Here is a 72,089-nt window from a genome sequence, read left to right as displayed (position 1 = left end):
GGAATCAAATAATTATTGGACAAGTTTTATAAATAATGCCCTCAGATGATACTGGAAAAAAACATACCATGATTTTATTGGTTTATTTCCAATTTTTGAATAATTTTCTTAATAATGCCCTTTCACTCACAAATATACCCCAGTTTGGCGTGACATTTCCTGGCCACCAAACTTATCCATAATGGCATGGACGAGGTAGAGCTGTGGGAGTAGAGCTATCAGGATCCTCATTTGCTGATGAGGCACAATTCAAAATGAGAAGAAACAGCTGCAAACATCCATTAATAAGGGGAACTGGGATGCACTGTGTGAGTTTAGGAAAATTGGGAGTCATTAAAATGGGATGGAATGCATAAAGATGGATATTCTCGGCGTCTGTGAGCTGAAATTGGTCTGGTATTGCCCTGCAATCAGAAAGTGATCTCGTTCACTGTGGCAGGAATGACCCAATCAAGAGAAATGACTGCAGTCATCATCGAAAGGGCATTTTAAGATCTATCTTAAATTACAGTGCTATCTGTGATAGGATAATGTCTAGAAGTATGCACAAACATCCAATCAATACAAGTATTATTCAAATTTATCCACCAGTCTCTAAAGCTAGTGATGCAGAAATTGAAGAGTTTAACCAAAGTCTCCAGTCTGAAATTAATCAAACAGGCAATAAAGATGCATTCATAATTATTGGTGATTTGAATGCAAAATTGGAAACAAGAAGTAATAGTATTTGGAAAATATGATCTTGGTGATAGAAATTAAGCTGGAGATCGCATGGTAGAATTTTCCACAACCAATAACTTGTTCATCACAAATATCTTTTTTCAACAACAAATGCATGGACATTTCCAGATGGGAATCACAGAAATCAAATTAACTACATCTGTGGGAAGAGACAATAGTGTAGCTCAATATCATAAGCTAAAACCTGGCCGGGGGCTGTGGGACAAATCACCAAATGCTCATATGTAAGTAACAGTTGAAGACGAAGAAAATGAAGGCAAGACCACAAGAGCCAACATATGACCTTGAGTGTATCCAATCCAAATTTTGAGAACGTCTCAAAAGCAAATGTTATGCTTTGAACACTAATGACTTAAGACATGATGTGCTGTGGGACAACATCAAAAACATCCATGAAGAAAGCAAAAAGTCATTAAAAAGACATGAAAGAAAGAAAATATCAGAAAAGTGGATGTCAGAAGCGACTCCAAAACTTGCTCTTAATTGTAGAGTAGCTAAAGCAAATGGAAGAAAGGATGAAGTCTAAGAGCTGAACAGAACATGTCAAAGGGCAGCTCCAGAGACAAAGTCAAATACTGAAATCAAATATGCAGTGCCTGGAGCAGGAAACCCGAAAGGAGGAGCACACTCAGCAGACCTTAAACTGAAATGAACCAAGAAAAAGAATCAAGCCTCAAATTACAATATTGAAAGACTGAATGGGGAAATATTGAATGATACAGGAAGCATCCAAAAAAAGGTGGGTTAGGGAGATTACACAAAATTACTATACAAAGAAGAACTAGTCAACATTCCATTTCAGGGAAAAGTTCAAAGCTGCCCTGAAAGCATTAGTCAAATCACAAGGCTCCAGGAATGGATGGAATATCAATTGAAATGTTTCAACAAGCTGAGTAAATACTGGAAGCACTCACTCATCTATGCCAATAAATTTGGAAGACAACTACTTGGTCAGCTGCCTGGAAGAAAGCCATATTAGTGCCCATCCCAAAGAAAGGTGACCCAAAAGAATGCTCAAATTATAGAACAATATCACCTGCAGAGGACATGTGCTGAAAATCACCCTACAACAGTTGCAGCAGTACTAGACAAAGAATGCCACATCCAGAAGAATTCAGAGGGTGACAAGGGTTATCACTGCGGTTGTCAGATGGATTTTGTCTGAAAGTCAAGAATACCCGAACGATGTTTATTTGTATTTAATGGACTGTACCAAAGCATTCAACTGTAAATATCATCACAGATTCTAGGTAGCCTTGAGGAAAACCAAGATCACTACCTTGTGCTCTTGTGGGCGGGGCTTTTACATGGATCAAGAGGCCATTGTGAGAACAGAACAGGGGAATACTGCATGGTTTCGAATCTGGAAAAGAATCTTCTTCGGATACATCAGGATTGTATCCTCTCAAGTTACTTATTCAATTTGTGTGCTGAGCAAATAATCAGAGAGTCTGGCTTATATGAAGAAGAATGTGGCATCAGGATTGGAGGAAAGCTTACTAACAACCTGCGATATGCCGATAACACAACTCTGCTTGCAGCAAGTGAGGAGGACTTGAAGGACTTGCTGATGAAGATCAAGGATGGCAGCCTACAGTATGGATTAAAGCTCAAGGTACAGAAGACCAAAATCCTCATAACTGGATCAGTAGGCAAGATCATGATAGAGAAAAGATTGAAGTTTTTAAGGATTTCAAATTGCTTGGATCCAAGACTCATGGACAAGTAGTCGAGAGATCAAACAATACATTGCATTGGGTAAATCTGCTGCGCAAGACCTCTTTAGAGTATTGAAAAGCAAGGATGCTACTTTGAGGACTGAAGTGTCCCTGTCCCAAGTTATAGTATTTTCAGTCATCTCGTGTGCTTGTGAAAGTTGGACACTGAATAAAGAAGACAGAAGAAGAGTTGATGTATTTGAATGGTGGGGCTGGAGAAGAATACAGAAAGTACCATGGACTGCCAAAAGAACAAAGTACAGCCGGAATGCTCCATACAGGCAAGGATGGGGAGACTTTGCTTCACAAATTTTTGGCGTGGTATCACGAGATATCAGTCCCTGGAGAAGAAAATCAGGCTTAGTAAAGTGGAGGAGCAGCGACAAAGAGGAAGGCTCTCAAGGAGATGGATTGACACCGTGGCTCCAAGAATGATTGGAGCATAGGAACAATTGCGAGGACAGCACAGAACCCAGCAGTGATTTGTTCTGTTGTGCATCCTGTCACGTGAATCAGGACCAGCTTGAAGGCAGCAACAATAAATGGATAGCGCATCACTGATGAATCTTGACATGGTTTTACAACGTTCAACACTTGTGTTATCCAAAACCAAAAAAAATATTCTCCAGTTGTGCTTTGACCTTTGCATGTTACAGCAGAATTGTAGCTTTTCAACATCTTTAAGCTCTTTGACCCTACACATGAGATCAACAACGACCACATTAGTACCCATAGCATTGCTGTCTTATTCTAAAACTCAAAGCCCTCTTTATCTAGTCTGTTACTCTTGTAACTTTGATAGTCTTTACATAAAATTGCTCTCTTTGGTATTAACCTCCAGGGATGCAATCCTTTCTTCTACTATAGCTCAGTACTATAGGAATTCCTCAGACTTCTCACAAGTATTACTCATGCTTAACAAATATTGCTTAATTTTTTTAAAAAATCTAGTTACTGATACGATCCCTCTTGGACATGAAATATGACTTCAAAATTGGCAAACTATAGAACTGTAGCAACTGTCGCATACCAGCCACCTTCTACCCCAAGGCAAAATGCTCCGAAATTTGCATAGTAACAGAAGCTCAGCTCAGCATTCACCGTTCCGCTCTGAAGCAACCACCTACTCCTTCAAGCCAAGTCCCATTGTCCCACTTTGCCTCTGGCTGCTGCTCCCAGCATACTTCTGTACGTTTCTTTTAATGGACAGCCCATCTCCAAGGCTTGATTATTTACTCCCAGCTTCTGACCTTTGATTTAGTTTGATACACTAGAATAACACTCAGCCCCTCCAGCAGACTCCTAGGTAATCAGCTCTTCCAACATCAGAGCCCAGAATTCATCTTCAGTTGCACCCTTCCATGCCTGTGGACAAACTTGGACCTAACTGCTCCACTCATGATAACTCAAGAATATTTGTAACAAGAAGAAGATTGTCAGAAACTATGTCCTTTGAAATTAAAGTAATGAGAATTTCAACTCTCACTTTTTACTAATCTCCTTTGTGAGGGCTTCATCATTAGATGACTGACCAACTTTTCTACTCCCTCAATCTAATCTCAGGGAAATTTACTGTATCCTTTAGTGCATCCTCCAGCCAGGAGTCAGTGATCCATCGGCTGTAGGCTAAATCCTCTACCTGCCTGACTTATTCGAACCCAGTCACACTCAATCATTAATGTATTGTCCATACTGCCTTCAAGAAGAGATAAGTATTGCGACTGACCCTAAAACACTTACTATTTAATCCTTAGCAGAAAAAAATTTGCCAATCCTGCTATCTTAGGCTGGGTTTTCCTAAGACACAAAACCAGAAAACTCATATATGTACTATATAGAGATGGTTATATCAAAGAAATGGCTCACACAGTTGTAGAGGTAGGCACGGTTTAATTCATGTACCAGATATCTGCCTGGAGGCTCCTACTGACTTGTGTACTTGTGAGAGCTGATCAACCCCAAATTAGCAGGTGAGACAATGGGCTTTTGGGTGCAGAAGCTAATGAATAGAAGGTTAGCCATTAAGATGCCTACCTGCTGATGCCTCCTAGAATCAGCAGGCAATATGGCAAGCCACTGGCTCAAGTCCAGAGTCAGAAGTTGGTGAGCCAGGTGAAGGATCCAGATCTAGTGAAAAACAAGTAAGCTTTCCCACAGGATCTGTTTATACTGGAAGCAGGCTACACCTCAAAGAGATGTCATCATGATGGGAGATTACAAAGTTTTAACAGCTAAACCACTGAGAATTCTGCCCCAGCCACATTGACACAAAACTACCTCTTTCTATACCTTCAAAACCCTTCTTAATGGCCATTTCCTGGTATATTCCCTAGTGTACCAACCCCCTGATTGATAGAATCAGTGCCCTTGTCACCTACAGATACATAATCCCAAATCATAGTAATTCTGTATCAAGTTTCTGAGACTGTACATATTTTTACAGGAACAGACAGCCCTATCTTTCTCCTGAGAAGTGGCTGGTAGGCTTAACCACTTTGTGGTTAGCTGCGCAGGACCGAGCCCACGGCACCATTAGGTGTCCTTGTAGTCCTTTACAGATCCTCCATAATGGTGGTTAACAATCTCTATCATAATTACTGATGATAGGCCTCCCTCCTTCCCTGATGGGGAGCATTATTCTCAAACATAGGATCATGTCATCTGTAAATGCCAATAACCTACTACAGATCTGATCAGGAACCAGGAATAATAATGTATTATAATTTAAATACTAAATAATAATTTTTGAAGGAACTACAATGAGCATTTATATGTATTGTCTCATAAAACATTCACCATAGACTAAGCCATTAGCGATTACTTGATCAGCCAAGATTTTTTTGAATCCAGTGCCTGACTTCTGACCTCTAAGCAATATAATTTAAAAAAAAGAAAAATAGGGTTAATTCCATAACCAATCTTATAAGGTCAGATAAGAACTAAAGTTAATATATGTAAAATGCTTAGAATAGTTCCTGGAATATAATAGTGATCCGATAAATCCTAGTTCTCAGTAAGATTATTACTACTATTCTTGTTGGCCTTATTACTATTATTATTTTACCACAGTAAATTTGTAATAACTTATCGCACATACTTATTTCATTTGGATAGAATTACAAGCTTTTTGGAAGTTGAAAATCTTTGGGGATATTTTTTATGTGTTTTTTAAATCATTTTATTGGGGGCTCTTACAGTTCTTATCACAATCCATGCACACATCCATTGTGTCAAGCGCATTTGTACATATGTTGCCATCATCATTTTCAAAACATTTTTTTCTACTTGAACCCTTGATATCAGCTCTTCATTTCCCCCTTCCCCACCCTCTCTCCCTCATGAACTCTTGATCATTAAATTGAGATTCTGAGACAAGATTTCTAATCCCTGGTGAGAACAGCTGAATTGCAAATTAGGAGGAAAAAATCTGCACAGTGATGTTGTATCTGATATCTAATATCCAGTGTTGTCTCAAAGATCCGTTTAGAAAGTGGCGAGATCTCTGGACTCATTCTCTACAAAGTTCTCATAATTCTCTTATTTTGCTATTCTCCCCGCCCCCCAAGTCCAGACCATGTTACATGTTTAAACAAGACGTTGATCCAGGTGGGATGTCTCTAGGATAATGATATTAAAAATGAAAGATTATGGGAATATTTCATGACTCCTAACCATTCATATAGTTACTGGAGTCTAATTCAAATTCTTCCCTTTTATGGCTTTGTATGTGGAGTGGTGAAAAAGACAGGCATATGGACCTCGAGCCCAGTGTGGACACTGATCAAGCGCTGCATGCTATGGAAGCATGCGTGCAGAATAGCTGGTCTCATCTGGTAGATCAGAAAAAGCTTCCCAGAGGAAGTGAATTTTGAAGCTGAAAGTAAAGGTGTTTTATGATGGATAGAAGGGAATGCAACATGTTCCAAAGCATTTAACTGAAAACAGAACATCAACGTGTAAGTATCTGAAAATAAATATTATGTGATTGCAATATAAAAAGCAAAGGAATAAGTAACAGGAATGGCCTTAGAGGGAAGCAAGGGGCCGGGGATGCAGGAACTGTCGACCATGGCAAGGAACTTGGATTTTATCTGAAGTGAATGAGATTAGATCATATTTTCATTTTAAAGAGACTATTCTGACCACAGGGAGGAAAAGTGATTTTCATGCAGCACACTTGAATATAGGGAACTCCAGAGAAGTGGCGAATGTTATTGACAGGCTGGAATAGGGACACTGAGCAAGGATAAAAGTAAATGGACTCTTGGATTATGTGGAAAGTGTTATCAGTAGATCATAGAGATTCGAGATAGAAGTAAAGATGATTCTCTGCAAAGATGTTCTCTGGTATGGATTAGTCTGTTGGTGGTGAGAACACTGGAGGAAAAGCGGTCTTAAGCTGATGAGCATGAACTCATTCATTTGTGATATGAAATTCCTATAAACATAACAATGATTGTCAAGATGGCTATGCAGTGTTTTGTTCTGTGGTACACAAGGTCACTCTGACCAGAACCAATCCAATAGCGCCTAACAACAGTGCTCAATAAGTGAGGTAACCAAAGCTAAGCACTCCTGTCCCTCATCAATCTGAAGCCCCGATGGCACAATAATCACTAACCTCCTGCTGCTAACCAGAAGGTCAGGGATGGAAACCCACCAGCCATTTCTGGGCGGAAAGACTTGTCAATCTGTTGCTGTAAACAAACGGAAAGCCCTCTAGGGTTAGTGTGCTCTGTCAGATACAGTGCTGCGCCCCGTGAGAATCGACTCAGCCGCACCTAGCAGTAAAACAACGTGAGAACCGGAAATACATAACCAAAAATATAAGAGTTTGTAAACTTTTTGTTCGTTCGGGAATGAAAACCAAATAGTTACTCATTATTCAGATTTAATCTTATGCCGGTATAATTTGGTTTCAAGCACACCAATTAAAGAGCTGGTGCTTTTGAAAGTGGCTGCCAGCCAGTGAAAGCCCTTTCAAAGGAAAGGGCAACAGCCTCTCTGTGCTATGGCTCCTCCGACACCCACAAGTTGGCTTTAAATGAAATTATTGCTTCCTAAGGTTAATTGTGCATGTGTTTCTGTCTGCTTGTTTATCATTGTTTTATTAGACTTTTAAAGCTTTAATCCAGAGGTTCCTGTGAATTGCTTTCCTTTTTTATCGTTGTATTAGGGGCTCATACAACTCTTATCATAATCCATACATATATCAATTGTGTAAAGCACATCTGTACATTCATTGCCCTCATTCTCAAAACATTTGCTCTCCACTTAAACCCCTGGCATCAGCTTCTCATTTTTCCCCTCCATCTTCCCTGCCCTCTCCCTCACAAGCGCTTGATAATTTGTAAATTATTATTTTGTCATATCTTGCACTGTCTGATGTCTCCCTTCACCCACTTTTCTGTTGTCCAAACCTCAGGGAGGAGGTTATATGTAGATCCTTGTGATCGGTTCCCCCTTTCCACCCCACCCTCCCTCCACCTTCCCAGTATCACCACTCACACCACTGGTCCTGAAGGGATCATCCACCCTGGATTCCCTGTGTTTTCAGTTCCTAGCTGTACCAGTGTACGTCCTCTGGTCTAGCCAGATTTGTAAGGTAGAATTTGGATCATGATAGTGGGCAGGGAGGGGAACTAGAGGAAAGTTGTACATTTCATCATTGCTACATCGCACCCTGGCTGGCTTGTCTCCTCCCTAAGACCCTTCTGTAAGGGGATGTCCAGTGGCCGACAAATGGGCTTTGGGTCTCCAATCTGCACACCCCCCCCCCCCCGCATTCACTATGGTAAGATTTATTTTGTTCTGATGATGCCTGATACCTGATCCCTTCAACCCCTCATGATCGCACAAGCTGGTGTGCTTCTTCCATGTGGGCTTTGTTGCTTCTGAACTAAATGGCCACTTGTTTACCTTCAAGCCTTTAAGACCCCATGAGCTATATCTTTTGGTAGCCAGGCACCATCAGCTTTCTTTGCCACATTTGCTTCTGCACCCATTTGTCTTCAGCAATCGTATCAAGGAGATGAGCATGCAATGATATGATTTTTTGTTTTTTGATGCCTGATAACTGATCACTTCAGCACCTCGTGATCACACAGGCTGGTGTGCTTCTTCCATGTGGGCTTTGTTGCTTCTGAACTAGATGACCACTTGTTTACCTTCAAGCTTTTAAGACCCCAGGTGCTATATCTTTAGATAGCTGGGCACCATCAGCTTTTTTCACCACATTTGCTTATTTACATGTTTTGTCTTCAGTGATTGTGTCGGGAAGGTGAGCATCATAGAATGCCAATTTAATAGAAGAAAGTATTCTAGCATTGAGGGAGTACTTGAGTGGAGGCCCAATGTCCTGCTACCTTAATACTAAACCTATAACTATATACACATAGATCTATTTGCCCATCCTCATATATAAATATATTTACATATGTACATGCCTTTATTTAGACCTCTATAAATGCCCTTTGCCTCCTAGCTCTTTCCTCTATTTCCTTTGACTGTCCTCTTGTCCCACTATCATGCTCAGTCTTCATTTGGGTCTCAGTAATGCTTTATTTTCCTTTCAACCAGGAGCGTTTTTAAAGATAAAATGAAGATTTCTAAAACGAATTCATTTTTCATTGAGAGAAATAAAATCGTTAAATTTCTTTCATTAAAATGAATGAGATATTTTTCAGAGCATTTAAATTGCTCTACTTTGAAGCTGTTGTTTTTCACATTTTTAAGTCATTAGTTTGTGTTGACATTTCATGTTGCATCACCCCACTCAGTGTGGTGTTTTTGGATTTTTTTATCCATTTCTTGCCAAAGAAATAAAAATTGGAAAACATAAGAACACTTTTCATTTCAGTTTTAAAGTAATTTGGCAGTAAGTTCAAATAAATTCCAGCTTCTGGTCAAAGTAATGTGAAACCAAATTACAGTCTCTTCCAAGTACTTCCAGTGCCTATATATAGGCTGTATTAAGTTATAAAAATTGTTTAAATATATTCTATATAATACAAAATTTCATAACAGAAGCATCTACTAAGTACCTATAATTAATAAAAAAAAACAAAAACCAGTCAAACTCTATTTCTGCCCTTTACTCCCTGTCCTTATCTTCATACCCCCATGTTAAAAATAGTCATCTAACTGTGTACTGTTGAAACACTAAAAGTTTAAAGATAGCAATAAGAATTTTAGAATACGTTATTTATTCATGCCAGTGAGGCAAATGTGGTATCTTAATGACTACAGTTCACGCTCAGGTGGATAACAACGATATGACATTTCTCAATGCCGATCTTCCATCCATGTCTCTTTAACTCTCACCAAAAGTTGGGCTTAACTATGCAAACAGGTATATGTAACACTTAATAGAGGGAATTGATCAGTTTTAGTCCCACCTCTGCCTCATTGCAAAAGAGAGGTCAGTTGTTGTTGTTGTTGTTGTTAGATGCCATCATAGTGAGTCTACAGATAAAAGAATGAAACACCACTTGGTTCTCGGCGATTTTCACAATTGTTGTTATGTTTGAATTGTCTTGTCCAAGGCTTGCTTCTTCACACGGACCTTATACTTTACCAAGCACAATGTCCTCTTCCAGGGATTAGTCTCACCTGACAAGATATCCAAATACATGCGATAGATGAGTTCTTACTCCCCTTACCTCTAAGGAGGGTTCTCTTTATACTTCTTCCAAGACAGATTTGCTGTCCTTCTGGCAATCTGTGATACCTTCAACATTATTCCCAGCACCAATATTCAAGTGCATCAATTCTTCTTCAATCTTCCTTATTCAATATCTGACTTTCACATACATATGAGATGACTGAAAATATCATGGCTTGGGTTTGGCTTACCGTAGTCCTCATCATCTTTTTGAAACATTCCAAATGGTAGTCTATAAATTCCTGGAGCTTTGATTTTGGCAAATACCTTTAGTGGAGATTGGATTTCTTCCTTCAGTACTGTTGGTTCTTACTCATACAAGAGGGTACCCCCAAAAAACACAGAATTTTTTCAAACCTATTTATTTAAATTTTTTAACAAAACAACCTTATTACCTTCAAAGTACTCTCCATTACACTTAATACATTTGTCAAATCTGAGATTCCATTCTTGGAAACATTTGCAAACTCATCTGTTTGGATGGCTCACAGCACCTCCCTCATTTTTTTCTTCACCCTTCTTTTTTTTATCTTTTTATTAGAGTTCATACAACTTTTATCACAATCCATACATACATCAATTGTGCAAAGCACATCTGTACATTCATTGCCTTCATCATTCTCAAAACATCTGGTCTCCAGTAAACCACCCGGCATCAGGTCCTCATTTTTCCCCTCCTACCCTGCTCCCCCCTCCCTCATGAGCCCTTGATAATTTATAAATTGTTATTCTGTCATATCTTGCCCTGTCTGATGTCTCCCTTCACCTACTTTTCTGTTGTCCGTCTCCCAGGGAGGAGGTCACATGTAGATCCTTGTAATCAGTTCCCTCTTTCCAACCCACTCTCCCTCTACCCTCCCAGTATCACCACTCACACCTCTGGTCCTGAAAGTATCATCCACCCTGGATTACCTGTGTCTCCAGTTCTCATCTGTACCAGTGTACAACCTCTGGTCTAGCCAGACTCGAAAGGCAGAATTCGGATCATAATAGTGCGGGGGAGGAAAGTTGTATTTCTCATCGATGCTACATTGCACCTTCACTGGCTCGTCTCCTCCCCTAGACCCCTCTGCAAGGGGGTCTCCAGTGGCTGACAAATGGGCTTTGGGTCTCCACTCTGCACTCCCCCCCCTCATTCACTATGGTAACATTTTTTTTTGTTCTGATGATGCCTTATACCTGATCCCTTTGACACCTCATGATCGCATAGGCTGGTGTGCTTCTTCCATATGGGCTTTGTTGCTTCTGAACTAAATGGCTGCTTGTTTACCTTCAAGTCTTTAAGACCCCAGATGCTATACCCTTTGACAGCCGGGCACCATCAGCTTTTTTTGCCACATTTGCTTATGCACCCATTTGTGCTCAGCAATCGTATAATGAAGGTGTGCACCCAATGATATGATTCTTTGTTCTTTGATGCCTAATAACCGATTCCTTCAGCACCTTGTGGTCACACAGGCTGGTGGGCTTTGTTGCTTCTGAGCTAGATGGCCGCTTGTTTACCCTCAAGTTTTTACAACCCCAGACGCTATATCTTTTGATAGCTGGGCACCATCAGCTTTCTTCACCACATTTGCTTATTCGTCCACTTTGTCTTCAGCAGTTGTGTTGGGAAGTCTTCACCTCTTCTATGTCATCTAATCACTCTCCTTTCTTGTCCCTCTTCATTTGCAGAAACAAAAAGAAGGCGCATGGAAGGGAGATCAGTTGAGTAAGGTGTGTGGGGCAAGACAGGCATGCTGGTTTTTGCCTAAAGCTGGCGCAGAGATGGCTGCATGAGAAGTCCATTGTGGTGGCAAAACCAATCCCCCATCTTCCACAGATCAGGCCTTTTTTGTCACCCAGTTTTCAGAACCTCTAAATAGAAAAACTTGATTAACAGCTTGATCTGGGTGAACAAACTCTAAATGCAGTATGAGTCGACATTTTTTGTCCATTTGGGAGGTTGACTGACAACCAGAAAGGGGTTTGTCATCAATCGACATTTCACCTTTTTTGAAATAAGAAAACCACTCATACACTTGAGGTTTTCCCATAGTGCTGTCCTTTTAAGCTGTGTTCAACGTCACAAGAGTTCCTGCGGGATTTTTCTCAAGCAAGAAACAAAATTTCACAGTCACACACTGTTCTCTTAGATCAGACATGACAAAAGCGAGGTGCAAGTGAAAGCGCTTTTATGAAAGCATTCACTGTGACCAGAGAGAACCTTCCCAGGCAATGCCACTAGTGCACTAATGCAGAGCCAGTTGCTGGGTGATCGCTTAGCAGGAAAAATGCATACACAAAACCTTTGCTCTGCCCAGCGCAATTCCAGTTTGTGGTGGGGGAGAGGGGGGCACCATCTTGTATGTTACATTTTGATATGGTTGAATAACAACTAGTTCTCTTTGATATAGTGACTCTGTCTATTATTTCCATCTTCTTTTTTTAAAATCATTTTATTACAACTCATCACAATCCATACATAAATCAACTGTGTAAAGCACATTTATACATTCATTTCCCTCATCATTCTCAAAATATTTGCTCTCCACTTAAGCCGCTGGCATCAGGTCCTTATTTTCCTCCTCGCTCCCTGCTCCCCCTTCCCCCATGAACCCTTGATAATTTATAAATTATAATTTTATCATATCTCGCACTGTCCGATGCCTCCCTTCACCCACTTTTCTGTTGTCCGTCCCCAGGGAGGAGGCCACGTGTGGATTATTTCCATCTTCCTTTGATGCTTCCTGCATCAGTCAATATTTTACCCAGAGAATCTTCTAATACTGCAACCCAAGGGCTGACTTTTTTTGTTTTTATTGTTTCAGTTTAAGATATGTTGGGTGTTCTATTTTTTTGGTTTTCTAACTCTAGGTCTTTGCACCTTTCATTATAATATTTTATGTTGTCTTCTAAAGCTGCCTTTGAAATTTTCTGTTCAGCTCTTTGACTTCATTTTTTTCCATTTGCTTTTACTACTGCATGATCAAAATGAAGTTTCAGAGTCTCTTCTGACATCCACTTTGATCTTTCTTTCTTTCTTGTTTTTAATGGCCTTTTGCTTTCTTCACATATAATTTCCTTGATGTCCTCCCACAGCTCATCAGGCGTTCTGTCATTAGTGTTTAGTGTGTTCGATTTGTTAAATATAATCCACACGCCGTTTATTGCAGATACCTTCTGCCAGGAAGGGTGAGGAGTTGGTGCCTTTTTGTAGAAAGGTACCAACTTATCAAGAAAACTTGCTAAGCCAGAATGTAAGAGACTAATTAAGGGGATCTTATGTTCCACTTCTGCTTTGATATAGAAAGCTGAAAAATAAGTAGCTCCCATGTTAATAAAAGGATCCCTGGTAGGTTACCAGTTGGGCTAACAACTGCACAATGAACAGATCAAACCCACCAGTCCCCCAGTGGGTAAAAGAGGATGCTTTCAGCTCCCATAAAGATTGATGGTCTTGGAGCCCTCAGGGGGAGGTCTGCTTTGTTCTAGAGCAGTGGTTCTCAACCTTCCTCATGCCACCACCCTTTAGTACAGTGTCTCATGTTGTGGTGACCCCAACCATAAAGTTATTTTCTTTGCTACTTCATAACTGTACATTTGCTACTGTTATGAATTATCATGTAAATATCTGATATGCAAGATGTATTTTCATTGTTACAAATTGAACATAATTAAAGCCTAGTGATTCATCACAAAAACAGTTTATTTCTCATTACAAATAAATGAAATTTTGTCTCAAAGCATGGTGTAGCATGGGTAACATTCTTCATGCCGCGTACTCTTATGTGGGCCTATCTGCATGTTGGTGTACCCACCTGGAGACGGATAGAGGAGCGGTGTCTCAGTTCCTAAGACCATTGGAAATATGTGTTTTCCAATGGTCTTAGGCGACCCCTGTGAAAGTTTCATTCAACCCCCAAAGCGGTCATGACCCATAGATTGAGAACCACTGTTCTAGCGGGTCATAATGAATCAAAATTGGCTTGATGGTAATAAGTATATATGTATCTTAGCAGCAATTTTTTAAAAGCTGAAAAACCAACAAAATTATATTTTATCTTACTCCCATTAGAGAACTAAACATCCAGGCACAGAAGTGAACTAAATTATGGGGTAAAGGCCCCTCTTAGGAGAGACGAGGTGCATGAACACTTTCATCTTTTGACAAAGTATAATATGAAGGGATGACTACATTAGAAGCTGGAAAGAAGAAAACAGACAAAAAGTTGGTGAATTCCTAAACACCAGATTCAGCTACAGCAACTAGTAATCTCTGGTTGCTCCAGACACAAAGTCCACACTCCCTCAAAACCTCTTTGTCACCAGGCTCCATCAGCATTGACTGTGAATCCAATCAAAATGAAATCCTTGGCAATTTCTATCTGTTTGCCATTTATCATGATGTTGTCATTATTAGTAATCTGTACTTCTGAGGTATGTAAGACCTAACTAAGACTGAAGCGGAACAGGGAAGCTAAGGGTCACCACCTAGTTCCCACAGCTAGGCTCCAATAAATAGCCAAAAGCAGCAGTGTGTAGTGTAGGAAGGACACGAGTGAAGAGAGAGACCCCTTAGTGGCCCAAACACTGTTCAGGACCTTCTAAAAATGGAGAGTGATGAGCAATGAATGTACAAATGTGCTTTACATAATCGATGTATGTAGGATTGTGATAAGAGATGCATGAGCCCCTAATAAAATATTTTTTAATGGAGAATGAATTAGGAGCACTATGGGGGGAAATCGTGCAGCACACCAGGGTTCATACTAAAAACAAGGTATTCATTCCTGGAAGGATTTGAAGACATGGACATGAGTGGTAATGATAGCAGCAATGAAGTTCAATATCAATTTAAACAAAAACTAGAATGCCTAATCTCCTCACATGAAGGAACGGAGAAAAGAAGAGATATGTCCATATCTAAACAAATGATCTGTGTACCTTAGACAGTACTGTTCTTTTATAGCATTCAATAAATCATGGAACACACACGAACAACTACATAGCATACATGGTGCTGTTGGATGTAGTACTCGCTGTATATCAGAATCTTACTGATTCTCTGTCTCATACAGTACAAGTGATACCCTGCCATGACATATTTGAATTATGACAAACCACATTTATGATTGCCTCTTTTGTTTTCTTACACCTAATTAAAGAGAGATTGAAATAATGGGGTCAGACACATTTCATGGTAGCATCCTCACCTCTGCCCCACTTAGTGGTCCACATGGAGAGAGGGGGAGGGGAAGGAGGACAAGGGGAAAGGGAACAGGGGATCAAGGACGGGAGAGAGGAAGAGAAAGCTGACCATAGGCCAAAAGGTATCTTTATTGCTAACCAGGCCTATATATCTTTTGGGGGAGAGCAAGCCCACTAATTACAGGTAAAGATATAAATCACAGGAAGGGGTTGTACTATAAGTTACACACCAATGAGAGGGGGACAATCTAGGGGTATACACACAATAGGAAGAGGCGGGATTGGGAATATACATGTGACAAGAAGGGTGGGTCCTAGATTCAGTAGGGCAGCCTAACTTTGGATGTCACTGAGCAGGTTTGACCTGTTCTCTGGATCTCCATAGAAACCATTATCGCGGCCATCTAGCTCAGAAGCAAAAAAGCCCACATGGAAGAAGCACACCGGCCAGTGCGATCACGAGGTGCCAAGGTACCAGGTATAAGGCATAATGCAAAAAATAAAAAAAGATATAAGTGTGTGTATGTATGTGTATATGTATATATGTATATGTATATATATACCATATTAAATGAAGGGGGAAGTGCAGAGTGGAGACCCAAGGCCCAAGTGTCGGCCAATGGAGATCCCCTCATAGAGGGGTTTAGGAGAGGAGATGGGTTAATTAGGGTGCGAGGTAGTACCGATGAAGAACACAACTTTCCCCCAGATCCTGGATGCTTCCTCCCCCCAACTACCATGATCCGAATTCTACCTTGCAGGGCTGGATAGGACAGAGGCTGTACACTGGTACATATGAGGGCTGGAGATACAGGGAATCCAGGGTGGATGATACCTTCAGGACCAAGGGTGTGAGGGGCGATGCTGGGAGAGTGGAGGGTGAGTGGGTTGGAAAGATGGAAAGGGGGAACTGATTACAAGGAACCTCTTCCCTGGGAGAGGGACAGCAGAGAAGGGGGGAAGGGAGACTCCGGATAGGGCAAGATATGACAAAATAACGATGTATAAATTACCAAGGGCACATGAGGGAGGGGGGAAAGGAGAGGAAGGGGGAAAAAAAAAGAGGACCTGATGCAAGGGGCTTAAGTGGAGAGCAAATGCCTTGAGAATGATTGGGGCAGGGAATGTATGGATGTGCTTTATACAATTGATGTATGTATATGTATGGATTGTGATAAGAGTTGTATGAGTCCCTAATAAAATGTAAAAAAAGAAAAATAAATAAATAAAAATATCTGTTTAAAAATTTAAAAAAAAGAAACCATTATCAGTAGGGTATAAACCCCACCTACAGTGACCAGACTAATGGTCATAAGCCTTTAGAGAGAAGTAGCCCATTGGCCTTAACAGAAAAGAGTGGGCCCTACCTGTGGTGGGACCAGACAGTAGTCTGGCAGCTGACTGCCTTCAGTGAGGTAACAACAATCATTTACCATTAGCTGCAAGCAGTCCCAAGTCTAACATATATTTTGAGGAGAATCTTTCTGTTTCCCACACTTCCCCCTTTTGTTATATATATATAATTCAAAAGAGCCACATGGTTATTTTCTATACATTGAAAGCTGTCAAGGCAAAACCTCATGATCCAATTAATATAGCCAAAAATTCAGGCTTATGGAAAATATTTTGAAGTCAGGCACTGGAGATAAAGTCCCCCTCTGCCCATATGCTATTGGAGGAAAGTATGAGAGGGATTGTATGTCGCAGTAGGAAGAAAGAGAGCCAATAGGAGCGTCCACTTCTATGGTTAAAGCCGCTGGCCACACAGCAATCAGCTGTGTGCTAGTAAGAGACAACTTCAACTCAGCACCATCTACGAGGGTAAAGTGGGGAACAATATCATGAGAATGTGATTGGGACTTACTTACAATTCGCAAGGGTGAAGGCCCCTCTCCACCTCTAGAAACCTAGCCTTCCAGGCTTCTTTGTGAAAATAAAGGATTTGTCCTTAAACACTCTCTTCCCGTTCTCCGTTCACCACAGTGTTTGCTTTATGCATGAACTTCAAAAGTGCTATAGAGGCCGTATGATTCTCCTTCACACGCCTCAGCTTTCTATAGAAGCAACACATGACTTCAAGCATCAAAATTCTGATGGTAAGAAAAGCAGTCAGACTGGAGCTGAAGCTATAGGAAATGCTTTTCACCCAAGCAGGTGGGATCCAGCCTCTTTCTATGCCATCCACCATTTGTTTAATTACCTCAGCTAGTGGAATGCCTTAAATCCACCCTTGAATATATAGAAAATGTCCTTTTAGCTACATCACATCTAATGAAATGTTTCCCTTAACCCCTTGCAAATGTTTTCTTATCAAATCCCAATCATGCAATGTCTTGCTATATGGGTAAGGAGTTATACAAAAATCAGTTACATCCTAATTACATTATTGTATTAATTGACAAGTCCAAAATCTTGATCTTTCAGCAAAAGAACAGTCTGTAATAGTCCAGTCACCATTGTATAAAATGTTCAGTTATGATAGGGTCCCAGAGTGTCCCTTAGACAGCGTCAGCAATGGAAGAAATATCTCAGCAGTCAGCGATAGCCAGTCTTAGGAATCTGCAAGGTCTTCTTGACATTTTGGATAACTTCAGTAACAGGACAGGGTCAAGTCATGCATCAGCTTCCCTCCTTTCTTCTGGGCCTTGCTGGCTGAAGAGAAATCCACCCATCTCCTTTGCCTGTGGAAATATATAAGCAAACAGCCCCTCTCTTTGGGGTATCAGCAACCTGGGAAAATAATTATGATTAAGATTTTGTGATTCCTTTATGTTCTTCATCTTTCTCCAAACGTGGTTGCGTCCTTCTAAGGGGAGTCCATCAGCTTCATTCTGCAAAACCACAGGTGCATAACCCTTTCTCCAGGTGACAAATGGGCCTGCATCCCAAACGCGATTTCCATCTTCTTGAGACTCCCTAGGATCAGCTTTCTCTGTGGAAATGAAAATATGTTTATCTGCCCTAGTTTTGTTACAAGCTTTTAGTAAGGATAAAATTTTTTTGGTTAAAATGACCAAATGAAATTTGTCACAAATAAGATTCCTCTTCTCCCCCTTCTGTTTTAACAATGCAGATATTAAAGCACTGCTAGCAATCTTAGTTAGCTTGCTTGGTTTGGGACCATTGTAACTACTTAGAGTTCATTGTTATGTAAATATCGACTCCCAGCGCCCAGAGAATTGAGAGAGCTAACAAATTGTGAGAACTTCTTACCACACTCAGGAGGATTTGAAAGACAGAAAAAATTCTTAATAAATTTGTTCAGCTGTTCTTGAAGTAATTTACCAAACAGACATTTTTTCTCTAGGTCTACTAATAAGATCACAGTTAAGCCATATTGCTCTTTAGACTTCTCACACTGTAGGATTTTACAATCTTGTAATATTCTCATCTTGTTAACTTTTCTCATTCATTACAAGCTTTTCCAGAGTTTAAAGACCTTTTTCCTTTAATTTCTAATTCCATGTGGGGGCGCTGTTGTTTCCCCACAACCTCATTCCAAACAGCCCCTTGATAAATAGGGTGGTCAGACTTCTCAAGCACTCTTTCCTGATAGGTATAAATTTTTACTCTAGAAATGCAGGGAAGCAAAAATTGGCTTAAGCGATCTTCCTTTCTAAACCATGTTGTATCAGATTTTATCATGGCCTTAATTTCTTCACCATCCTGATTCATAATTTCAGCATTTGTATTTCTGTTGTTCATCACCTGGGCGGGGGTGGTGTGGGGGCTGTTATATTTTGATCATTGAGATCAGTTCCCTTTCTCCCCCCAACATACCCCCACCCTCATGGTATCCCTACTCCCATTATTATTCCTGAGATGTTTTTCTGTCCTGGATTCCATGTGTCAAGAGTCCTATCTGTACCAGTGCACATGTTCTGGTCTAGCCAGATTTGAAAGGTAGAACTGGAGTGATGATAGAGGTGGGGGTGGGGGGAGGAAGCATTAAAGGACTAGAGGAATGTTGTATTTTCTTCAGTGCTATACTGCACCCTGGGTAGCTCATCCTTTCCTCATGACTATTCTGTCAGGGAATGTTCAATTGTCTACAAATAAGCTTTGGATTTCTACTCTGCGGCCCCTAGTTAGCATTGATATGATTGTTTGGTTTGAGTCTTCTGCTGCCTAATATCTGATCCTGTGGACTTCTTATGAACACACAAGCTGGTGTGCTTCTTCCATGTAGGCTTTGTTGCTTCCCAGCTAGAGGGCTACTTGCTTATCTTCAAGCCTTTAAGACCCCAGATGCTCTATCTTTTAATAGCCGGGCACCACCAGCTTCTTTGCCACATTTGCTTATGCAGCTATTTTGTCTTCACTACTAAAATTTTCAGAAAATATAACTCATTGTCTCTAGTTGTAATCTTTTTCATGAAATCTGTTTTAACTGAATATAGTTATACTAGCTCTCTTAAGGCTACTGACTGCATAAGATGCCTTTTATCATCGTTTTACTAGTGTGTCCTTAAAATGAATTTCTTACAGAGAGCATAGAGTTGGATGTTGCCTATTTATCTAACCTGACGATCTCTACCTTTTAATTATTGATATAAATGTTATTTTGCAATTGTGTTCCATGTGTTTCATGTTCATGTGGTTCACTTTTTCCTCTTTACCACTTTTTGTGTACTATTTTTTAGTAATATTTATTTGGGATTTTTAGGTTGATGCTTAGTGATGTAGGAATTACTATGATTCATTAACTCTCTGCCATTTACCCCAAGGTAAAATTGATTTAATTCTGGCAAAATTTAGTTACTCTGCTCTAATTTAACACATCTCTTCCCTTATATTTTTATCATAAATATTCAACTATATATGTTATAAACTAAACTGTGATCTTATTTTTAACATTTTTTAATGAGAGGAAAAAACATACAGGATTTATATTTACTCAAATATCTATATCATATCTGGTGTGCTGACAGTTTTTAAATACTATATATTGCCACTTCTTTTCAGCTTTAAGGATTTTCTTTACTATTTCTGCATAGTAGTTAAATTGCACTAAATTCCTTTTTCATATATATTTTGTTTTCATTCTTTTTTATTTTTGCTGAGACATTCAGAGAGTTTTTATTTATCATGCTTAAGTTAATAATTAATGTTTAGCGGCAGAATAGAGACAGGGATAGAGCTGCAGGCAGGGGATTAGTAGTTGGGTTTGAAGGGAGGGTTGGGGGGTGGATGTACAACTATGGGGACACAGCAGGCTGCTCTGTTGGCAAAGTCTACGTCTCAAGAACCAGCTTATGGGGCAGGAGATACCAAATGTTGCCATTGTAAACAGATACCCGAGCCTGGGGGGCTGTCATTACACATGGTCATCAATCAAGGATCTCATGCCACTCTCTTTAGATAGCTTAGCAGTATTCAGGAAGGTCAGGTAAGTAGGGGCCCCATCTCCCCTCCCTCCAACCCACCCCCATGACAGAATAGTATTCTTACAGAAGTTCCTAAGGGTGGAGATATTCCAGGATGCAATTTGGGGTCAGATATAGGCAGGAAGTTGAGACACTGCAGCCATCAAATCTTGAAGTCATAGTCTCCATCACTGTTGCTCCTGGCAGCCTGTGTGTCCTCGTTGCCGCCCTCTCCATTAAACCCATTAGCATGCTTATTTCAGTGTTGTGTTTGAAGGTTAGTTTTTCAGAATATAGAATCCTTAGATGACTTTGTGTTTTCTTTCTGCATTTTAAATGTCATTCCACGCCTTCTGAATTCCACTGTGTTCTGATGAGATGGCATCTATTATTCATATTGTTTTCTTTATACAATATATCATTGCTTCCTTCAAGATTTTATCTTTGTCATAGAACAGAATTTCTTTATATTTCTAGAGATGTAGTTCTCTTTATATTTATACTACTTTGTGATCATTAAGCTCTTGGAAGATTATATGCTTCCAGCAAATTTGGGAAGTTTTAGATCACTATTTTTTCAAATGCTTTTTCTGCCCCTTTCACGTCCTTCTGCCCTCTCAGACTTTTACCCCATGATGTGGGTGGTTGACATTGTCTCACAGATCTCTAAAGCTCTCTTCTTTAACCTATTTTTGTTCTTCTTAATTTTTTTCAATTTGACAATTTCTCTTTTCTAGCTCACTTTATTTTTCCTTCTGCCATCTAAAATCTGTTTTTAAGTTCTCTGGTGAGTTTTTCAAGGAGCGTGTTGGAACCAACCATTAAGCACTTGGGTTAACAGTTCAAACCAAGCCCAGCTGCTCGACAAAGGACCTGCTTCCATAAAGATTACAGCCAAGAAGTCCCTGTGGGGAGGTTCTATTCAGTCATACATGGGCCACAATGAGTTAAAATCCACTCAACACCCTAACAAGATTGATTTTTCTTTTGTTATTTTAATTATCAACTCCAAATTGCCTGTGTACATTATCGTCTGTTTAATAGTTTTTATTTCTCTATTTGCTATTATTGTATTTTTAAACTAATTAAACAGAATTTAAAAGTTTTTAATGTGCATTTATAATAGCAGCTTTGAAGTCTTTAACAAGGAAAACAAAGTTGCTGCCATCAATTCAATGCTGACTCATAGCGACCCCCTGTGGGTTTCTGAGACTGTAATTGATTATGAGACTCGAAAAGCCCACTCGTTGTCTCTCAGAGCTGCTGGTGGTTTCGAACTGCCAACTATTTGGATCATAGTCAAATTCCTAACGACTTTCCCGTCAGGAACAGTAAAAACAAATGACATTTGGTTGAGATTTGACCTCCTCCAGATACAGAGGGAGGAAGGACTGTCACCACCATCCACTGGCCATGGTTGATTCCTATGAGGCTGAGGTCAGACATCCAACCCCCAACCTTCCTGACCAATTCTGACAATAGCCATCACTCTCCAGTGGGTTTGAAAAATCATTACGATGGCCATATAGAACGCAGAGATGCTCACATTTATGAGGCTTATTAGGGAAGTTAGCAAGTTACAATTCGGGTGAGAGATGCTCAGAGTACAATTGTTCAGTCAGGACAATGTGTCCTCTGCTATGCACATAGGTAGACCTCTTTCTGACGCCCACCCTCTTGGTCTGGACTCTGCCCTGCTCTAGCAATGTTACAAAGCTTTTTCAGGGATGCCAATAAATGCACAAAGGGCATGCTTCTTTACTATAAACCTCATCCCAAAGGCACTCAGCTCCGGCTCTGTGGATCCGCAAATGCCACTCCTCCAGTGAAGTGCTAGGTGGTACGCAACTCCACAACGCCTGCCCGCAAACACTCAGCATGACTTGCTCTTTGGATGGGAAGTCTATCCTGTTGTCTGGCTCTTGGTTCTGCTGCTCCTTATGTCAGCACTGGCTCCTAAACCAAGGTGGTTCAAGGTGCAGGGTATCCGGATGCAAAGGACGTGCTGCCCTCCTGGCTTTTTTTCTCCTGCAAGATGTAAAACTCCAACTACTTGCTTCTGATTTGGTCTCAGCTTGTTAGCAATTGATCACAGATGAATTATATAATCCAATCAGTATATTCCCCTATTTTCTTATCCAGATCCATCAGGAAAGCAAAGTCTTTTGGTGGGAGTAACAAAGTCTAATTATGGCTAGAAGAACCACAAATAATTCACTGGTCTGCAGGGCCTACTCTAGTCAGTTTTCACTGATTTCTTATTACCAAAAGTTTATTAACAGGCTGCAATACGCAGATGACACAACCTTGCTTTGTGAAAGTGAAGAGGACTTGCAGTTTGTGCCAATAAAGGTCAACAGTTTCAGTCTTCATTTGCAGCATGTGCAGTCTGTACAACTCCAATGAAAAGAAAACTAAAATCCTGACCCTCAGACCAATAGGTAACATCATGATAACAGAGAAAAGACTCAGGTCATTGTCAAGGCTTTCACCTTGCTTGGATCCACCATCAGGGTTCCTACAAGCAGAAATCAAATGATCACATGATACATTGCTTTGGGTAAATCTGCTATACAAGATCTATTGAGAGTTTTGAAAAGCAAGGATGTTATTATGAGGACTAAGGGATGCCTGACCCAATCCATGTGAGTTAGTTTATTGTGCCAACCTGGCCGATAAACACATGTGGGATTAATTGAAGGGCGGAGGGATAAATGGCTGGGTAAGCCTCACCTTACTAGTTCTTGGGTCTCTTGCTTTCTGATGGTCAGACCAGGGTGCAGCTGCCTTAGCAGTTCCCTGCTTCAGCTGGCAAGGCTGACTTCCTGAAAGACGTCCCCAAGGAGAAGCCACATGGACCTACCCCGATGCAGCCCTGGGTGCCGGAGCAGCTATATGGAGACTCCTGCCAGCGCTGAGATCCTTGCACATTCACTGACTCAGCTTTCCTCCTGCTGTCAGCATCATTGCCTCTGTTTTGTGAAAGGGAGGAGGACTTTGCAGATTGGTGTTGGACATATGGGTTAATGGGTTAATGTTGGACTTGTGGAACTTGGGCAGCACTGGGTTGGGATGTTTTCTTGATGCACACTTAACCTTTATATAAAACTCTCTCTTGTACATGAGTTTCTGTGGATTTGTTTCTCTAAAGTACCCAGACTAATCCACCATGGCATTTTGAATTGCCTCATATGAATGTGAAAGTTGGATGTTGAGTAAGGAAGATAAAAGAAGAATTGATACATTTGCACTATAGTGTTGGTGGAGAATGTTGAAAACACTATGGACTGTCAGAAGAACAAACCGATCTGTTTTAGAAATACAGTCAGAACACGCCTTAGAGCCAAAGATAGCAAGACTTCATCTCATGTACTTTGGACATGTTAGCAGGAGAGACCGAGGTTTGGATTGCTTGGTAAAGGGAGGGACAGCAAGAAAGACCTGAGTAGTGTTTCATTCTGTTGTGCATGTGGTCTCTAGAGCTGGAACCGCTCAAAGCCACCTAACAAAGGCTCATGGCTAGGCTCGGGTTTTAAATGGATCGCTGTTTACATTTAGAACCATGTGCTAGTGAGTTCTAAATGTAAACAGTGAAGTAACACGACTATTAGCAATGCCATAGTTATGGCAAGGATTTACTGTCTGCTGTGCTACTAGGTGGATGGAGTTTCCATGGAAGCTGACAAAGGCCTGTCATCAAACAAGGCAGATCTGATATTAAAGCCAAACTCTGCCACGGATCACTTACATAACTTGGGTTTCCTTGGATAAAAAAAATACATACATACAACAAAGCATAACACAGACTTTAATGGTTCACTGGAAAGTCGTCGTAAAACTAAATGACTACAGGGTGCAATAGAAAGTGATCTGACACAGAAGCTACTTACCGCCATCGAGTCAATTATGACTCATAGTGACCCTATAAGACAGGGTAGAACTGCGTGTGTGCGTTTCTGAAACTGTAGTTCTTTACGTGAGTAGAAAGCCTGGTGGTTAACTGCTGATCTTGCTTAGCAGCCCAACATATAGCCACTAAGCCACCATTGCAGATGTAGTTAGAATAAATGTAACACCTTATTACTTGTTCTCCCTTTCAACCCATTTTAAATTTATTCTAGTTTTTATTTTCTGTCATCTTTCCAACAGTTATTTTTGTTTTATTTGGTCACTTTTTAGTGGGTTTAGCTTTTTAATTTTTTATATGAAATCTAGGATAGGTAAATATATAGAGATGGCAGCTGGATTAATAGTTTCTTGGGATTATGGCAGAGGGGGGTCAGGGGTAAATGAGGAGCTAACTTTAATGATAGAAGAAAGAAGGAAATGTTTCAAAATTGATTATAGTGATGATTTCACAACTCAGTAATGTTTAAACTATTGAGGTGTATGATATGTGAATGATATCTCAAATCTGATCAAGTTCAAAGAAAAACAAAAAATCAAATAACTAATTCATTCTTAATTTTTTTCCATTTTGCTTCTATGATCCTCCATTTCTTTCTCCCTATATATCCCAGAGTAAATATTCTGTTATATGCATCCATTGTGTCAAGCACATTTGTACATTTGTTGCCATCATCATTCTCAAGACATTTGCTTTCTACTTGAACCCTTGATATCAGCTCATTTTCTCCCTCCCTCCCCGCTCCTCCTTTAACCCTTGATAATATGAAAATTATTATTATTTTGTAATATCTTGCACTGTCTGACATCTCCTTTCACATACACCCTTTCTGTTGTCCATCCCCTAGGGAGGGGTTATATGTAGATCCCTGTAATCAGTTTCCCCTTTCTACCCCACTCTCCATCCACCCTCCCAGTGTAAATATTCTTTTAAAATGCAAAATATGAAGTCCACATGAAAGAAGCACACCAGCCTGTGTAATAATGAGGTATCGAAGGGATCAGGCATCAAAGACCCAGAACAAAAAAATCATATCAATGTGAATGAGGGGGAGTGTAGAGTGGAGACTCAAAGCCCTTCTGTAGACAATTGGGCATCCTCTTACAGAAGGGTCACAAGGAATTGACGATCCAGTCAGGGTGCCCTATAGCACCGATGAAAAATACAACTTTCCTCTAGTTTTTAATGCTTCCTCCCCCCAACTATCATGACCCCAATTTTACCTCACAAATCCGGCTGGACCAGAGCATGTATACAGGTACATATAAGAGCTGGAAACACAGGGAATCCAGGACAGATAAACCTCTCAGGACCAATAATGAGAGTAGCGATACCAGAAGGGTAAAAGTAAGGTGGAGGGAGAAAAGGGGAACCAATCACAATGACCTAGCTAGAACCCCCTCCCAGGGGAATGGATAACAGAAAAGTGGGTGAAGGGAGAGACATCGGTCAGTGTAAGAAATGAAAAAATAAAAATTTATACATTATCAAGGGTTCATGAGGGAGGGAGGATGGGGAGAGAAGGGAATCAATGAAGAGCTGGTACCAAAGGCTCAAGTAGAAAGAAAATGTTTTGAAAATGATGATGGAAACATAGGTACAAATGTGCTTGACGCAATGGATGGATGTATGGATTGTGATAAGAACTGTGCAAGCCCCCAATAAAATGATTTAAAATTTTAAAATAAATGCAAAATATGTTCATGTAACTCTCTTACCCACGAATCATGGATCATGTATCTTTAGCACTACAAACGATATTGCATTGCCAGTAAACGATAGCAATTAACATTGAGTGAGCTCTTACTTGTCAGGCATTGCTTTAAATATGATGCCTACGCTGACACTGTTCATCATACAATAAACAGCAAGGTATAGACTGCCGCTTTCCCAGATTTGTGACAGAGTAAACTGAGACATCATGAAGCTAAGTGACCTGTCCAATCAACCGGAATGTGGCAGAGTCAGAATTCCACCCAATTCATCTGAATGGAGTCCACACTCTGATCAGAATATTCTGTTGCCTCCTGCTCAGCAAAAGGAACAAGAGAATGACGTCAGGGCACAAACGGGCAGAATTCACTTCAACGCCTAACGCCTCCTATCTAAAGCAAGTAGAGCTATGTTTTATACAGGTGAATTTGTAAATGGGACACTTCATTTAAACCGTCCTAATGAATAGAAGGTTTAATTTATGCTTCTAGATAATTATAAGAAGATTAGAAGTAGATGCACTAACTTGAAATAAAGCTCCTGGGAACAATAAAATTTAAACAGAAATGAATTAACATGTTGTTTCCCACAAAGTATAGTATGGGTGTGCTAGTTAAAATGTTCAGCACATATTCTTTCAGTTAAATTGCTTCACTCCTTGAATTTCAAATGACAGATCACAGCAATTGACACACATTTGTTATTTCCATCAGAGTTTCTTTTCTCAATCCAATACTAATAACCTTACAATTTTACAGTGCTTTTGAATGCATAAATTACTCCTTCTGCATCATCTCACTGATGCTTCAAAGCAACCCTATGAGATAGGCACTATTGTTCTAGTTTTAAGATAATAAACTGGGACTTATGGTAATTTTTCAAGGTCACACAGCTTCTAAGTGGAAGAATGTGGGCTCAATCTAAACTCCTAGCATACTTCCTTTCTCTTGCCCCAAGGTTAGACAAAAAAAAGAAATGATTTCCTCTAGACAAAAAGGGAAATGATATTAAATCCTATCCCTTGTGAACCAAATGATTAAAATTAAGTAAATTAGTAATAATATTTATGCTTAAAATACAATCTTGCCTCTGAAGAGTTCAAACATGGTGTATTCCATTAATCTCATCAAATTTTTCTACTCTTCAACAAAGGAAAAGCTGAAAGGTGGAAAATAATCATCGCCTCCAAATAATCATCCTAATGCCAACAAATCTTCAAATGTCTTTCAATTCCTTCATTTCCTGGTTTCAGAGTTAGGTGACTTAACCTAGATTTTAGTAGCCTTGGGACCACAAAGCAAAATAGTAAAAACCAGTTGAAAGTAATTTCTCCATTCCTAAGGCTCTTAGATATGTCTAGGGGTCTCTTCAGCATTGCAAACAAACAAGGCCAAGAGAGGGGCTCTCTGGTGAGTAATGGGAAGTAGTTCCTAATACTCCCTCACTGAGCCTCCACCTTCAACTTCACTGCAGTTTGTTGTTGTTGTTGTTGTTAGATTCCATCAAGTCTGCTCTGACCCATAGGGACCATGTGTACAACAGAACAAAGCACTGCCCCGTCCTGTGCCGCCCCCGTAGTCGTTCTTACGGTGAGCTCATTGCTGCAGCCACTGTATCGGCCCATCTTACTGAGGGCCTTCCTCTGTTTTGCTGCCCTCCACTTTAGCAAGCACAAAGTCCTTCTCCGGGAACTGCTTTCTCCTGGTAATAGGTCTAAAGACAAAGTCTTGTCATTGCTACCTCTAAGAGCACTCTGGGCGCTCACACATTCATACCCACCAGCTGGCTCGGTGAGAGGAAAATGTAGCCACTGCTGAGATCTGCTTCCCACAGGGGTCAGCCTTGGAACCCATAGGGCCGGTCTCTGTCGTGTAGGGTCATTAGGACTTGGAATCGCTGCAACTGGGACTCAACAGCCACCTGTTTGAGGTCGGTGCTGTCGCCTTATAAGGCAGAAAAGATTTGACATGCGGTGCCCATAAAAGATGAGAGTGAGAACCAGGAAAGCTTTTCACCGATCCAATCCAATCCAATCCAAGCACAGCAGACCGCCAGAGCAAAGAGGAAATATTCAGAAGCTGATGAGAACCTGCCTTCAGGAGGAGAAAACCCATCAAAGATGAAACCAGCTTGTGGTCTTCGATTAAAAAATTCATGACAGGAAATACACTCAAGAAAGAGAGAGTAGACTTGAACGTGATATTGGTAATGATTTGATCACATCAGCACCAAGAACAGGAGAAAAGCCTACCAAACAGCTCGAGTAAGATGGAAAGGTCAAGTAAATGGAGAAGCCGCTAGTTATGAAACGACAAATCAACATGTACAACAAAATGGAAAATTAAGCAGGCAGTCCTCCACAGACTCCATTGTTGGGGACCATATTTTCTCCTGTCTTCAACTTTTTTCACCATGAAAGAAAAATGGAACATCAGGATCAGATGCCCCGGGACCAGCTGTGGAAACAGAAGAGAGAGTAAAGCGGCTTGATACGGATCAGGTGGGTGAGGTCACTGCCAGTACGACTCCTTCAACTAGAGGAGCAGCTCAAGCGAGATCGGCGATCAGTCACGGCTTAGAAGAAGCACCAGTAACTCCAGAGAGTGGTTATCCTCAGCCCATGCAGAGGCCCCCTGTGAAGAAGAGTGGGAAGGGTTCGATCCATATTCTTTCATCAAACATGGTCCACCACGAACAGAAGAACAACTAAGCAGGAAACCCGCTCTTCCGTTGAAAGCAAGAAGCGCACCACAATTCTCCTTCGTTTCAGATGTGGGCGAGACCCTCTTGCACTGCCGTCTAAATGAGCTAGCAGATGCAGCACTGCCTTTGCCAGTCCTGTTCCAACATGTTCTTGATCAGGCTTAGGTGAGAGTAAGACCGTCCCTCAGGGAATTCCTGAAACCAATGTCTCTCATGCATGAGATCATTCTTTATACTGCTTCTAGGAAGGTGTATGCAGACAAGTGACTAAACATATCAGACCCCTTCCGTGACCACTGTGGTTGTGTACAAGGAAGCTATATAAAGGACTTCAATATCCTTGGAGGAGATCTTTCAAAAACTATAAGAATTGACAACTCACCACAAGCCTTCGCATGTCCACTTTCTAATGGAACCCCTATCAAACGCTGGTTTGTGGATAAAAATGACAATGACCTTCTAAAACAGATTCCATTTCTGGAGAGGCTTGTGGAACTGAATGAAGATGTCCGACCTCACATCAGAGACGGCTTTCGCTTGCAAGATTTGCTGCCCCCAGATTAAAGACAGAGACCTGTCAGACCGCTGAAGGGGGAGACAATGCAGACCCTTCGGGACTAAGACAAAAACCGTTGCCGTTGCTGGTGACGTTGTGCATTTCTGTAGCCCCGCCTTGCTATCCCTATCTTGGGTGCCCAATAAAAATCAAGGGTTACAGAGAGAGACTTTATCCAGCTCAAGATTGAGCACCGCAGCGGGCAGGCTGTAACAGAAGAGTCTTGAGAACTAGTGCAACTCCAGTGAAATTCTTTTATGTACGGGACATCTGCGGTTCATAAAGAATTCTGTTTCTGCCCCTGCGTCACTCGGGAATTTACGACAACGACAGAGACGAAAGAAGACTTTTGTTTTCTCTCTGTTTGGGGCTCTGAGTGGGTCTGTAGCCACTTTTCTGATGCTTTTAAGATTCTTGTTTCAACAGGAATGGCCATAAGAGGTGTTTTGTGTCTCCGTTACGGTATAATCTTTTTACGTGTTTGACCTGTCTGAGATTAGATTTTCATTATGTGTTCCTCTTAGTTGAGGTGCTTCCTAGTTTTCTGGAAATCGTTTTTATTTCCATTTGGCTGGCCGTTTCCCTGCTTTGTGTCTGCCTGCATATTGTATATTTGTTTAAAAACATTCTCTCATGCAAGTTTTATTTAGAAAGACATACATGTATATTTTGTTTCTGTAATATTCTACCGTAGGTGAAATCTTTTCCCAAATCAAGAAACAGGGTGGATATGAATATATAAATGACTAATATTCAAAAGATGTAAACCATTGCGATAGCATGTATTCTAAATGGCAATATCTTGCAATGGCACATGGATTTAATAGATAAAGGTCTACCTCAGACTTCACTGTGCTCACCAATCTTTGGGGAGTTGGAGGCGGGTCAACTATTGGGCTTCATTTAGTTACTGCTGCCTTTGGTTTCCTTGGGGAATGAAGTATTCGGCACAGTGGCTCAGTATTTTTCATTATTTTGCATGGGCTGATCGTACCTCTGTTATGCTCTGGGCTACAGTCGATTCCAAACTCTGTGTAAGAGTCTTGGTGCCCAACAGTAGCTACGCATCATCCTGTGGCACAGTGCACTCCCGGCCACGGAGGCAGCTAATATGCTCTCGCAGTGGTCTTCCAGGCTATGTGGAAACGGTCGCCAAGGCTTGGCTCCCTAATGCAGCTACCAGCAAGAGTTTGATAGTTTCCTAGTGGTGTGGTCTCCTTTCTGGGAGGCTTGTTATGGAAGGTAGAATTTGTAAATGTTCGTATGCTTGGCCTCTCTATTGCATTAATATGCGACAGGCTCAGACTGCTTTTGTGTAAAGGATGTCAAAGAATGACACCTTTTCTAAAAGAAGTTTGATATTTTGTACACTTGTTAAGAAAGTACAATATTGGGGGGAAAAATTTAAAGAAAGCGCAGTATTGGAAATTAAAGGTGCACAACTGATCATTGAGGAGTAGGTCAATTAATTTTTATGTATATTAACTATTTACTTGTAAAACTTTATTGTGCAAATTGCATGCAGCTTCATTTTCAACTAAGTCCTTAAAATAAGGAAATCTTTTTAGCAAAACATTTGACTTTGTATTTTTTATTTTAAAGACATACATTATGTCCATTTTCAGTGTGTTAATGAAGATTTTAACTTTTCATCAGGTTGAGTGTTTTCTTCCTGTATTATCTGCTGTGTATGTAGTTAGCATATTGTGTCACTGAACTGTTTAAAAATTGAGCCTGTAGAGCAAGCTATGTTGTGGAAAATCTTTATTCACTTTTTTTTATAGGCAGATTTTCTGGGGGCAAAAAAGCACTCTGGCCTTACTTCTTCCAAAGCAGAGCAGTTTGTCCTATAAACAGTCCATGGGACTTTCAATATTCTTCTCCAGTGCCACAGTTCAAATGCATCAGTTCTTCTTCAATCTTCCTTATTCAGTGCCGTACTTTCTCATAAATATGAGGCTAGCATAGATTGCGTACAGTGTGCTTTAGTGCTCAAACTAACATCCTTTCTTTTCAATACGCTAAGGAAGTTTTTGTGCCCCAGATTTACCCAAGGAAATGCATCATTTGATCTCTTGACTGCTGCTTCCATGAGCATTGACTGTGGATCTTCACATAATATTAGCTGTGGGTCCATTTGTGAGGATTTGGGTTTTCTTCACATTGCGTTCTAATCCATCCTGAAGACTGCGGTCCTCTTCATCAGAAAGTTCTTCAGGTCTCTTCTCTTCCAGCAAGCAAAGTTGTGTCGTGTGCATATCGCAGGTGGTTAAGAAACCTTCCTCCGCATTCTTCTTCATATAATGCAGCTTCTCGGATGATTTGCTCAACGTACAGTTTGAATAAGTATGGTGAGAGGATACAACTCTGATACACATCTTTCCTGATTTTTAAATCACACTGTAAATAAACTCAGGGACAAAGTAACAACAAGTGGTCTAAAATCGGCAAGATGGGCTTAGGGTGCCTGATGGAGCTTTATCAAGGGCCATGTAGCCAAGAGGAATTACTGAAATCTGAATGAAGGCCAAATATGATAGTAGGACAAAAGGAAAGCAAAAGGAAATAGAGGAAAGAACTAGGAGGCAAAGGACATTTATAGAGGGCTAAATGCAGGCATGTACAAATGTATATATATTCATATATAACTATAGGGAAATAGATTTATGTATATATATTTTATGTTAAATATTAAGGTAGCAGACGGACATTGGGCCTTTATTCAAGTACTCCCTCGACACAACAACACTTAGTTCTAGTAACCCGGCATTCTGTGATGCTCACCTTCCTGACATGATTGCTAAAGACAAAATGGGTGCATTTGAAAATGTAGTGAAGAAAGCTGATGGTGCCTGGCTATCAAAAGATATATCATCTGGAGTCTCAAAGGCTTGAAGATAAACAAGTGGTCATCTAACTGAGACGCAACAGAGCCCACATGGAAAAAACACACCAGTCTGTGTGAGTATGAGGTGTCTATGAGATCAGGTATCAGGCAACAAAGACCCTGAACAAAAAGTCATATCCATGTGAATGAGGGGGGAGGGGGGAATATAGACCCAAACCCATCTGTAGACAATTGGACATCCCCTTACAGAGGGGTCACAAGGAAGAGATGCAAAAGTCAGGGTGCAGTATAGCACCAACAAAACATACAACTTTCCTCTAGTTCTTTAATGCTTCCACCCCCAACTCCCGCTATCATGACCCCAATTCTACCACAAATCTGGCTAGACCAGAGCTGTACACTGGTACAGAAAAGAGCCCGCAACACAGGGAATCCAGGACAGATAAACTTCTCAGGACCAATAATGAGAATAGCAATACCAGGAGGGGAAGAAGAAGGTGAGGGCAAAAGGGGGAACCAATTACAATTATGCCCTGGGGATGGACAACAGAAAAGTGGCTGCAGGGAGACAGCAGTTGGTGTAAAACATGAAAAAAATATAATTTATAAATTATCAAAGGTTCGTGAGGGAGGTCGGTGGGGGAGGGTTGAAAACTGGCTGATACCAAGGGCTCAAGTAGAAAGAAAATGCTTTGAAAATGATTGTGGCAGCATATGCACAAATGTGCTTGACGCAATGGATGGATGGATGGATGGATGGATAAGAGTTATAAGAGCCCCCAATAAAATGATTTTTTAACAACACGCTGTATTCCCTGTTGTTTTTGCACAACGGTCGCTTGATCCATGTACAATTCTGCAGTAGCGCAATTAAATGTTCTGGAATTCCCATCTTCTCAAGGTTATCTATATTTTGTTTAATTGACTCACTGACTATGCCAAGGCATTAGACTATGGGAATCATAACAAACTATGGATAACGAAACCATTGTAGAGTCGATTCAAACTCAAATTGAGATAGTTTATGAGACTGAATGCCTCACCATGGGCCACCAAGTCACCAAGAGGCCTGAACTACCTATCATGAACTGGTTACTGTCTGACCCACATAATCATAAAGTTGGGCATGCGCAGCAACACTCCATTGTTAAATGGAAGTGGTGTATATATGAGATCGGGCCAAAGCAGGACCTGAAGGAACAAGTAAGTAGCATGAAGTGGCCCAAATGCCCACAGTCTCCACTCCTGTCACATTGCCTCCTTTCTCCCAGTCTGCACCTATGGCCTCCTGGGGAGTTCCTTACCATACTTTAAGTGAAGACCAGAAAAGTCATGCTTGGTTTATGGATGGCTCTGCACGATATGCAGGTGCCACTCGTAAGTGGACAGCAGCAGCACTACAGCCCCTTTCTGGGATCTCCCTAAAGGACAGTGGTGAAGGGAAATCTTCCTAGTGGGAAGAACTTCGAGCAGTGCACCTGGCCGTTCAGTTTGCATATAAGGAAAAATGGCCAGATGTGAGACTATATACTGATTCATTGGCTGTGGCCAATGGCTTGGCTGGATGGTCAGGGAATTAGAAGGACCATGATTGGAAAATTGGTGACAAGGAGGTGTGGGGAAGAGGTATGTGAATAGACCTCTCTGAATGGGTCAAGAAAGTAAAGGTAATTGTATCTCATGTGAACACTCAGCAAAGAATTACCTCTGAAGAGGAGGGCTTTAATAATCAAGTGGATAAGGTGACATGCGCTGTGGAGACTGGTTCTCCTCCTCTTTCCTCTGCCACTCCTGTTATTTCCCAATGGGCACATGAACAAAGTGGACATGGTGGCAGGGATGGAGGTTATGCATGGGCACAGCAACAAGGACATCCACTCACCAAGGCTGACTTGGCCACTGCCACCGCTGAGTGCCCATTTGCCAGCAGCAGAAACCAACATTAAGTCCAAGATATGGGACCATTCCTCAGAGAGATCAACCAGCAACTTGGTGGCAGGTTGATTATATAGGACCACTTCCATCATGGAGGAGACAGCGTTTTGTTCTTACTAGAATAGACACCTACTCTGGATATGGATTTGCCTTCCCTGCACACGATGCTTCTGTCCAAACTACTATTCGTGGACTTACAGAATGCCTCATCCACCGGCATGGCATCCCACATAGCATTGCTTCATATCAAGGAACTCACTTCACAGCAAATACAGTGTGGCAATGGGCCCATTCCCATGGAATCCACTGGTCATATCATGTTCCTCATCATCCTCAAGCTGCTGGCTTGATAGAACGATGGAATGGGCTCCTAAAGACACAATTACGGCGCCAACTAGGTGGCAACAACTTGCGGGGCTGGGGCAATATTCTCCAGGAAGCTGTATACGCTCTAAACCAGCGGCCAATATATGGTGCTGTGTCTCCAATAGCCAGAATTCATGGTCCAGGAACCAAGGGGTGGAAGCTGGAGTGGCACCACTCACTATTACTCCTAGTGATCCCCTTGCAGCATTTTTGCTTCCTGTCCCAGCAACCCTGTGTTCTTCAGGCCTGGAGGTCCTGGTCCCGAAGGAAGGAACTCTCCCACCTGGAAACACAGCATGGATTCCACTGAACTGGCAGCTGAGATTGCCCCCTGGCCATTTTTGGCTTCTGATGCCTTTGGATCAACAGATCAGGAAGGGTGTCACTGTACTAAGTGGTGTGATTGATCCTGATTACCAAGGAGAAATTGGACTGGTGTTACATAATGGAGGTAAAGAAGAATATGTCGGGAATCCAGGAGATCCCATAGGCGGACTCTTAGTGCACCATGCCCTGTGATTAAAGTAAATGGTAAATCACATCAACCCAATCCTGACAGGACTTATAATGACCCAGACCCCTCAGGAATGAAGGTCTGGGTCATCCCACCAGGCAAAAAAAAACACAGCCAGCTGAGGTACTCGCTGAGGGTAAAGGTAATACATAATGGGTAGTTGAAAAAGGTAGTTCTACCTATCCATTACGACCACATGATCGATTGCAAAAGCGAGATTTGTAATTGTCAATGTATTTTTATGTGTTTATTGCATATTTTTCCTTTGTTTAGGCATAATGTATCGGATACAGTGTGTTTTCATTTATATGTATGATAAATGATTGATGATAAGTATAAGTGTGATTTCATCAGTGTCCAGAAATTATATAAGTATATATGGCTAAAGAATTGTGTACAGGTTCCAGCTTGGCAAGGGGTGGATTGAGAAAGTTAGTTTGTTGTGCCAGCCTAGTCAATAAACACAAGTGGGATTAATTGAAGGGCAGAGAGATAAATGGCTCGGTGAGCCTCACCTTTCTTGTCTCTTACTCTTTGATCTTTGGACCAGTGTGCGGCTGCCTCACTTGTTCTGTCCCTCAATTTACAGGATACACTACCTGTGGGACGCTTAGCCTGTGGACTGTGCCACTGTAAATTGAGGTCCCTTTAAGACCACATGATTGGAATGTACATCTCTGGAGCTGGGGACTAATTGTTTGTGACCTGGCTGACAGTTGGTGACCTGCCTTGCTGTTTGCTGCCTGTGCTGATATAGCCTAGCTCTCTTTACAGAGGACTACCTGGCGGCACTCAAGACTTGAAGGACCGCCAGTGTCTCACAACTCTCTCACGGGAGTGAGTTGCACTGAGCCATTTGTACTGCTTTATAATTTAACTGTTTATTTCTTGTATTATATATCTATGTATCTGTATATAATTTAACAGTTGATTTCTTGTGTTATATATCTATCTTTATAAATATATATATAATAACTAGCAATCTGGTTTTGTCTCTCTAGAGAACCCTGTCTAACACACAATTAACTGAGTATCTTTGGGTAAATCCATCATTTTCCTTTGGGCCTCAGATTCTTTATTTATTAAGTAAGGTGAAAGACATATAAGCCAAGAGTAGGCAAATTATGTCTGCAGGGAAAAATGGTGCCCGCCACCTAGCCTTGTATGATGAACTTATTGGACATAGACTTGCCTGTTTGCTTACACACTGCCTATGGCTGTGTTTGCACAAGGGCGGAGTTTAGTGGCTGCGGCACAAACCTTCTGGTCTGCAAAGCCTTAACATATTTACTACCTATCCCTTTACAGAACAGACTTCCAACATCTGCTCTAGATTATGCTCCAGTCTTCTCTCTTGTTGCAAATCTCTCGTAATGACACAATAAAATACATAAACTTGACTTTTGTAGTAGCCCTGAAAAACAGAAGGGGTTGTGTTGGGCATGTGGAGTTATGAGATACCGCTCAAAACCAGAAGGCAATTAAGATGAGCAGGAAATGGAAAGTCACAGCCTTGGTGCACACAGGAAAGTTGCGGCCATGATGTATCGGAGAGACCCTGGGCGCGCCAAACACAGAGAAACAGGTCGAAAAGGAAGAGCCCTTGAGTGGCTGGCAGTATAGTTCATTAGGACCGTCAGCATCAGGAACCAGAGGGCCCAGACCTGGAGCAAGGAAGCCAACATACCAGAACCATGCATGGCAACACCCCCAAAATCGGACTGCATTTAGAGGAGACTCATAAAGTTCATCCACTGACATTGCCCATCAGTCATCGAAGTACTTACTCACAGAGGAGTTGAAAATGGAATCTTAATTATAAGATAAACATCATAAAACCTGTGGTACATTTGAGGAAAATCACCCTCGTAACAGAGAGGTCCCAGGAACAACCACAAACTAACGTCTGAGGAAAGACTATACAGAACCTAGTGGCACAGTGGTTAAGCTCTGGGCTGAGAGCAATAGGTCAGCAGATAGAACGCAGCAAACACTCCGAGGGAGAAAGTGTGGCTGTCTTCTTCTGTGATTATATACAGCCTTAAAAAAAGGCCTGGGGCAGGCTCACTGTCCTACGAAGACGGTTAATAAAGCAAACATAACAACGAAGCCTTTTGGATAAAATAAAAAATATAAATAACTCATGCAAATAAATAAAGATGGAAGTGAACCTCAAGTTAGCCAAAGCATATGAAGAGGTGAAGTTCACATAAGAGGTAGTATAGTTCTAAAAATATCCATTCTCAGCAGCAATTTCTAAGCTTCAAACTCAAACAGCAATTGCCACCCCCATCAGATAGGTAAAACTTGAAAAATGACAATAACAACTCTTGGTGAGGAAGAGGACAATGAGTAGGTTTATACTCCATTAATAGAACTGTAATTTATATCAGCCTATTTAACCTATCATAGGCATATTTCCATTAGTCCAACAATTCTACTTCTTAGCATCTACCCAAGAGAACTGTTTATACAGTTTCACAAAGATGTATGAACAAAAAAATGTTCATGTAGTGCTATTTAAAGAAGAAAAATTAAACACCATGAATTCCCATCAGTAGTAGAAACACTAACTCACTCTTGTACATACACACTAGGAAATAACTCAGCATTCTATGGAGTACTGAGTCTAAAGGAAAGTTAATGCCTAAAAGCAGAGGTAGAGTGTGTGTGTGCCTCATTCCTGTGCTCTCAGGATAATGTCTGACTTAGACAGGAAGTGTTTATTTATTGATAGACAGTCCTACAGAAGGAGACTTGTGTTTACCAGCTGCATCAGCACCCTGCCTGGCTCTCCAGCTTCAGGTTCAGGTCCATCAGTAGGATCCTCCCTCAGACACTAGAGGGAGGGAGGAAACGGAAAGTATGTTTTTTATTTTCCCTGTGGGCCTTTGCTCTGCCAAATAATCCATTCCACACACTCAGCGGGGACTCACACTCTCTCTCTCCTATTAGCTGTTGCTGCCTTTTGTCCTACCAAGACTGGCAATGACACAAGCAGTGCAGAGCCCGTTACTACCAGTCTCACTGCCCCTGTGGTTTCTACATCTTCATCATAAAACTGAGTTTCTCAAGATCTCCATAAATCATTCCGTTTTAACTGAGGGATTTTGACCTGGAAAGATTGCAAAGGTATATTCTTAAGTGAAAGACTGCAAGTTCCTGACCAACACAGTATAACTTACATATAAAACTAAACTAAACCTGGCTATGTATTCACGTAAACCTGTAGTCACTGAGTCGACTCTGACTCAACGCAACTCAACACAGGGTTTCTGAGGCTATAAAGCAAACAGCCCCACCTCTCCTCAATGAAGTGACTGGTGGGTTTGAACTGGAAACCTCATGTAACCCTTCGCCCACAGCACCACCTGGGCGCCTTCTATCTATACATGTATCTTTATAAATGCAAATAAATAGCGATGAGAGCTGATCGTATCTGGATAGGAAAATGAGACTGGAGATTGGTAAAGTGAGTGGGAAAGACAAGTCCGGGAAAAATGTCAACTTATCCCTGTTAAATAAAAAAACAAATCTAGATTTCGAGAGGGGAAAACGCTAATTATTTATTTTATTGGGGGCTCATACAACTCTAATCACAATCTATACATACATACATTGTGTCAAGCACATTTGTACATTTGTTGCCATCATCATTCTCAAAACATTTTCTTTCTACTTGAGCCCTTGGTATCAACTCTTCATTTCCCCCCCTCTCACACCCTCCCTTCCCTACAAAGCCTTGATAATTTATCTTTTTTTTTCTTCACGTCTTACACTGTCTGATGTCTCTCTTCACCCACTTTTCTGTTGTCCATCTGGTTTCCCCTTTCTCCCCCATCTTCCCCTTACCCTGCTGGTATCACTTCTCATTTTTGGTCCTGAGTTTATCTGTCCTGGATTCCCAGCTCTTCTCTGTAACAGTGTACATCTTCTGATCTAGGATTTGTAAGGTAGAATTGGGATCGTGATAATAGTGGGGCGGGGAGAGGAAGCATTAAAAACTAGAGGAAAGGTGTATGTTTCGTTGGTGCTATACTACTCCCTGACTGGCTTGTCTCCTCCCTGCAACCCTTCTGTAAGGGGATGTCCAGTTGCCTACAGATGGGTCTTGGGTCTCCACTCCGTGCACTCCCCCTTGTTGACAATGATATGATTTTTTTTGTTCTTTGATGCCTGATACCTGTTCCTTTTGACACCTCGTGATCACACAGACTGGTGTGCTTCTTCCATGTAGGTTTTGTTGCTTCTGAGCTAGATGGCCGCTTGTTTATCTTCAAGCCTTTAAGACCCCAGACACTATATCTTTTGATAGCCGGACACCATCCGCTTTCTTCACTACATGTGCTTATGCACCTGCTTTATCTTCAGCAATCATGTGGGGAATGTGAGCATCACAGAAGGCCAGGTTATTAGAACAAAATGTTCTTGCATTGAGAGAGTACTTGAGTAGAGGCCCAATGTCTGCCTGTTGCCTTAATATTTAACATATAAGTATATACACATAGATCTATTTCCCTATAGTTATATATCAATATATTTACATATATACATGCCTATATTTAGACCTCTATAAATGTCCTTTGTCTCCTAGTTCTTTCCTTGTTCTCCTTCCTGAGCACATGATTCCACAGGCGCAAAGTATAGATTGTGACTACCATCGTAGTGCGCTGTTGAAATTTGCCTTACAGAATGTGTTCTTCAGCTGCAAGGAATGCATTTAAGTGGATACCTCAAGTTGTTGATACCCTCAGGCTCTGCCTTAACTTTTGGGCCAAATTCAGAGTCTTTCCAGCAAGCTCTCTGACTAAATATAGCAGAGTGATGGGGAACTGGCCACAGTTTGCATAACATCAGACTTGGAAGCAGTGGTTCTCAGCCTTCCGAATGCAGCGATCCTTTAATACGGTTCCTCATGTTGTGGTGACCCCAACCATAAAATGGTTTTCATTGCTACTTTCTAACTGTAATTTTGCTACTTTTATGAATCATCATGTAAAATATCTGATATGCAGGATGTATTTGTTACAAATTGAACATAAAGCACAGTGATTAATCACAAAAATAACATGTAATTATATATTGTGAAATATTTATTTCTAATGACAAATAAATGAAATTTTGTCTTGAAGCGTGGTGTAGCATGGCTAACAGTCTTCACACCAGGTACTCATATGAGGATATATCTGCATGTGGGCGGACCCACCTGGATAGAGGAGCGGTGTCTTGGTTCCTAATACCATCGGATTTACGTGTTTTCCCAATTTTACTTCCTCTTTCTTAATCTCTCAAAGGCACGGTCCCCCCCTTCCAGTAACTCTACCTCCTGTATGTTTCTTGGAAGGGTCAGGAGAACACTCTATGAACACAGACAATGAGGGATGTGCTGGTGAGATGAGCCGACTTTGTGAGAAGCTCAACGATAGGACTCTCTGTAGATACAGGTTGTGCTAAGTGATGTTATACTAGAACTGCCTTTAGCGTGAAGGCATTAGGCAACAAGAACCCACTTCACAGTCCATATTACATTATTAAGAGGCTCCTGGACTTCTGAAATAACAGAAATATTACACAGGGCAATCAATGTTCTTCCTCTCATATCCCACCCCAATTCATCAGGGAAAAAGGCTTAGCAATTGTCCTCTGGCTACATGGCACAGCTTACCAGTACCTCACCTAGAAAGTGGTCCAAATTCAGAGTCCCTTCAGAGTTCTTTGGTCTGTTTCAGGACCTGCTGCTGGTACTGTTTTCAGTCAGGTTCTCCAGAAGCAAAATCTGAAACAGGGATTCAAAATCACAGGTAAAAGGGATCTGAGCAGTGCCCCCAAACAAATGTACCCTCTGATTAAAAGCTAACAAATCCCTCATTCTCGACATCTTTCAAACATGAATACTGCTTTCCCAGCTTGATACTTACTTTATCTGAAATATCTACTTCAAAGGAGAGCTCTTGAAATGAGAGATTTGCTAATCACAAACCTACAGAATTATGTCCAACCATAAATAGAAATGTATCACTTTCACATCAAGGACTTAAGATGGAAGCCCAGACAGTGCCACAAACTCAGAAAGGCTTAGCTGTCACAGAACATCAACAAGAAATCAAGCCTAAAAGCAAGAATTGACATTGAAGTGGTAAATGTAGAAATCAAGTTATAAGAATGGATCCACTCAGTTACAGCTATACAACAGATTGCAAATTATAAATTCATGGATTAAAAAATAGAAAGGAAAAATAAAACATACCAACTATTAATTCTTTATTTTTAAAATCATTTTATGGGGGACTCATACAGCTCTTATCACAATCCACACACATGTCAATTGTGTAAAGCACTCTTGTACATTCGTTGCCCTCATCATTCTCAAAACATTTGCTTTCTGCTTCGACTCTTGGAATCAGCTCCTCATTTTTTACTTTTTTTCCCTCCCTTCTGCTTCCCCCTCCCTCATGAATCCTTGATTACTATTAATTCTTCATAAAGCTAAGCCTAACTAATCGCATAATTAGTTATATCAGAAAAGGAGCATGTTCCATAAATTTTAAAGAAAAAAATCTGCAAAGACATTTTTAGCTCAAATTTCTCTGTTTGAATTCATACGCTCCCATCTGGTTTGCAACCTCTCAATAGAAGAGCTACTTAATTGACTGCATTTTCAGAATTGGTAGAAAACAGAAACAACCCAAAGACCAATAATAGAGTTGAAGTGCCTTTTTTCTCTACCAAAAAACTAGGTTTGCATCCTTTGAAAAATGCATTATTTATTTAGCTCTATAATAGGGAAGCCAGGCTCTGTCTGGGAGTTTTCTTGCTTTCTGTTCTCAGAATGACATTCTGCTTTACAACCATACTTCCTACATAATAGGCTTGCTATTTCCATTTAAAATGTTTAGACCTTTTTCTTAGAAGGCAAAAGAGGAATTGTATGGTCGAGTATTTCCTTTCGATATGCAAATTTTCCAAATAAGGTACAAATTCAGCAGAGCTTTTTACAAAGATAAAATTGACCTTGAGCAAACTGGTATTTCTGCATTTCAGTTGATTTCCAGGAGCAGAAATCTCAGGCATTAATAAGAAAGCAGATCAAAGCTTACACAAATACAGTACATTCCTAGGGTGTCCATTTTGCCTGTTTACATGTTTTAAAAGAAACATAAAAGCTGGGGGATAAAGAAGAAAACAAGGAGGATGGGGATTGTGGAGGGGAAATGTTTAGAATTTCAAAGAGCTAATGACAAACAGTAAGTCTTTGATGTTAACAAATACTTTTCAAAAAAATAATTATTTAGAAATAGTTGGATTTCTGAGCTCCAATTTTTAAAGCAAAGACAGCTGTAGGAAAACTTCAGAATACCCTGGATATCACGAGTACACTTATATCTATGTTCATAGATATAAGGGGAAAACTTTAAAAGGTCAAAGGGTAGAATTGAAAAATTCAGAAACTCAAAATTAGGAGAAAGGGAATTTCAGTCAAGTAGCAACTTCAAATCCACAAGAATTTCACTTGGGTATTTCTTATAACCGTGAATTTACCAAGCTAGTTGTTCCTTAATAAATTCCTTCAGCTCATAGTAAAACAAAAATTCCTGAAGGACAGAGGAATTTTCTACCAAATGTAGATATTAACCAAAATCCACAGAAATTATTGGTTATTTTGGGAACTCCAGATTTGAATTTTTATATTCACCAGTTGCCTCACAAAAAAGAGAAAGAAAAAAGCTCATATCAATGGTGTGAGTCCTTACTCCTAGCACTTCAAATATGTAATAAAAGGGGAGGTTATCAAAAATTATATTAAGACAAATTCTGAGGGGGGGTTGAATTACACATCATACCAGTTATAAAAAGAAAGTACAGATTAATAAAAGAGTTAATTTTTTTTTAAAAAACTAAGATTCTAAATAAATATAGGCCATTCTGGGAATGTTTATTATTATTTTGGAGTTTATATCTCTATGATGAAAAGGAAGTAACTAAGGAATGAACATCCCACAGAAGGAACAACTGATAATGACACTGGATTACGTCTGACTTCTTCAAAATCAATGTGGCTATTGGAGAGACATATATGAGTGGGTACCCAAAAAACGGAAAAACACTCCGCTGGGCAGAGCTTTCATAGTACACAGAACCCCGGTACTCAACCACCTCAGTTCACCACATAATCGGATTTCAACACGAAATGTCAAGAAAAGTTTGCATCTGAGCTCGAATAAAACATCAGAATCTGATCTGATGCACGTGATTTTTGTAAACAAAAGCAGTTCGTGTTTCAGTAATTTGGCTTTAGTTGGCGTTGCTAGTAACTGTTGTTTAAACCTTTTGCAGCTGCTCCAAGCATTTTGCTATAATTTCCTTAGTTTTTGTGGCTTTTTGTACTGTTATTAGATTAAAAAAACATGGGTCCTAAGAAAGAGGGTTTTTTTTAAGAATCATCATGATAAGGGACTGATTAACCATGTTATTAATATTGTTGATGATAATTTAGTAAATCCCTTTTAGAAATCAGTTAAGGAAACACCAACTGCAGACCACATTAGATGGATTTTTTTAAAGAGAAAGCCAGCCAGATCCTAGTGGGAAAAAGGAAAAGAGGGAAAAACTCCTGAAAAGCCGCTACCAGCTGATTTTATGGAAGCGGGTTCCACCCCTCCTCTCCACATCTTGGACCACAGATCCAGGTCCTCCTTAATCTCAAGGTAGGAGCCACACTGTAGTTGTTAAAAACTTTTTAATGGTGTGTTTCTTATTTAAATTATATTATTTAACTCTGAGCTTATTTACTTTGAAATGCCTATGTAATGTTTTGTGTAAAAAGGCAAGGTTAGGGTAAAAACTTGGTGGTTGAGAATAGATTAATCAATTTTCAGATATGTCTATGGAAAAAAAATGGTTTGGAACTCGGCTGCATCGCATCTTGAAGCTCCTTATAGAAGGGATTAGCATCGGGGTCCAGGGTTCTACTGTATTCATTTTTCCCACTAGACAAGCATCGAGCAACTCACTCTATGTTAGTGAACACAGTGCCATCGCCGGGGTTTCTCTTTGGTCACAGTGAATTTTTCTGTAAAAGCAGATTTGCTCAAATCTTGTTTTTTAAGAGAACGGCAGCCTGCTGTGAAATTTTGTTTCTTGCTATGGAAGAATTCCACAGAAATTGTTGTGCTACTGAACTTATGAGGACAGCGCTAGGGGAAAAACTCAAGTGTATGAGTGGTTTGCTTATTTCAAAAAGATGAGCTGTCGATTGATGACAAACCTTATTCTGGATGTCTGTCAACTTCCCGAACAGACAAAAATGTCAATTCGTAATACATTTGGAGTTCATTCCACCAGGTCAGACTGGTAATTATTCTTTCTTTTTAGAAGTTCTGAAAAAGTAGCATAACAATGTGAGACAAAAAATGGCCTGATTTATGGCAGATGGGGACTCTTTTTGCCATCACAACAATGCACCTGTTCACAAGGCCATCTCAGTGTGCCACCTTTTGGCAAAAAAACAGCATGCTACTCTTGTCCCTATGTACCTGACTCACCTGACCTCATTCCATGCAACTTTCTTTTGTTTCCATGAATGAAGAGGGACATGAAAGGACAGCAATTTGGTGACATAGAAGGGGTGAATAAATAAACAAGGGAGATGCTGTCAGCCATCCAAAACAGATGAGTTTGAAAAAAGTTTCCAAAAATGGAATCACAGATTTCACAAAGGTATTAAGTGTAATGGCTAGTACTTTGAAGGTAATAAGGCTATTTTGTTAAAATAAAATATATAGTTTTGAAAAAAATTCTGGGTCTTGGGGGGTACCCCCTCATAAATCCAATGTGGTTATATCAGAGAACACAAGAAATAGAGAAGAAGGAGTCAAGACTAGGATCAAACAAGATCATATGAAGCCTTCTAGGCCATGGCGAGGAGATTGTATTTTATTTCAAGTTACAGAAACTTTAAAGAGACCCAGTGGTATGGTTGGCTTGGTGCCTAACAAAACAGTCAACAGTTTGAACCACCCACCCACCCTACTGGAGAGAGATAAATCAATCTGCTTCTGTAAACCTTACAGCTTTGGAAACCCTAGCGGGAGTAAGTCCCAGTGTGTCCTGTCAGGTCACCGAGTCGGAGTTATAGAGAACAATGGCAGGGGGTTAACATGGATTTATGATCGGGCATGGAGGAAAGCACGGCACCCAGGATGGCACCTGAGCGTGAGCTGAGTCACAGGGTGAGTAGTGCGGGGAGAGAAACAATTGTGGAGAAAAGAAATTAATAGTCCTATTTCTAGCATGGTACATGGAAGAACCCTTTGTGTATCTGTGTGATAATGCCTACTAATCAGCTCAACCTCAGTTATATCCAGGGAAGGAATTGGGGCTGGAAATAAACATTTAAGAATGCATCAGCGTATAGCTATTGATTGAAGCCATAAGACTAAATAAAAATCACCAATGATTAAAATATAAATAAAAACACAAGAATCAAAGATTTAGCCCTGGAGAACGTGTGTTTTCAGAGGACTGATAAAACCACCAACAGAATCGGGAACCTATGAGGAAGGCCAGCCTTACAGGGCCCCCTGAACCCTAAAACAGAGCATTTCCATGAGGGTGTCATCAACCACATAAAACGCTCTTCATAGGCCAACTGGGACAAGAGCAGAGAATTGACCACTGAATCTAGCACAGTGTAATTCACTGATGACCTTGACAAGTACGATAAAAGCTACTTCAGTCGATTAGTTTGGATGGAAGCCCCATCTCTGAGTTACCAAAAGGAGGGAAAGGAGAAGATAGCGAGTATAGGTAACCCTCTCAGATAAATTTGCTATGAAACAGAGATGGGAAAATGAGGCAATAACTAGAAATGGACAACAGACGAGGAATAATTGTTAATGTAGACAATAAGAGGGCATTTTATAGGCTGTTAGAAATTGTTTTAATATAATTTAATAATTAACCATTTATATGGTAGTTACCCTGTACCAGGCACGGCTCCAGACACCTTCTTGTATTATTACCAAAAGTATTCCCACTGTGGAGATAAGGTTACTGAGGCACAGAGACATTAGTTAGTCCGCTCAAGGTCACCTTGTTTGTAAATTGCACAGCCACTCTTTCAAATCTCCCAATCTCCGCTGCTGATCACTGTATTCAAAGATGCAAGAAGGAGCAAATGCTTAGGGCCACGGCTCATGCTCACCGCCATCGAGCTAATGTGGGCTTCTGAGACTGTAATTGTTTAAGGAGAAAACCCATTCTTTCTCCCAGGAAACTGCTGGCGGTTTTGAACTGCCGACCGTGAGAATCACAGCCCAAGGAGTAACTACCACATCAAATGCGGGCCCTGAGGATGGAAAATGGGGCCTGATGGTGCCACGGTTAAATCCTCAGCCACTAGCCAAAAGTTTGGCAGTTTTCATTTCACAAGGGAAAGACCTCGTGATCCGCGCTTATAAAGATTAAACTCAAACTCACCGCTATTGGTACGATTCCAATGCTTTGCCGCCCCGTGGGACAGAGCAGAAGTGCCCTGTGGGTTTCTGAGATTGTTGCTCTTTCGGAAGTCTTATCTTTCGCTCGAGGACCAGCTGGTGGTCTCGAACTGCTAGACTTACGCACCATGCAGGAGGGTCCCTCCTCATGCAGATTCCAGCCTAGAAAACCCTAAAGAGAAGGAGTAGGCCGTCACAGGGGGCTATTATTAGTTTACAACTGATTGACCACACCTAGCAACAAAAAGAGCAGTCCCTCTTCTTTTATAAAGGACTAAGAAAAAATCAGGATTACGACCCGCTTTGCTCTGATGTGACGTTCTTAACTAATAACATCTGCAAAGAAAAAGCATCACCAACAATCCCAAACAAGGCCGCATTCACTTTATCTACACTAAAGACTAGTAAAGAACACTTACTGACTGCATCCCTCTGAAGAGATGAGTTCAAGCTGGGAACACTTGTGAGGGAGGCTCAGGGGTCAGTGTTTCTTTCTGTTGAACATAGGGGTCGCTATGGGTTGGAACCAACCCGGTGGCACTTCACAATAAAACCTTCCTTGGCGACCTTTAGCCAGGATACGGTTTATCTCTAGCAGAAACCAACCAAATCCCCTTGAATCTTACTGAAAGTCCATCTGAACAGGAATAGGAGCTGGGACTTCTGTTTGGGGACCCGGCGAGCAGTGGTACTACTAATTCAATTCACCAAAGTGGTCATTCACTGAAATTAGGAGAAGAATGGGGAGATATGTGCAAATTGGGCATATTAAATTTGAGAGGTAGAAGCAGACCCTCAGGAGGAACGTCCAGTTTCTAGTCATCAACACACAGGTGGTGTGAAACTAGGCACGGAATGCCCAGGTCCAGCAACTTAAAGAGGAAGAAACAAGGGGAACCAGAGGAAAAAGGAGTAGAAAAGGCACTGTGTAGGACTGGATCTCAAGACTAATTAGCCAATTAAGGCAAGGTCAAAGCTGGCTTAGTATTTTAATTCTAATTTGGTTGAGGAACAGAAATTATTTGAATAAATACATCACTGTTCGCTTAGCACCGCGGACACAAACAAAGCAGGCATAAGGATGTTTCTACCCCAAGGGAGTCCTGCTGTAACAATAGCACGACCTTCATGGGAGAGCGGCTTTTCAAGGCAAATCCGCTCCCTGAACTCTCTCTTCTCTGGCAATTTTCTCCCCTGAACAATTTTGGATCATTATGAGGCACAGCTTCTAATTAACCTAGTAATACCTCCTAATTGCTACATGTGCTGAAGTCAGGGCTTTGAAAACTCTCTAGATAGCAGAGTCATGAGGCTGCAAAACAAATTTTTTTTTAATTTGGTGAAATGCAATATGATTTTCATGAAAATTTTAAAATAAAAAGGCCTCATATATTCTTCTTCTTCATCTAATTTCATCCTTTTTAAGGGACACGACTTAGAAATATTAAGGATCCATGGGAAATGCCAGTTAATGTGCTTACCGTTGACCAAGCTGTTGTTTGAAAGGAATCGTTTGAGCACTGGGCTTCCAGAAGGCGATGCGCTGAACTTCTAATTCCAGGAACCAGAGAGGCCACGCTCAGGTGCTGTAGACGCATGTGCTCTCACTTATTTTTAATTAAATCAGAGGTAAAGGCAGTGGGAACTTTTTAACCTCAGTTAACATTTAGACTATTTCTGTGCTTTCGGCACGTACTATGACCTCTAAGCAGAGAAGGTCAAAACATTCTCTTCTTTCCCGCAGAGGGATTTCAAGGTGCTACTCAATTTCGGCCACAACAATCTTGTGAGTCTTGAGAATTAGCAGGTTGCGAGGGCATAGGTTGGCTCTCAAATGTTTCCTTACTCCTTTTCTGAACATTCCTGGAGGAGAAGCCTCAACCCCTTTATTAAAAGGTGCAGGAGAGCCAATTCTCAAAAGATGAGGTACATATTTACTTTGCCCCACCATCTCCTCCCCACTTCTAGGAATGTGGGACCATTGTTGCTTAGCAAGGATGGATCCTGATTTAAAATGCCCTGAACGTTTTATGCTTCAGCCATTTTTTTTCCATTAAGAAAGCGCTCTCTGACATTCTCTGGAGTCCCTGGGGAGCCAGGATAAATGGCATCCCATTATCATTTTCCTTCAGCTTCCGTCCTCCACCCCATGCATGCTTTGAAGTGAGCGCCTGCTGAGAGAACCAGACATGAAGGCAAGCACCGAAGAAAAACACGGTAAATATCTTTGCTGCTTCTTGGCCACACAATGTGGTTGCTAAATAAAAGTCTTACATCATATCAAAACCAAAGATGGCTGTAAAAGGGGGACAAAAAATTCCACATCACTACGGAGTAAATAACAGTTGTTGCAACTTAGTAACATAAACGATGTAATAGACATAACTAAGACAAACATATTCTGCAACCAAAACTCTATTACTGGCAGAGAACACAGGCTACCTTGAAAGCATCCAGTTTAACTGGACCTGACAGTCTGCACTCAGCATTCACATGCTGTGAAATTGTACATTCGGCTTTGGAGGAATTATGAATAAACTCGAAATAAAACCATTTCTCTGCTGACCTGAGCCCACAGGGGAGGAGGATTTGAACGGACAATCCAGTCACCTTGCAAGGAAAGTGATTCACCCTGCCTTTTGCTCTTGGAGAGGGAAAAAGAGTGGGGAAAAACTGGGTGTGAGCATGGACACAACCGGGGTGCATGGGAAGAGGGTGGGGATAAGAAGGCCTCTTCGTTCATCGAAACCAGGGGTTCTCCACCGTCCCCAGGCCGCGACCCTTTCAGATAGTGCCTCATGCTGTGGTGACCCCCCAACCACAACATGATTTTCGTTGCTACTTCATAACTGTAATTTTGCCACTGTTATGAATCGGGCGGTGCCTGTGAAAGGGTCGTTTGACTCCCAAAAGGGTCTGGACCCACGCCCTTGGGGGTCTTCCTGGAGGCCGCATTTCAGTCTAGGCATCTGAAAATTTAGGTCCAGCAGTTCAACCTCTTTGGGGCCATTTCCACCTCTGATCCCAAGAGTAGCTGGTCCTTCCTTCCTGATGCTCTTTATTCTCCCCAAGCCCCGCCTTCCTTCCACAGCTCCATAGGTCAACCTTTGCTGAGAATCTACTTTTGCAGAAAAGTGCGTATCCTTGTCATCCTCACAATTGCACACACAGATCTACCTACCACGGGACCAAACGGGTAGCCTCCCTGTCCCTAGTTTCCGTGGAATCCACGTTCTTTGAGAGAATCACTAATGCAAAAAATGAGGTTGCCATGTGGTTCCCTGTATGGACATAAAGATGCGGGGCTATCAAAAGCGTGGGAAAATGCCATCGTGTTTCAATTGTGTTCTTCATGAACTTTTTGAAGCCCCTTCATACATAGAAACATACAAAAATAGCCATAACAACCATCTAGTAGCTAGAGGATCGCTAGCTGTGGCCAGCTCCTTTCAAAGACCTTATGGAGTCAGAGCTTGCTTGTCTGTGATATAGTTACCCTTTGTACCCCTGATACTCAGTTTACTCAAATTTCATCTGAATAAAAGTACCAAAGAAGATGATATTTTGTAATGTACTGGGATTTGTCCCACACTGGGATTCTCAGCAATGCCGTTTCCCTTGGGTGCTGTGTAACCTGTTGAAGTCGTATCTCTAACACTGGAGGACCAATGGTAGAGGATGTCTCATAACCCCCAGCATTGGGGTGAAAGCCAACTCCGTTGTCTCATAGCACGTTTTGCTAATTTAACCAAGCTTATTTTTACCAAGGATCATTAGACACTGTAAGCAATTCAGTGAAAACTAAGCTATGGCATTCTTATTGCTCCTGTTGAATCTACTAAACTTCTTGATTTTTCTGATAGAATGGTATTTAATTGATCTGTCAAAGATTTAATGAACTTCCGTGCTAAAGGCAGTTGTCAGTCAGGCTGAATTCCCTCTTTCTTCACCTTCAACCAATCAGAGCTTGGAAAATGGAACAATCATCACAGTGTGAAAAGAATGTCGTTTAGAATCCATCTTTCCACCCCCACCTATTCTAGAACCTGGCATTGTACAAACGTCTTTCGGCGACAGTTCCAACGATCTTCCTTATAAGAACTGCTTGGCAGTTCAGCTCAGAGTGATTTCTACCCTAAAGGGTAGAAATTAACATCCTGCCAGGTTTTCTTATAAAAAATTACGGTGGATACTCTTAATCCAATCCCAACTATATACACGAAACATGTGCACACACGCTCCCACATTCAGATGCACGATCGCATGTCTTCTGAAATCATAAACACTACCTTAAGAGTGAATTTGTGATTACAAGCTGGATTGTAGGCTTTGAGCTATAGCAGCAGTTCTCAACCTGTGGGCCACGACCTCTTTGGGGGTCAGGGGTCGCCCAATTCATAACAGTAGCAAAATTACAGTTATGAAGTAGCAACAAAAATAATTTTATGGTTGGGGGGTCACCACAACATGAGGAACCTGTATTAAAGGGTGGTGGCATGAGGAAGGTTGAGAACCACTGCTCTATAGGATTTGAAAAGCCACCCAGTTTGGGTTCCTTTTCCATCAAATCGGAAGAAAATTAATTAATCTAAGAATATGTTTTCAGCTTTAAAATGCTTATACTCCTTTCTCATGAGAGAGTGAGAAGTGTGAACTCTGTCCAATATTGCTAAATTCTTCATTAAAAAGGATGGGTTAAGGACAAGCCTTTAAAAATAATAAGAATAATAAAGCAAGTAATCAGTAGAATCTCCCTAGTAAGTCCTGGGTTTCTTCTAGGGATAGGGAAATTTATAGCAAGAAGGCAGAAAAACCTGAATGGTTGAAGCAACAGGATTAATCTACTCAACCTACTAAAAAGCCCCTGGGACATGTAGGGGTTTTCCCTTGGCTGTGGGAACAGGAAACTGTGGGAATACGAAGCAGGGATGCCTGCTGCCTGCCACACTGCCCACCTCATGTTTACATCCTGACAGCCCCAGCTGAATTATTTAAAAACAATTGTGTCCTTTGACACATGTTAGGCAGCAACAGATGAATGTGATTAGTTAGACCTTAACAAAGAGCGGAGAGGAGGAATGTTATTTAATCCCCCTCTCTCGCTCTCCTTTTTAAAAAGGCTTTCCTGAATTGGAAATGAAATAAAAATGGAAATGTGCGGATACCCTGGTTACCTAGCAACCCAAGCTCATGGCTGCTTGTGCTAGCAGCCTGACGTCCTGGCTGCCTCTGCAGAGAGAGGCAGTCAGGAGGGATTCCCTCGACGGGGAGCCTCCTTGCTCTCGTCCATCGCCTACAATTTGGTTTCCAAACAGGACTTTAAACTGGTTCAAACCGATGCATCTATGAAACTGAACAATAACTGGAATGGAAAAATTATAGGTCAGATCCCTAGAATGGGAGACACCGAAGAGCCCTATGTGAGAGACGGGAATGTTGATAGCACTCTGAAGAACGGTGTATAGGTAAAGGAGCACTGTTGGCTGTCATCTTTGAGCAGGACACTGTTGTTTCTGACTCTACTGATCAAGAGATCTGGTTGAACTGCAAAACACACACACACACACACACACACACACACTGCCCATGTGCACTAAGGTTAAGTTTCTAGCATGGTGTCAACCCATCATTTTTCCTGTTCTGATGAGCATTCCTGTCCACCCACATTTTATCAATTCAGGTCCATTCCATTTGTGCCTCATTAGCTGTGATTGAACTGGGAAGATCCAGGTGGAAGATCTGCTTCCGAGTCAGAAACTCAGATCTCCGCAGGCTCTAAGGTTGTCTCTGCCAAGGAGGTGGCTTCCTCTACAGAACTGACTAAAGTACCTTTTAAAATAAATCAGTGTTTTGCAAACTCCCTGGGGAAATTTTATGTTAAAATGAAAAGGCAAGGACAGGGCGGGGAGCACTGCTCATGGCTGCCTGCATTTCTTTCCCTATTGCTCTCTGCACTGTCATGCCTGTGTCATTGGGAACTGCACTGCCTAGGGCTTCACTTGGGGAATTGCCTGTCATACTGCAGATTCAGCTATAAATAATCAGCTCAAATTGGCAACTGCTTGGGATAACACTAACAGAAACACACTGCAATCCCAGGGCATCACACCAGTATATTCCAGTTCAACCCCCTGCTGAAAATTTATTTGTATTTTTCAAGGTATACTTCTGTCTTTATTTTCAAACAATTTTATTGATATATAATTTCTATCCCACACAATTCAGTGGTTTACTCAATGATGAAAGAGCTGTGAAATCATCGCCGCAACACCTTTTAGAACATGGTCCTCCTTCTTTATTCATTAATATGATCTCTGCATTACACCCAACCTTGCCTGCCATAACCCCGAAATAATTTTATTCTAGTTACTCTCTATATAGATTTACCAATGCTGCATTTCTTTCTTTTTAAAAATCATTGTATTGGGGCTCATACAATTCTTACCACAATCCATACAAACATCCATTGTGTCAAACACATTGATACATTTGTTGCCATCATCATTCTCAAGACATTTGCTTTCTACTTGAGCCCTTAATATCAGCTCCTCATTTTCCCCTCCTTCCCTGCTCCCCTCCCTCATGAACCCTTGACAATTTATAAATTATTATTATTTTGTCATATCTTACACTGTACAACATCTCCATTCACCCATTTTTTTTCTGTTGTCCATCCCCCAGGGAGGAGGTTATATGTAGATCCTTGTAATAGGTTCCCCCTTTCTACCCCACATTTCCTCCACCCTCCAGGCATCACCACTCTCACCACTAGTCCTGAAGGGGTCATCTGTCCTGGATTCCCTGTGTTTCCAGTTCCTATCTATACCAGTGTACATCCTCTGGTCTAGCCAGATTTGTAAGACAGAATTTTGTTCATGATAGTAGGGGACTTTTTTTGTATTTTATTTAATCCCAAACATGCAGCATCAGAATCTACAGTTAACACAAAACTCCCGAGGGTTCTTACAAATAGTGAAGTGGAAAGACAAAATCTCAGGGCAGGGCAAGAGTCGGGTGGGGGTGGGAGGTGGTATCAAACTGCAACAAACTGGTTTGAAGTCCTGTAGCCATACTTTGCCCTCTCTCCCCCCCACTCCCATCCCAGGCCATCCCCTTACCAGTTATTCTTCAACCACAAAGTAACATTCTGGGGTGAGAAATAATATTCTAGGACTGTGTTGTGGTTGCAGTTTTGACTTTGTGACTTTAAGAAAATAATTTGGAGACTATCCGAGAGCCACATGCTAAATACCAAATAGAATTATCTCTTAAAGTAACATTTTGGTCTTCTAAGAAAAACTTCTAAGTTAATCTCTCTGGGTTTTTTAACTAATTATCAATGGTTATTACAGTGATTATGTTCATCCACAACTAATCAAAACAGATTTATCCATTGGCATCTTTTAAAATATTTCCTTCTCCCTGTGCCTTGTACAATTTATTTATAACTACAGAAAGTCTTTAAATTTGTAGTTAAAATCATTGTTTGGATAGTTTTTTCTATTTGTCTACACCTCCCTGATAAATTTTATTGAAGCTGAGCAAAATTTAACATATAGAAAAATCATTAATTCCCTGTAATTTTCATTCATGGAGCCCAGCAAATAGGAAAGTATACCATATATGAAGACATGTTAAGAACAATTATGTCTGAGACACAAAGATAAGCATGGGGCATGATTTCTGTTTTCAGATAACTCTGCGGTATGCAGCATAGGAGTGGCCATATCACACACACACACACACACACACACAAACACACACACACCCTCCGGCATCCCTGTTGCCACAAGGCAGAGGTCAGACACACACACACACACACACGCCCTCCCTGTTGCCACAAGGCAGAGGTCAGACATGCCTCCATTCTCAATCCTTCTTTACCTAATCGCGACACCCACTATTCCTCTCACAGCACTCTGGCTTCTCTGAAGGGTTCCGTAACTCACTGCCAGGACCACACAGAGCCCACAGACGACACCCATAGCTAAGAGAAGTTAACAGGCTACCACAGCCAGGATCAGAAAACACTGGGGATACAGTTGTTGGTCCCAGCAACACTTCTCCTCAGCCAGCAGCCAAGTCTCTTTTTAGTCCTTAGTCTCTGAATCATGGCGGGGCCCAGGTGGTGGAGTGGTTCTGCGCTGGGCCGTGAGCTGCAAGGTGTGCCAGGTGAACCCACCAACCGCTCCAGGGGGGGAAGACAGGACTTCTGCTTCCATAAAGAGCTGCAGTCTTGTAAACTTGCTGGGGCAGTTCCACCTCATCCTGCATGTTCAAGGTGAGTCGGCGTCGACTCGATGGCAGTGAGTTCTCAGTCATGTGGTCCTTCACCCTCTACCTCCAGAAGCCAGGAAGCCAGATGGCGCATCTGCCTCACAGTCTTGGCACTGCTGTCTATGCTGTCGCATGGCCTTCTAGCCTTATCCTCTGGTTTCCACCACTTCAGACGGAGATCTCAAATGTGCCCCCCTTCCAACACTCCTGGGATTACTCTCTCCTGCTTCGTGGATGGCTTAGCCTTAGAGCCAGAGCTGTGGTAACACGGGCCCAAGATGCCTAAACTAGTCCCCTCCCCACCCCATCCCAATCATTTGGTGGAGGTTACAGAGGCATGGATAGAAGAGCCAGGTTAAGAGATTTCTTACCACAACATTTTGTTTTTAATGAAAAAAAGATCTGCTTGTACTCTACTATAATATGAGAAAAATAAAATAAGGACAAAAAAGACATTAGAGAAGTGTTATCAGAACCTTTTCAAACACAATCATCATTTTCAACTCTGGAGGGCAAAGGTTTCAGAAGGAAAACGACGTTCAGTCCAGACCAATGGATGGGCAGAATTTTGATAAATCAAGACCGGAAAGACAATTGAAGTGCAGAAAATGGAGTCATCGAAAACATTGGGGTAAGAAAGTAAATTTAGCAAAGAGTCTATTGGTCTAGTTTTGAAAATTTATACTCAAAAAAATCAGATTCACCGCCATTGAGTTGATGCCTATTCATAGCGACCCCACCGGGCAGGGTAGAACTGTCCCTGTGAGTGTTCGAGGTTGCTCCTCTTTACAGGAGTAGAAAGCCCTGTCTTTCTGCAGAGAAGCAGCTGATGGTTTAAACTGCATACCTTGGCGTCAGCAGCCCAACCAGTAGCCACTGCACCTCCACACAACTTCAGTTTCAGATGTGTTCCATCAGTCAATAATGATACCCTCCTCAATTCATTCATTGATTCATCCAGCAAATATTTACTGGTCTACTATTTAAGGCTTTAAGAAAACTAAAGTGAACAGTAATTCCGCAGTGATTTCTCACAAGACCCTTTACCAGAATTATTGAAATCATTCAGTATGCTGTAAGATTATATTAATATCACAGTTGAAGTTGCTAGAAAATGCTTGGCATATAGGAGAGTAAGAAAAATATATTGTTGCAAAATCATAGAAAACTTTTTTTAAGTGAAGCTACTGCTTCACAACATGTCCTCCATTTAGGTCTATATACTTTCTCAAAGAATTCCATGCTCTTCTATTTGCACCATGTCAAAACTATCATTTTGGCACATTTGAGGGGGTTTTACAATTTGGGGAGGTCAAGATCAGTCCTTGCTACCCTCGAAGAATGAGTCAGCACGTTGTCAAAATAGAAACAATTCCACACAGAACTGTCCTGGTCTTTGTCTCACCAATGCAGTTTTCCATCCTCTTCAAACTTTTCATATTAAGCTTTGTCCTTTGTCCTTCAAGAAATTATCAAAGGTTCATGGAGGAGGGGGGAGCAGGGAGGGAGGGGGAAAATGAGGGGTTGATACCAAGGGTTTAAGTAGAAAGCAAATGTTTTGAGAGTGATGATGGCAACATGTGTACAAATGTGCTTGACACATAGATGGATGGATGGATTGTGATAATAGTTGTACGAGCCCCCAATAAAATGATTTTTTAAAGGAAAATCTGTCCAGATTACCCCTTTGCTTTGGGGGGTAGAAGCACCAGAACAGCCCCAGAAGCTCCAGAGTGGACCTTTCTACCTTGAAATTAACTGGCCTAAAAGATCTCCCCCAGAAGCCACTGTTTGGGGTATTTTTGTTTGTGTGTTTCTTTTTTATTAATTGGGAGCTAATACATATTTCATATTATTCCATAGATCAATCAGGTCCAGCAGAATTATAAAATTGCTACCACAATCAGTTTCCAAGCATTCTTTTTTTTCTCCCTTTTACCCCTGTACCCCTCAACCCCCACCACCAAAACCCTTATTCTACTTGCTGTCCCTACAGGTTCCTCAATCCTGAGATTCATATACCAAAACCAGAAAACCACGTCACACAACTTCAAGAGGGTGACCTCTAATGATGTACCTCTGAGATACACCCTAGTATGAACAAACAAAGCAAAATAAAACTACAGAAAATGTTGAAAACTGAATCAGGTCCAGCCTGCATCAGAGGGGGAGCAACTGACAAGGTTTTAGCGTCCAGGTCAGATTTATGCCTTTGATCTTCTACACTCGTCTTTCCAATGCACTGCTTGATTGGAACTTTTTTTTTAAGGCAGCGCTTTAACAAGACTAAGACAACTGTATCACTGAGAGAACTTGTCTACAGCCACCCACTGATCACAGAGACATATTTTAAACGTTTTGCTGGAACTAATCTGTGCATGTATCCCCTGCACCTCTAGTGGCAATACTTGCATTACTTGCCTTAGCATAATGGTAGTTCTTTAAGAAGTCTCATCATTTCAAGGCACAGAACAATAGCTTGTTGGAAGCCACTGCTTCAAAGCCCAAAGTTACAATACCTAACATTACAATATCCCAACTGCATGCTAAAATAGCTTCCAAACTGACGCCTACAGAACTGAGTGCTTAAAACAGTGATGCACTGTCGTTTCGTTTAGGACTAGTCCCCACACACATTCCCCTGAAGACTGCACATAGACATTTTACCTGCAGAGGAAGACAAGCATGCTGCCATTTGACTGTGAAGGTATTTCCATCCAAGTGGCTTGACAGCAGACATCAATCGAGGTGCTCCCTTGGGTGTAGAGCCACTTCACACGTACATTGTGGTGACTCTCTGAGCCACCAAATGCAGCAAAGTCTTCAGATCCTCATAACCCATTACATCATAACTCTGGATCTGAGTTACCAAATAACTTACTGAACTGTTATCTGTGTTGGTCAAAAGGCTATTAGTTCAAGAAAGACAGAGAGAAACAATTATTGGAAGCTTGCTCTGTGCCAAGGACTCTAATTGGAATTTCACACAATAAGTATCTCATGTCACATCCAAGAGACAGATGTGTGCCAAGGGATTAGTGATTAAATGTAATGTTTCTGTTTCTTGTAAACTGTTATAACCATAAAACTCTGGCTGGAACTAGCCCAACATCCCTTGCCCTCTTGTTCTTCAGCCTTCAGAAGCCATCTGATAGGAGACTCAGGAAGATTTGGGCCTGAGGCAAAATCCCAGAGATTTGGGACTGCTTTCTGGAAGAGTAAATAAGGAGGAGCAGCTGAAATGGTCACTGGGAGCAGTGAGAAAGAGTTTGTAAGAAATCAATCCACACCAGGTTAGATAAACTCCCCAGGAACAGAAATGGGAGTAGCACACCAGGAGGGTAGGGGGAAGGTGGGGGGAGGAGGACAGGAAGGGGCAAACCAATTGCAATGATCCATGCATAGTCCCCACCCCATCACCACCCTAGGGGGAAGAACAACAGAAACCTGGGTGAAAGAAGACAGCAGTCGGTGTAAGATATGAAAATAATAATTATTTATCATTTATCAAGGGGTCACGAGGGTGGGAGGGGCAGGAGGGAGGGGAAAAAGAGGAGCTGATACCAAGGGATCAAGTAGAAAATAAATGTTTAGAAAACGATGATGACAACATATGTACAAATACACTTTATACAATTGATGTATGGAATATTATAAGAGCTGTAAGAGTGCCCAATGATTAAATATATATATATCGGGGGGAACCAATCAACAGTCATTATGGCTTCTTCCAGTTTGAGAATAAAAGACATGGAGATTCTCATGTCTTCTCTCAGAGGAGGAAGGAGTAGTTAAAACAATTACAACAAAAAAACCCACTGCTATCAAGTAGCTAGGGATTGACCCTACAAGACAGAGTAGAAGTGCTTCAGTTTCGGAGACTATGAATCAGACATCCCTAGCTTTCTTCTACCAAGGAACTGGTGGGCTTAAAATGCTAAAAATTGTGTCTGGCTGTCTGGTACTTAACCCACAGTGCCAACAGGACTACTTTAGCTTGTATTTTCAATACTGACTAGTAGGAGGGCTAAGGATATTTTTCATCAATTTCTTTCCTTTCACAGTAACCCACAAAAGGCTTTCTCTATTACCTTCAAGGCACTCCACCAGGATGACCTTTCTCCACCCAAAGACCTCCAAACTTCAGCCAAAACCTCCAGTCGTCACTGTCACTGAATTGATCCCACCTTTAGGACAGAAAGAACTGCGCCTGTGGGTTTCCAAGACTGTAACTCTTTATGGGAGCAGCTGGTGGTTTTGAACTGCAGCCCAATGCATAACCACTATGCCGTCCGGACCCCTTAAAGGGAGGATTGGTGATTTTTGTTAGGTGCCATCGTGTCAGTTAGGAACCATAGTGACCCTGTGCACAACAGAATGGAGCAGTGCCTGGTTCTGCTCCATCCTCACAAGTGTGCCTATGGCTGAGTCCACCGATGCAGCCGCTGTGTCAGCCCATCTTATTGAGGGCCTTCCTCTCTTCACTGCCCCTCCACTTTACCAAGGTAGGATATGGGTTAGTCTGGGTACACTAGAGAAACAAATTCAGGGACACACATATGTGCGTAAGAAAGAAGTTTATATACAAGAGCAGTTGAATAGTGAGAAAACATCCCATCCCAGTCCAGATCAAGTCCATATGTCCAATACCAATCTATAAAGTCCTTTTCAGACTCCCAAAGCACATGCAATGACACTGAATCCAGGAAGATCACAGGCCAGTGGGTGCAAAGTCAGTGGTGGTAGAAACATCTCAGCACTGGCAGGGGTCTCCATGTGGCTCCTCCAGCACCCAGAGCTGCATCAGGGTAGGTCCATGTGGCTTCTCCTCAGGGATGTCTCTCAGGAAGAGAGCCTAAAGAGAGTCTCTCCTGCCTCCTAAGAGGAAATCCAGGAATTCCCAGAATTTTCAAGAGAAGGCCATGCCCACACAGAGGCCTCATTGGCTACGATCTGAATGACAGATTAGACTCCACCCCATCACTCATAATCCTCTCAAGTCCCAAATTGACACCAGATTATTTAACTACCATAGGTGATATCCCCTAAATCAGACTCCCTCATCAGAATCAATATCTCCCTTACTTTGTGTGTTAGTCTGGATACATTAGAGAAACAAACCCACAGAAACTCATACATATATAAGAGAATTTGATTAAAAAAACTAAGTTACATTAAGAAAGCATCCCAGCCCAGTACTGTCCAAGCCCATAAGTCCAACATTAGGCCATATGTCTGACACCGATCTACAAAGTCCTCCTCAATCTCACAAAGCACACACAATGATGCTGACTGCAGGAGGAAATCCGAGTCAGTGAACGCGTAAGCATCTCAGCGCTGGCAGGGGTCTCCACACGGCTGCTCCAATACCCAGGGATGCATAAGGGTAGGTCCATGCGGCTTCTCCTCAGGGAATGTCTCGCAGGAAGTGGGCCTTGCCAACTGAACCAGGGACTGGCTAAGACAGCTGCACCCTAGTCCGACCATCAAAAAGCAAGAGACCCAAGAACTAGAAAGGTGAGGTTCACAGAGCCATATATCTCTCTGTCCTTCAATTAATCCCACATGTATTTATCAGCCAGGTTGACACAATAAACCTTAACTATCTCACTTCACTACTTTAATCGTACTTTCAAAAACAAACTGACATTAAGTCTCTACTGAATCTGTGTGTTGGAAATACAAGAAAAACATACCACTGAAAGTACTCATTTTAGGATATATAGAAATCATTCATCAGAATGCCACCATAGGATTATTAAATAAAATTCAAATCATGCTACTTCGTGTATTTCATACAGTATTACATAATAATGCAGTTCTTGAATATTTGAAGTCTATTTATGTAGCCTAACCAGAAGATACATTCGAAGATACCACCTAAATACAATTAAGAGAGTAGAAGCTTTTACCTGTGAAAATTTTGCCCACTTGTAGTCTCCTAAAAAAGCAGAAATACATGGGTGCATGAAGGGAACGCGAGAGGCAGGGCTCTGTGGACTAAAGAACATAGCAAGCCTCAAGCGTTAGCTCCCTTTCTATCACCCATGTTCTTCATGCTCCTGACTCAGTGCAGGGGGATGGCAGTCTGCCTCTTATCGGTAGCAAAATGTGTCACAAGCCATCACTTACCAGTAGCAGTTTCTGATAAAGCTTGATGCTTACATTCAAACTAGGTGGGGAGCCCACAAGCATAATTAGGTTGAATTATAAATGATTGTCTGTTTACCGAAACAAATTCAGTTTGCCAAAAAACGGCTACTTCTACTGGGAGGGTGGAGGGTGGGTGGGGTAGAAAGGGGGGAACCGATTACAAGGATCTACATATAACCCCCTCCCTGGAGGATGGGCAACAGAAAAGTGGGTGAAGAGAGACGTCGGACAGTGTAAGATATGACAAAATAATAATTTATAAATTATCAAGGGTTCATGTTGAGGGGGGAGTGGGGAGGGAGGGGAAAAATAAGGAGCTGATGCCAGGGGCTTAAGTGGAGAGCAAATGTTTTGAGAATGATGAGGGCAACGAATGTACAAATGTGCTTGATGTATGTGTGGATTGTGATAAGAGTTGTATGAGCCCCTAATAAAATGATTTTAATGGCTACTTCATGGTTCAAACAAAGGCAGAATATCAGCTTTGTTTCTGAGCTCCTGTAAAATTATAAAAACACCCTAAGTAATGGCTGCCGTGACGATGTGACGTTGTTTTGAGTTGGCTGGGACTTGTATTTATAGAAGATGAGTAAGAACTATACTTGTACCAAAGAACATTGAGGCGTAAGGACTTGGAGGGAGCAGGTAAAAAAGAGACAGCTTTTCTGACTGAGGCTGGAACCTACACACCAAGAAGGAACTAGTCGCGTACAAGAAAACTCAGACATACTGCATCTCACACTGTGATTTGGAGACAGGCTTCTATGAAACTGTAATAGGGTGTTGAAGGGCTCATTCCTTCTTGTGGCAGAATTTCAACTAAAACCCAAAGCTGAAGATAGCAGGTGCAAGAACCCCCACATTCTCAAGAGAACTGCCAGACGTATCTGCAGAACTGATCAGTCATGTAGCTATCACCCCCTACTCCCACGAGCCTGTCCAAGTAAAATTAGACATTCAAGAATTCCCATGTGTTCTTCAGTTGTCGGCTTAAGGATGGTTCTCATCCCCAGTGGAGGCTGGAAGTACAAGTAGGTGTTTGTAAGGGATGCCATTGACATTTTAAGGAGTGGGCGGCTAACCGCAAGGTCACTGGTTCAAATCTACCAGCCACTCCACTAGAGAAATAGGAGGCTGTCTGCTCCCGTGAAGATTTAAAGCCTCAGAAACCCTATAGTGGGTTGCTATGGTCCAGGATTGAGTGGGTGGGGGTGGGTTAGGTTTGGATGAATTGACACTTAGTAGGCAAGAGTGAAGAGTAAGGAGTAGGCCTTGCTGAGTAAAGAATCGTCACACCCCAAATACCAATAACGAACTGTAACAAAGAGTGGTGGAAGGTAAAAGACCTGTGACTTTTGCATTTCTTTCCAGGAACTGGGATGGTCTCCTACCCCAGGCCAAGTGAGATGCGCTCCGAGAAATTCGAGTGACTGCGAGAAATGAGAGGCTGGGGCTGCCGCTGTGCCCTGTGATCCAATGGTTGGCAGTTCAAAACCATAGAGAGATCGGGTTTTCTATTCCTACAAACAGATACAGTAGCAGCAGCTCACAGGAGGTCACTATGAGTAATCACTGACTCCATGGCAGTGAGTTTGATCTTTGGTTTTTGGATGAGGGGAGCTGGCTTAGTGAAGCAAAGGGCAGCAATGTAGTGGTGTACCTCCCATCTTTAGTATGGCCAGGATCGATGCATCCCTGTGAGCCAAGGGGACATAATGGAAGTTATCCAGACCCCACGTGTGTGGCCACAGAACGGCCAGCGAGGCAAAGAGAACTGCTGTGGGCTGCTTGTCCTACACAGAACGTGAGCAGCCAACAAAGAAACCCAGCGCTCCTTTTATGTGCGATCCCAGTTGCATTCTTCCCCCCAAACCCTGACAGACGGAAAAGAGAGAAGCCCAGGAAAGGGAGGGGAAGCAGATGCAGAATGAGAGGAGGCAGAAACCAGCCCCCGTTAATGCTGTCCTCCACCCAGGCTCATCCTGCGTCCCAGCCGGAGCTTGGGGGAAGAGAAGAGTTCTCGATTAGATCTAAGGTTAAGTTTTAAACTGATTAAATGAGACAGGAATTTTCTACCCAGAAGTGTCCACAAATAAATGGAATCTAGTTCTCTGCTTTTTTCTGGTGTTATAGGCAGTCACATCTTCTTATGCGATCCCAGCTGCACCCCTGAGGCATGATGGTGAAGGTTGGAGTTCACTGATTTGGCCTTATTGGGCGCCTGGACACCAGGGCTGCTTTCGACTCTGGCAAAGTAGATGTTGCCAACAACCCCTTCATTGACCTCAGCTGCATGGTCTACATGTCCCAGTGTGATTCCACCCATGGCAAGTTCAATGGCACCCTCAAGGAGCAGGGAGAAAGGAAGCCTGTCATCAATGACGGGAAGCTCATCTCTGACTTCCAGGAGTGAGATGCCACCCACATCGAGTGGGTGAAGCTGGTGCTGGGTATGTCATAGAGTCCACTGGTGTCTTCAGATCCATAGATAAGTTTGGGGCTCACTTGAAGGGTGGTGCCAAAGGGGTGCTCCTCTCTGCCTCCTCCGTCAATGCCCCATGTTTAAGATGGGCATGAACCATGAGACGTATGGCAACTTCCTCCTGCACCACCAAATGCTTGCTCCCTCCTCACCCCTGCAAAGATCATCCATGGCAATGTGGGGATCATGGAAGAGCTCAGGAGCAAAGTTCACACCATCCCCACCACCCAGAAGACTGTGGATGGCCCCTCCGGAAAACTGTCATTTCCATGGGGCTACCAAGAGCCTCCACTTGATGTCTACTGGCACTGACAAGGCTGTGGGAAGGTTACTGCAGAGGTGAATGGGAAAGTCACTAGCCTCGTGTTCTGTGTCCTCACTCCCAATGGCTCCATCCCGGACCTCACCTGCCACCTAGAGAAAGTATAACGACATCAAGAAGTTGGTGAAGTCGGTGTCCAACGGTCCCCTAAAGGGCATCTTGGGCTACACTGAGGACCAAGTTATTGTCTGTGACTTCAATAGACATCTTCTCTTCCACTTTTGATTCTGGGGCTGGCATTGCCCTCAACAACCACTTCGTCAAGGTCATTTCCTGGTATGACAATGAATTTGGTTCCAGCAACATAGTGGTGGACCTTACAGTCCACATGGCCTCAATGGAATAAGAGACCCCTGGGTCACCAGCCGCAGCAATTTCACTAAAGGAAGAGACAGGTCCTCAGCTACTGGGTAGTCTTTGTCCCAGTGTGATCCCCAACATACTGGGAGGGGTTTAGACTGCCCAACCTTTTCATGTACATCAATACACTGTACCAAGAAAAAGAAAGAAATGAAGAAGAAAAGAGATTAAAAAATTTTAACATGTTTAATAGTGAAAACAAATGAAGAAAAAGAAACAAAATTGCTCCATATTCCCCAACTTTTGGTGAGACAAAATAATTTTTATGAATGAAAGTATAGCTATTATTGCGGTATGTAAATGGAAGCATTTCTAAGGTAACTAGAAACACTTCATTATAATAGTTATCTGGGTTAGCATTGCAGGCAACAATTAGATCTGCATTCTCTTTGGCAAGCAGTGCATTTACTGGGGATATCATAGGTTCACAGTGCTCATTTTTTCCAGCAAGTACTTATCAAATGCTACCACGCATCAGGAGTTGTGTCAGATATTGTTGTAAGCATAGGGATACAACAGTGAACCACAACCACACACACACATAAATCCTGTTGTTCAAACAGCTCACCTTCTAAAAGAAGCAGACAAAAAAACAGAAAAATATATAATGTGTTGCTAAGTCACAACACTAAACCAGCGAAGTGGGTAGAAGGAATTCTTTGCACATCCCCTTTGTGTGTGTGTGTGGGAGAGAAAGAGTGAGTGTGTGTGTGTGTGTGTGTGTGTGTGTGTGTGTATGAAAGAGAGAGAGAGAGAGAGAGATCCTTTTGAATAAGAATGATCAGGGATGATTTTACATAAGTTGACATTTAAGCAAAGTCCTGGCGGATAATAACCAGTACCAATTGCCCTCCAGTCAATTTCAATGTAGGCGATCCCATGTGTGTCACAGAAGAACTGGGCTCCAGGGAATTTTCAATGGCTAATTTTAGAAGCAAATTAGCAGGCCTTTCCTCCACGGAGAAGCCAAAGGCACTGTGGGATTCTGGCAGAAGATTGGTGGAACCACCACTTGAGCCTGCGGCCACTGAGATGGACACTGATGGGCTTGTGGACGCCTGCGAACCCTAGCCGTCCCTGCATGCTAATCCCCCTGTTTGTCCAGCTAAAAATGGCTACGCAACCAAACTCCCCAGGACGAAAAGTCACTGGTTTGTTTGCCAGTGTGTATGGAAGTGCTGTCCCCAGGATCACTGTTAGCCACGTGTTCCCTAAAAAGTGGTTCACATGAAGCCTCAGGATCCTTGCCCTCGTTGGAGATGCTCCTTCCAGTTCCGTCGCCGTCCATGCTCGCTGTAAGCAGCAGTGCCTAACTAAGTCAGCAGTGGTTCAGCATTCTGGGTCAGTGTTTCTCAAAAGGTGTTCCTCCGAACAGCTGCATCAAAACCATCTGGGAACTTGTTAGAAATGCCAATTTTCCGCCCCTACCCCAAATCTATTGAATCAGAAATGGTACTGACACAACAACCTTTCATTAACAGCCCTGAAACTTGAGAACTAGGTCATTGTTCGTGACGCTACACTTTTCAGTTTCATTAGTCCGGTCATCTGCTTGCTACACATCAACCTCATGTCTCACCCACAGACTCCACAAAACTCCCAACTCACCACCACGGAGTCAATAACGATTCATAGCAACCCTACAGGGGTGGGTAATGCTGCTCCCGTGAGCTTCTAAGACTACCTCTTCTTAGGAGTAGAAAGACCTTTCTACCTTGCAGGTGACTGTTGGTTTTGAACTGCTGACCTTGAAGTTAACAGTGCAGCTTGTAACCACTCTGCTACCAGGGCTCCAGGGCTCACTCAGAGACAGCCTTCTGGAATTCTATCCTACACGAAGTCTACCTAGATCAGGCACAAGAAATCTCTGTCTTCAATGTTCTTAAGAATCTGTCTTTATGACATCAAACATACAACACATGAAGAGATTAAAATAAACATTCCTATAAAAGAAATTTATTTATACAATACAATATTGTGTTTTACCAAACAAAGTTAATAGGATTGGTGACATGGCACATGTCAAAAGATGTCACTTTGAAGACTGAAGTACACCTGACCTTAGTCCTGCAAGCCATCGCACAGGATCACGCAGCATTTTGTTCTGTTATACAGAGGATTGGTGTGAGTAAGAGCCAATTCGATGGCACTTAGTAATAACCTTAATAGCATATTTCAGTTCTGATTACTTTGATTGGAAAATTACCTATGATAGGCTCTCCATAGGTAGAATTGCCCCTCGGTTCATTGAAACCCGTGGGATAGTGAAATGATTAAAAACAAAACTTTCCTGAACTTTTCACATCTCTTTATAAATGCAAATGTATGCCCCTGAGTAAAGTGCCACCAAGGCAAAACGGAACTCCTCCGTTTTCATAGATTCATGATTCTCATGGGTATTGGGGAAACACTCTAACATCCTTTCCCAATGAATTTTTACTTTATAACACTTTATAATATGATGTCCCTCCTCCTTAGTTTTCTCTCTAGATAGGTCACAGATTTTGGATAGGTCAATTTCTCCATTCGCAACATTAAATGTCGTCATTATAGGAACAATACATATTCACTTTAAATTTAAATTACCAGGATTGATGAACCTACGGAGATGAGTAGAATAAGCATTCCTGGGGGACATGAGGTGCGGGCGGGCATTAAAGGTGCGCTAATATCAAGGAGTTCAATATAGAAGAAAATGTTTTAAACTGATTGTAGTAACAATTGTACAATACTGCTTGATGTGATAGAACTATGGAATTGTATGATATTTGTAAAAGCTCCCAATAACAGTTTTGAAATTCAAAAGAAGAACTTAACTTCCTTAAATCAGTATTTTGTATTTTAATTTTATAATTCACTTGTACTTAGTAGGATAATCAGGAAAAGAGCGATTTTACAGAGAAACATGCAGCTTGGGACCCTCTTTCTCTCCTGCCAAAATGACAGTCTTTACCCTTGTTTTTAAAAGGTGTCAATTATCAACCTGATAAAATAAAATGCATGCTGTATTTCAGGGAAAGATTATTTTGTATATCTAGCATTTCACTACATAGTGAAAGTAGTCGTGTTTTGATCTAAAACTTATCTTAACCCTTTCAAGACTAGGTTATTTTCTGCTTTCAAAATTGGGTGGAATTATATGTGTTTTCAGTAATGGGAGGCATTTTGAAGGAAAGAAACAAGAAAGGCATCATGAGGTAAGATAGATATTGATTCCACTCGTGGGACAAGTGTCCTGAGAGGTGTCTGGAGCTAGGGGTGGTGAGAGGAGGACAGCTTCTTCAGATCCACACATATTGTATTTTCACGCATTTAATGTGTGTCTCCAACATTTCTTTGCCAACAACTCCCTCTCCCTGAAAGGTATTTTCCTAAACATTATGCTAATTTTTGTAGCAACACATAAAATCCATCTGTGCAGTGGTGTTTATAAAATATCTGGCTGGGGGGGTGAGTGGTTGACAAACAAAAGTAGAAGGTACACATTATTAACATAAAATATGATCACAGGACACCATCAGATGACAGCATGTACTAAAAGTGGGATAGCATATTCCCACCAAGCAGATTACTAACCCCAAGGTCAGTAGTTCAAACACACCAGCTAGCTGCTCCACCGGAGGAAGATGAGACTTTCCACTCCCATAAAGATTTACCACCTGGAAACTCTATATAGGGTCACTATGAGTTAGAATTAACCTGATGACTGTGGATTATCTTCGATTGAATCCCAAAGGCAGAAAGGGTGGGGTGGCCACTATACATGTCTTGGGTCATGAACGAGTTAAATTAGGGACCACAAAACTTCCTCCTACTTTTCCAAGGACTGAATGGAAGGGATCCTGTTTCATGGGTGCTTTCCTGAGAGGGAAGAACAAGTAATATGAAAGACGGTATTTATTCATTGGTGGTCTTATGCAGCTAAGCACTAACTCTAACTAGCTGCTCATCACGTGTCCCTATAAATAAAGTATATATAGTTAATATTAAAGAACATCATCCCAGTCCTCATATTAATAAAGAACAGACCAGAAATTCTACTTATAAAAATAAGATTAATATATAGGGTTTTTACAATTATTTTCAGATATTTGATAAGAAACTGTTTGTATTATACTAAGAAGCCGCATAATGTAGGTATAGTTAGAGATGCTTTGTTACGTGTATAATGTTATTGCTGATCCAAAGGTGATAGATAATCCATTCAACCACAAAAATTAATGGCCAACTATCCAAAACTAAGTTTAGAGTAATTAAAGCAAAATACCCACGAAGAGGAAATAGAATGAGTAATGCGTTTTGAAACTGCATTTATTTATTTTTAACAAACAAATAGCCTCCAGGGCAATCGCCTCAATCAGACACGGAGACCACCACGTGCAGCAACGCAATGGCATTCTGAGGCTCTGGGCGAGGAGAGAGCTAAGGGAGCTGCTCGGGCTGAAGACTCTCATCACTGCGAGGCCATGCTAAGTATGGCACTGGGTTGTCTTTTGGTAAACTAAATAGCCCCTGATGGATAATGTAGACCAAGAAAAAGCAATTACTCTAACACATATCTTCCAAACCAAACTCACTATCATTGCGTAGAGGCTATACTCAGTAGCAACTTCTACAGGGCAGGGTCGAACTGCTCCTGTACGTTTTCCAAGACTGTAATTCTTTCTGGGCAGAGAAAGCCCCACTTTTCTCCCACAGAGTGGCTGGTGTTTTAAACTGCTGGCCTTGCAATTAACAACTCTATGTATAAGACAGATAAAGGACCAGGGTCCTTATGGCAAACAATGGGTGCTCAGTTTCCTGCTGCCTGGGTGTGGTGGACAGACCCTAGGATGACGTCTAATAAATCCTGCTTCCTCATGCTAATGCCTTTGTGTTCTCTCAGTGAGTGTGTGTCGGACCTGCGACTTGCTTGGAACCTTTAAAAGCTGCCAAAGTTCATTCATGGAGGTCTAGACAAAGACATGTACATGCAAATATATATAGGAGGATGGGGAAATAGATCTATGTGTCTATATTTATAGGTCAAGTATTAAGGTGGCGGAAGGACCTTGGGCCTCTACTCAAACACTCCCTCAATGCATGAATACCTTCTTTTATTAAATTGGAACTCTATGATGCTCACTCTCCCGACACAACGGCTGGAGCCAAAGTGTGTGAACAAGTAAATGTGGTGAAGAAAGCTGATGGTGCCCGGCTATCAAAAGAGATAGTGACTGGGGTCTTAAAGGCTTGAAGATAAACAAGCGGCCATCTAGCTCAGAAGCAACAAAGTCCACATGGAAGAACACACCAGCCTGAGTGAGCGAGTGGTCCCAAAGGGATCAGTTACCAGGCATCAAAGAACAAAAAATCATATCATTGACTGCACACCTCCATGATAGGATCGCTGAAGACAAATGGGTGCATAAGCAAATGTGGTGAAGAAAGCTGATGGTGCCCGGCTATCAAAAGAGATAGTGTCTGGGGTCTTAAAGGCTTGAAGGTGAACAAGCGGCCATCTAGCTCAGAAGCAAATAAGCCCACATGGAAGAAGCACACCGGCCAGTGCGATCACGAGGTGCCCAAGGGACCAGGTATAAGGCATCATGCAAAAAAAAAAAAAGATATGTGTGTGTATGTATGTGTATATATGTGTATATGTATATATGTATGTATATATATGTATATATATCATATTAAATGAAGGGGGAAGTGCAGAGTGGAGACCCAAGGCCCAAGTGTCGACCAATGGAGATCCCCTCATAGAGGGGTTTAGGAGAGGAGATGGGTTAATAAGGGTGTGAGGTAGTATCGATGAAGAACACAGCTTTCCCCCGGATCCTGGATGCTTCCTCCCCCCAACTACCATGATCCGAATTCTACCTTACAGGGCTGGATAGGACAGAGGCTGTACACTGGTGCATGTGAGGGTTGGAGGTACAGGGAATCCAGGGGTGGATGATACCTTCAGGACCAAGGGTGTGAGGGATGATGCTGGGAGAGTGTAGGGTGAGTGGGTTGGAAAGGGGGAACTGATTACAAGGATCCACATGTGACCTCTTCCCTGGGAGAGGGACAGCAGAGAAGGGGGGAAGGGAGACTCCGGATAGGGCAAGATATGACAAAACAACGATGTATAAATTGCCAAGGGCATATGAGGGAGGGGGGAAGGGGGAGGGAGTAGGGGAAAAAAAAGAGGACCTGATGCAAGGGGCTTAAGTGGAGAGCAAATGCCTTGAGAATGATTGGGGCAGGGAATGTATGGATGTGCTTTATACAATTGATGTATGTATATGTATGGATTGTGGTAAGAGTTGTATGAGTCCCTAATAAAATGTAAAAGAAGAAAAGAGAAAAAAATGAATAGGGCAAAGACTGTACAGATGTGCTTTATACAATTGATGTATGTATATATATGAACTGTGAAAAGAATGGTATGAGCCCCAATAAATTGTTAAAATTAAAAAAAAAAAAAAGCTGCCAAAGTTGACAACATGGGACTCTCCTGATCATAAGACTCCATCTAGGTAGATAAGCCAAACAGAACTTTTTGCTGACCTTTGAGAAGCAAACAACTTTTTTGAAAACTGGCTATGGAGACAAGTCTATGTAACAGGAAATTGGACGTGTTTGGGGGCTCTGAGGGTGGTTTCCAACCAACAGCCAGTAAGAAGCCAGAATCTGGTGACACTCGGTTGTAAGGAGATGAAATCTGCCGGTAACGTGAGTGAGCTGTCTCAGCAGATGCTTACCAGTCAGCCTCCAGACGGGAATTCAGTCCAACCAATGCCTTGACTTCAGCTGTGTCAAGGTCTGAATAGAGAAGCCAGCATGAATCTGTACTCCGGGCCTATGGTGATGGTGAGATAATAAGCATGCACTACGTGGATCCCCTAAGGTTGTGGTATTTTTTACATAGTAGTTAAAAACAAAATGAAAGGCAGCATAGCATCCTTTTTACTTTAAATCAGCCGACCTTTGAAAATCTGTGTTCCTCGTGTATTCATAATGACTCCGGCTCTCGCTTTAGGAAGCATGGTTCTTCTCTCTGAGAGGTTTACTTCACTTCAGGGAAGGCTGGGGCCCAGAGACACTTTACAAAACGGAAGATCCTCTCTGCTGGAAGACAATAAAAGGCATTTTGGTAAGAACATAAAAGGAAATTGGTGTCTCGGGAGTTAAGGGTTCTCGTGCTAATGAATAGGTTAGTGGTTCAAACTCACAGCCACCCCTTGGGACAAAAAGATGGCAGCCTGTGTCCTAGAGATTTCATCATTGGAAACGCTGTGAGGCGTTCCACTCTGTCCCCTGAGGTCGCAGTAACTTGGAATAGAGTTCACAACCATGGATTTCAGATTAGTAAGTATATCCCCAGGCACAGGTCTGGCATACTTTAAAGAGTGAAGAACTAGAAAAAGCAAGTATGGAATCTCTGGTTCAGTCACGCGAAAAGCAACAATTTACTAAACAATAATAAGAAAAGACTGAGTTAACTATTTTTCTAATATATGAATCACAAAACACTTCAAAGGGGAAAATGAGTGCCTGGCATTTTTCTGTATTTTGTTTGTATAATAAATAGATACAAACACATAGACCTACCAGGTTTGAGATGCCACAAACCATTTTTCATTCATTCAACAAATACTTAATTAGAACGCCGTGTACCAGACATGGCTCTAACTGCTTGGAAAATCAATAAATAAAATCGCAAAGAGCAATGGTCATGTAGGACTTACACTGTGTGAAAGGAAATAAACAAATAAGCTATGGAGGCGCTCTAGGTGGTACGAATGTG

The 72,089-nt window shown here is 41.6% G+C and overlaps 1 pseudogene; it reads left to right on the top strand.

The window, feature by feature from the left end:
• The first annotated feature begins 28,283 nt into the window (after positions 1-28,283).
• LOC142440935 (CTD small phosphatase-like protein 2 pseudogene) lies at positions 28,284-29,565 on the top strand (annotated as a pseudogene).
• The last annotated feature ends 42,524 nt before the right edge of the window (positions 29,566-72,089 follow it).

Source organism: Tenrec ecaudatus, chromosome 2 (assembly GCF_050624435.1).
Source record: "Tenrec ecaudatus isolate mTenEca1 chromosome 2, mTenEca1.hap1, whole genome shotgun sequence".
Taxonomy (NCBI): Eukaryota; Metazoa; Chordata; class Mammalia; order Afrosoricida; family Tenrecidae; genus Tenrec; species Tenrec ecaudatus.
The sequence above is the reverse complement of the archived record's forward strand: the minus strand, read 5'-3'. Positions and strand labels throughout refer to the sequence as shown.